This window comes from Mesoplodon bidens, assembly GCF_964165515.1.
Source record: "Mesoplodon bidens genome assembly, contig: HAP1_SCAFFOLD_159, whole genome shotgun sequence".
In the NCBI taxonomy this organism is placed as follows: domain Eukaryota; kingdom Metazoa; phylum Chordata; class Mammalia; order Artiodactyla; family Ziphiidae; genus Mesoplodon; species Mesoplodon bidens.
The window spans coordinates 1025266-1076685 of NW_027672558.1; the positions used below are offsets into that span (position 1 = coordinate 1025266).

General features: G+C 46.8%; 3 protein-coding genes across 4 annotated transcripts; 2 read left to right on the plus strand and 1 right to left on the minus strand.

Annotated features, from left to right (window-relative positions):
* Window positions 1–477: 477 nt before the first annotated feature.
* Window positions 478–4428, plus strand: SMIM9 (small integral membrane protein 9; the record flags this gene model as incomplete). Its single annotated transcript, XM_081259291.1, has 3 exons — window positions 478–661; window positions 1512–1641; window positions 4401–4428. 3 exons carry the CDS (start codon window positions 478–480, stop codon window positions 4426–4428), a joined length of 342 nt encoding a protein of 113 aa, XP_081115417.1.
* Window positions 4429–9868: 5440 nt separating this feature from the next.
* On the plus strand, window positions 9869–33701 carry MPP1 (MAGUK p55 scaffold protein 1). Of its 2 annotated transcripts, XM_081259304.1 has the most exons (12): window positions 9869–10132; window positions 20698–20841; window positions 21021–21099; window positions 22729–22814; window positions 25691–25759; window positions 27573–27769; window positions 28198–28304; window positions 29005–29085; window positions 29807–29887; window positions 31638–31840; window positions 32091–32165; window positions 33028–33701. In XM_081259304.1, the coding sequence occupies exons 1-12, from the start codon at window positions 10031–10033 to the stop codon at window positions 33202–33204; spliced, it is 1401 nt and encodes a 466-aa protein (XP_081115430.1). In that variant the 5' UTR covers window positions 9869–10030; the 3' UTR covers window positions 33205–33701. The 2 variants fall into 2 exon arrangements, with proteins under 2 accessions (XP_081115430.1, XP_081115431.1); XM_081259305.1 differs by lacking the exon at window positions 29005–29085.
* A 1116-nt stretch (window positions 33702–34817) lies between these two features.
* On the minus strand, window positions 34818–45581 carry DKC1 (dyskerin pseudouridine synthase 1). Its single transcript, XM_081259299.1, has 15 exons — window positions 45480–45581; window positions 44765–44832; window positions 44235–44321; window positions 42943–43034; window positions 42558–42742; window positions 41894–41958; window positions 41467–41593; window positions 41108–41238; window positions 40553–40696; window positions 38888–39008; window positions 37954–38072; window positions 37231–37334; window positions 36771–36834; window positions 35937–36065; window positions 34818–35588 (listed from the first exon to the last, which is right to left on the minus strand). The coding sequence occupies exons 1-15, from the start codon at window positions 45493–45495 to the stop codon at window positions 35523–35525; spliced, it is 1518 nt and encodes a 505-aa protein (XP_081115425.1). The 5' UTR covers window positions 45496–45581; the 3' UTR covers window positions 34818–35522.
* Window positions 45582–51420: the final 5839 nt, after the last annotated feature.

A 51420-nucleotide genomic window follows, 5' to 3' on the forward strand; every position in this document is an offset into this window, starting at 1 on the left:
CCCCCTTATCCACTGAAATTCATACCTGGTTAACCATTTATACTGCTTATTTGCTGATTCAGTAATAAACCCAACTCAAAACAAAACAAAACGAAAAGGATGTGGGACTGAAAAAGTGGAGTCAAAGATGACACCACAGGGCTTGGCCTGAACAACTTAAAGAGTTTCCACTAATTGAGCTGGAAAAGCCCAAAGGGGGATGTGGTTTAGGAGGGGATGTCAGGTAGCTGACCCGATGGAGCACAGTCAATTTGTCTTGTGTTGTTTTGTTTCTTGAAGGTGGGATGGTTTTTGCTTTGGAAACGGACTGTGTTCAGGATTCAACAGTGTCAGTAAGTGAATTTTTCTTGTGTTCATAATAGCTTTAGTTTTGCAATAAAATCTAAACCACGATTTTCTGACTTTTCAGACAGAGCTGCCTTGGGACGAGCCAAGGAAAAAGCCATCTCCCCTCGGTGCAGGCCCTTGGGAGAGCCCATGGAAGCCCTGAAGCTGCTGAGCATTGGATTTCTGCTGTGCTCTCTGACTTGCCTCTTGTTGGAAACTGTCACTTTGTCTCTGGAACCTTTATCTGCCTTCGGAATACAAGACCGGGATGGATTGGAACCGTGCTCAAGGCGTGTGTCTGCTGTTACGATGAACGTTCCTGTCTTCATAGGACGTTAAGATTCCTGTCTCAGGTCAGGAAAGAGCGATTCTGTATTTAAAAATAATGTTCGCAGGAAAGCAAAGTATTTCTGGTTTGGTTCAACAAACATGAACCCACTAAGCCAAAGCCATAGGTGTCAACCTTCCGTGAAATATGACAAATACTCCCTGAGGACAAAGGGATAATTAAAGTTGTTTGGGGGAGGGGTCAAGAAGGACTTCAGAAAGGAAGCGAAATTTAAGCTAAAGCTGATGAGCCACTGACCCATGGCTTAGGTGCTCCCCAAGCCCAGCGTGGTGCTGAGTTCCTTCGCATCTCTAGAAAGGGTATCGTTGTGAGTGGTGACCCCTCCTGACTTCACGCCACAGACACTTGTGTTTGCCCTACCTCTTCCCCTGACCAGCAGACCCTGAACCTCCTCTGCCAGCCGCCCCGGTCTCCTCGTCCTCTTGTGTCACTGGGGCAGGCGGCCACCTCCTTTCTCCTCACGGGACACTCAGGGCCCTCAGCCTCCCGAACACCCTCTAGGCAACAGCATGGTTAAGCCATGCTCCTCGCTCCCAGTGTACCCCATTGATTCACAGAGACCTCCTAACAACCTTTAAGCGATCTGGGGCAGAGATTGTTGCTCCTATTTCACATACAAGGAGGAAAAGATGATATCCATCTGAGGATACCTTTTTTTCCCCAAAAGCGTATTCCTTTAATCTCTTAGCACAGCAAAGTTGTTAGGAATATGGGCCCTGGGCAACTATAAGAACCTGAGATCTGGGACAACTATTTGAACTTGAACCAGGTTTCAGATCCCAGCTTCATCACTTACTCGGGCTCTCTTCAGGGACTGTCTATGCTCTTCCTGCAGAAACTTCCAGGTCCTGGCTGAGCAACTTCAGTGATTACCTGTGGGATCTCATCAGGAGCTCCATCCCTACAGCTGCCATTTTTGCTTTTCTGATCATTTCAGCAATCATGGGGACCCTCTGTTGCCTCACGTAAGCTACTGGGGGGAGGAGGGGGGAACCGAGGGAGAGGCCAAGTTCCACAGCAGCCTGCGCATCTGTAACTAAGGGAAAGTTTTGAGGAAGGTGACTGTGGGAATACCACTCTGAAAGTCCGTGTGTCCCCCTTTGAAAAAGTCTCCTGCACGTTCTCTCTTTTTCTCCAACTACTCCCTACGTTTCCAACCACTGACACGTAACGTTTAAAGACCAGTGTTTGCAACTGATCTTTTTTTTCTTATACTAACTTCATTAACTCCTAATTACCCTTCCCTTTAGTTTAGGAACTATACATGGAAAACATATGATTAACTTTTCAACTGCCTGAAAATTTGCCAAAATATTTATTATTAAATCATATGAAGCCAAAGAGATTCCTGAAATAGCTAACAAAATACTTAAGCTTAGCTAGAAAAGCCTGAATTTCATTAATTCAATCAGTATTTACTAAGACATGACCACTTGCCTGTCTCTGTCCTGATTACTAGAGACAGAGAAATAAGACAACTGAATAATTACAACCCGGTGGCTCAGGGCTGTTCAAACTGTGTAATCTAATAAAGTGGCTGAGGTCAAAGATCAGGTGAAGGGTGTGGCATCCCCACCTAAGGCTCCTGATAACCTCAAAACGACCACAGATCAAGAACCATGTCTAGGAAACAAACTTGGATATGGTTCCTGGCACCTAGAACTGACAGGAGCCAAACAGAACTAAATGAGCTATTCATTGTTTGAGCCATACAGCAGTATTCGGACCTCAGATTGGCCATGAGAAGGACACTTACTTCAGGCACAGCCACAGAGAATAGTGGACCGGGGGAGCATCCTGGAGGATGGGCCACAGGCCAGGGAGCTCCCCCTTATAGGAGGAAGAGCTGGGCCTGATCAATGTCTGACCAGCAGGATTCCAGAATGACTACAGAGCAGGGACTGCTGTAGGGCTCCCGGTCTTCCTCTTTTCAAAGGGGAGGGTTTAGGGCGGTTGCCCTCTTCCTGCACCATCACTGTATGGGGCAGGAGTGGGGGGGTGGAAGCTGTAGATCAGGGGCACATGGTCTACGTTGGTTCAAAGCTCTCTTAACCAAGAAGAGCCACACCCAGACTTGAGAGAATCAGATACTCTGGAAGCAGACTGTGTGGCGCGAGTGTGGTGTGCAGGGTATTATCAGGGGCAGGAAGGGAGAAGCTGAACCGCCTTGCAAGCCCAGCAAGGCCTCGGGTGACCCCCTTCAGAGTTGTCCCTCCCCCGCCGCAGGAAGTACAGGCTCTGTGTTCACCAACCCTGTTCCTTCTTCCCAATCACAGAGGAAGACTGCATTTCACAACTAAAGAAGCCAGGACTCAAGTCAACATACATTTGATGCGCTATCTTTTAAATCACTGTTGCTCAAACTCTGGCCAGCAGACCGGCTGCATCAGAAACATCTGAGGCTTTGCTGAAACACGCACACACAGAGGGACTTCTGTGAAGACAGGCAGGCAACATGCCGAGAGAAATATTTCCTTCTTTGAAGTAAATGGCTCAGCCTGGGGAGAAAAACCAGTAAACCCTTGCTGGGAACAAGCAAGGACAGTAAGAGCAAAACAAAAGAAGACATGGATGACAAAATATAAAAGGATCCAAAAAGCTGGCACTATTAAAGAGAGATAAACAAAGACCTTAGTAAAAGTAAGATTAGAGAAAAAAATGATAGATGCAGGAGACATAATTAATTTTTTGGTAGAAAACAACCGAAATAATTCAACAGAAGAAAACACTTCAAGGCATAATTTTTTAAAATATTGCAAAATTAAAGGAAAGTTTGAGTCTCTAGTCATACGGGGTGCATCAAGTCCCAGGAAAAATTGGCACTTGGGACTGGGCACATACTAGACGCCAAATAATACTTGATTTTTTATGAATACATTTCACAGTCAGGATTGCAAACAGTTTCCCTGTGCCTCTTTATTCACCCTCTATAACCATTAGCGGTGGCTGTAAAGAAGGCTTAGGCTAGCTGCTTGCTACCTGAGGAAATCAGCATGGAAGCCTGGCTAACCTCTCAGGGCCCCGGCAAGTATGCAAAAACACACGTATTCAATCTAATGAATTTTTAGTACGGTTGATACTAGTGAAAAAATAGAACCAACTTAAATGATTCTTGGCTGGTTAAAGAAAGCCGTGAACATTCATACAATGAGTACTATACAGTCACCAAAACGTTGCTGTAGAAGGGTAATTACATGGAATCAGATTCATGAAATATTGTTGAGTGGAAAAAAGCAGATTATAACAGAGGATATACAATTTCACCCAATTTGTTGTGAAAAACTATACGTACAGGGAAAAAAACTTTTAAGGACCTAACGAAAGATTTAGACATTGGTCATCTCCCTGTGATAGTGAATAGGTGACTTTAATTATCACGATTGTTGCTGTTATGTAGTTTCATGTTTATGTTTGTCTGTCTGCACTTTCCAATCTTTCCGCAACAAAATGTATTGTTTAATTAGTAAGTTTTTTAAGAGAAATTTTAAAAACAAAAGAAGAAAAACTATCTGATCACACTCCAATACCACACTCTTACTCTTACTTTCTCAAGTCATGAAAGCATTTTTGCAATATGAAATTACTTGGCTCATGATAAGAAAAGAAGCTGTCCAAAATCCTATCTTGGAAAAGGTGATGTAACTACAAAGTAGCTCTGTGAAGACCAAGACAGTGTACTGGAATTTAAACTCAGTTCAGCAGTCATTTCCTCTTCCTCTCCCAGTATCCTCATAGGTGAACCAGTCCAATGAAGTACTAGAGGATTCCAAGAGAGTGCAGAGTGTGCTATTTGTGTGCATTGAGGAAGTATGTATCAGGTAAAATTAAATTGTCTTCCATCTTAAACTACCTTTGCTTTTATTTTCTCCTTTAAAACATGCAATTGAAAAAGTGATAGTAGACTTAATACTGTTTTAATTATAAAATAATACATACTTATTGCAAAAAAATTCATAAAATATAGAAAGAAGAAAAAGTACCCATCATTCTAGCACCCAAAAATAAACATTGTTTACATCTTGGTGTATCTCCTTTCAAACTTTTTTCTATGCTTATACTACCAGTTTCCTAAAATTTGTTCTCCAAAACAATAGTTCTGTTTTAATAAACATTATGACAGGGCTTCCCTGGTGGCGCAGTGGTTGGGAGTCTGCCTGCCGAAGCAGGGGATGTGGGTTCGTGCCCCGGTCCGGGAGGATCCCACATGCCACGGAGCGGCTGGGCCCGTGAGCCATGGCCGCTGAGCCTGTGCGTCCGGAGCCTGTGCTCTGCAACGGGAGAGGCCACAACAGTGAGAGGCCCGCATACAGAAAAAAAAAACAAAAAAAAACACGTTATGACACAATAGGGCTTTGCGGCCAATTAAGTTGGAGAGATGCTGAATTAAACAAATTTAAACATATTTCCTTCACTGTATGACATATCGTGGCTATCTTTCCATATCAGGAAGTGTTGCATAGTATTCCTTGCAGTGGATTCAACAGAAGTCGTTTAACCACCCCCCATATAATAATAATTTAGGGTGTTTGTACTTGTTCACTATTATAAATGTAATGCAGGTGATAGTTTTACACATTATTAATTTGCTTTCCCCTTTGCTGTTCTGAGTTGGAAATCATTCACTCCGTGGGCACTATTGAACACCTCCTGTTCTGGGCAGGTAACAAAACAAACACCAAGCCTGGCTCTGGTGGAGGCTTGGGCCAGGGGCTGGGATGAGAGTAAGGCCTGGTGGGCCTCAGAAAGCATCTGGGCTCTACTGGGAGCCAACAGAAAGCAGGGAGCAGAGAAGGGACGTCATTTGATGGGTGTTTTTAAAGGATCATCTCAGGTCATTCGTGGTCATTCTGACCACGTTGAGAAGGTCAGAAGCAGGGAGACCAGCCGGGAAGTTTACCGAAATTCAGGTGAGAGAGTTTCGTTGGGACCAGGGTGGGAATCAGTGGAGTTGCAGGAAGAGTCGGAATCCAGACAGAGGGTGTGGGAAAGAGGGAGGCTTTGAGGATGCCTCCCAGACTTTGGGCCTAAGCACGTGCACGGATGGGGTTAAGAATCCACTGCTTGAAAAATGTGAAGAGAAAGAAAGAACAAGTGGATGTTCTCATTGATATGGAGGTGAGATCCAGCCACACACCCTTTGTCCCACACTCCACACAGCAGGAGGAGACCATACTCTGATCAAACTTGAAGTGACAGTTTAACTTATCAGCTTGCACTAACCTTTAAATCAGATTGGATGTTTACTTAAATCCCCCCCCACTCAGCACATGGGAGCTGGGGAAGGAAGTCTAAGTAATAAAGAAAAGAAGAGCTGCATCCTTACACACAGCTTTATAGTCTTTATATCTTGCCCAGCTTGTTCCTTAAGGCAAACTGCTGACGTGCAGTTGTTGGGTCACAGGCTGTGAGCATGTTAAAGCCTTACGCTGGTCCACGTAGCGCTTGTATGAGTTTCCAGGTTCCGCCTCTCTTGAACATTGTGTTGTTTCCTTGGTTTTCTTTATATTTTTGCCAGTTATGTTTGGCAATATATTATTTAATTTTGCTTGTATTTTAAAAATTCCTGAAGTACCCCTGGGCTTGGTGCCCCAGAATTTTTAAGCTTCTTTTTCTTTTTATAAATGTATTTATTTATTCATTTTTGGCTGCTTTGGGTCTGTAATCCCCATCCTGTCTCGTCACGTCAGAGCCCTGCCTCTTTTTAAACTATAAAAACTAAATCATAGGCATGCATTCTCCTGTGATTTTCTTCTTTTCCGTTTTGAGATTCATCCACGTCGATGCCTGTAGCCCATTTCCACCCAACTGTATGAAAAGACCTCTAGTCATTTACACCATCGACTGTAGATGGACATCTGTATTGTTTCTGTCTTTTTTTTTTTTTTTTTTTTTTTTTTTGCGGTACGCGGGCCTCTCACTGTTGTGGCCTCTCCCGTTGCGGAGCACAGGCTCCGGACGCGCAGGCTCAGCGGCCATGGCTCATGGGCCGAGCCGCTCCGCGGCATGTGGGATCTTCGCGGACCGGGGCACGAACCCGTGTCCCCTGCATTGGCAGGCAGACTCTTCAACCACTGAGCCACCAGGGAAGCCTGTTTCTGTCTTTTTTATTCTAAATATTACTGCATGTGCAAGAGTTCCTCTGAAGGCTATCACACTGTGACTGAGTTTCTGAGTCAAAAGCACCAATTATTAAATACATCTGCATCCTTGAGAAGATGCAACATCACCAGTCTTTTAATTTTTTGCCAATCTGGCGGATAAGTAATAGTATCTTATTGTTTTCTTACTTTGCATTTCCCCAATAACTGATGAGATGGAAGACCTTTTCATGTGTTTATAAGACATTTGTCTTTCTCTTCTATGAATTTTGCCCATTTTTCTAATTTTAATTTCATTTATTCCTTATTGATCAGTAGGAATTCTTTCTATAATCTGTATACTAATATTGTAGGCTATAGCCGTGGAAAATATCTTCCCTCAGTTTGAGGATTGTATTTTCATTCTCGATAGGACGTATTTTGATCAGCATAAGTGCTTATTTTAATGTAGTGCGATTTGGCAATCATTTCCTCTGCATAAGTGCTTTTCTACCCCAAAGTCATAAAGGATGTCTCCTATATTGTCTTCTAAAAGTTTTATAGTTTTGCCTTTCACCTTTAAGTCCTTCAGCTACTTGGAATAAAATTTTGTATGGTGTGAGGTAAAGTCTAATTTCATTTTTTTAAAATGTTGTGAGAAGCTATATTTTTCCAGTCATGAACTTTGAACTGAATTTGTGTGCCTCAAGGCAGTTCTAGGAATTGAGAAAAGCAGATAGCTGCAATAAATTCCAAGGAGCAAAGCCTGATTGTGAGCACTGAGCACCCTGAACTGGAACCAGCCGACCAGAAAAAGGCATGGGAATGTTGGAAAAAAGACCAGCTGTATGACCATGCATCCTCTGAGTCAGCCGACTTGCCCTCCCAGTACTTTTCCACCCTGAGCTTTGCCTCGACAAAAACTTTTAACTACATTTTGCTCGAGGACTCACTCCCTCTGAAGTCCTCCAACTGCAATGGTTTAGATAGCATGTTTGCCTTCATCTGTAACCAGTCTCGGTTTCTGTTTTGATCCTATGGATCCCCAGTCGCCCTTACTGCAAGCGTGTCCTTTCCCTACTGCTCTGCCTCTTGTCATGTCACCATTTCTCCTCTCTCTTCTGTTCCAACGGTCTATTTGTCTATTTCTGTGCCCATACCATGCTCTCCTAATTAACATAGCTTTGTTATAAGTCTTGCAATCTAGAAGGCAGTTCCCCCACATTGTTCTTCTAGAGTGCTTTGGCAACTCTTGTTCTTTACAAGTTCACACATACTTTAAAATTATATTATCAAGTTTCACAAAACCTATCCCAGAAGTGGGATTGCTGGCTCAGAAGGTAGTATTCAGTTTTAAGAGATAATGCAAAACTGTTCTCCTAAATAGTACTGCCAACAGCAGTACTCCCAGCAGCAATATTCAAGAACTCATATGGATTCATATCTTCTCCAACACTTGATATTGTTAGACATTTAAATTTTTGATAATTGAATGGAGGTGCAGTGGCATTTCATTGTGGTCTGATCACTAATGAGGTTGAACATCTGTTCATATGTTTATTGTTCACGTGGGTTTCTCCATCTGTGAAATGTTTATTCGTGTTTTTTACTCATTTATCTGAAGGATTGTTTGTGTTTTCCTTATTAATTTGTAGACCTTTATATATTCATAATAGGAATTCTTCGTCAGTTGTGTGTATTGAAAATATTTTCTGCAAAAGCACAACTGGTCTTTTTTGCTTTTTAGTTTGTCTTTTGATGTGTAAAAGTTCTTAATGCTAAAGTCAGACTGATCAATATTGTTTTATAGTCAATGATTTGTCTGCATTGTTTAAGAAATCTTTCTCTATCCCAAAGTCTAAAAGTTCTTCGCTGGTGTTTTCTGTCAAGAGCTTTAAAGTTGTGTTTTTGACACAGAAGTCCTTAATCCATCTGGAATAGATTTTTTTTCTGCATATAGCATGGAGGAGGGTTCCGGCTTCATCTCTTTCAATATAAATAACCATTTTCCAGCTTTGTTTAATGAAAAGTCCCTCTTTACTTACCTAACATGGCACCCGTATCGTGTACACAGTTATACACGTGACTGGGTGCGTTTCTGCATTTTCTAATCTATCTCATTGCTCCATTAATCTATCCCTGCACCGGTATTGCACTGTCTTAATTTCAGTATCTCTCTCTCCTGTCTCTCTCTCTGTGTCTCTGTCTCTGCCTGTGTGTGTGTGTGTGTGTGTGTGTGTGTGTGTGTGTGTGTGTGTACCTCAGCCTTCTATAGTTCATTCAGGGTAATCTTGGGGAAGGGAGCCAGCAATCACATGAGCTCAGCCTCTTAGCAGAGAAAACTGGATGATCTGGCTGCGAACTCTTGCCCCTGGATTTGCCCTTCTTGTCTATGAGGTACTGGAAGGTCCAAATAAGATTACATAGAGTAATGAACTGCTTATAATACTGCGAGGTTACTCCCTTGGGGTCAAGGGGCCAGGTGTTTATCAGGTAAAGGTGTGTACAGATCGTGGACAGCCCTGAGCTCCGTAAGCACAGGAAATGTTTGTTTTGTTCAGAAAGTCTGTCGTCCTTTAGGCTGCTGTTTTAACGCCACGAAGGTGTTAGGGTATAAGGAATTCTGCTCTAGGATTCGGAAGGAATGTTGGCTCTCTTCGCTTCCACTGATCCCTCAATGTTTTGTGTGGCATTAACAGTAGGAGATGTAGCCTAAGACAAATAACAGCAGCACAGAAGCCTTAAAAGGCCTTTTCTCAACGTCCTGTGCCCACATCGGTTTATGGGTGGAGCCTGGAGTCCGAGGGGCGGCCGTCGCAGCCCTCGGATGCTCCCCTGCCATCCCCACCAATTCGGCCCGGGTGTAGGTCGAGCGCTCAACCTGCCCCAGGCTGGGGGTCCTCTGTGGTTTGGGAGAGGTGTGCTTTTTCCTATGACCCCTCTGGGATTCAGCCGCAGGGGTCTCGGCGGGAGCAGCGCCTCCTTCCGGCCCTCAGGTGCGCAGCGCCGGGGGCCCGCGGGGCCCAGGGGGCGGGGGCAGGCGGGGGGCGGGGGCAGGGGCGCGGCGAGGGTGGGGCGGGGGCGGAGCTCCTCCCCCGCGCTCTCGGCGCACAGCCTGCGGGGTGGTGACTGACCAGCCGTGCCGCGCTTCCCAGTCGCGTTCGCCGCCTCTGCCGCCTCCGCGCTGCAGGCCCGGGGCCCTGCCGCTCCAGGCTCTGCCCGGCCCCGCGTCCCCGCGTCCCCGCGTCCCGGCGCCCGGCGTCCCAGGTCCCGCAAGATGACGCTGAAGGCGAGCGAGGGCGAGAGCGGGGGTGCCATGCGCACGGCGCTCTCCGACCTCTACCTGGAGCACTTGCTGCAGAAGCGCAGCCGGCCCGAGGTGAGCTGCCCCCGGGGCCCGGCGCGGGATGCGGGCCGGTCCTTGTCTCTAGGCCGCGCCTCCGGCCGCGGTCCCTCCCCGCCCGCCGCCCTGCCCTCAGGGGTCCTGCCCCCGGGGTGGAGGCCGCAGCGGGCGGCGGGGTTCGGGCGGGACTCCGGACGCGGTGGCTGGTGGCCCCCAGTAGCGCCTCTAGGCGAGAATCGGGAGAGGCCGCGGCCTCGACCGAGAGCTGATTAAGGTCAAGGGAAACTTCTTCGTGGACGGAAGTCAGGGTCACAGAAAGACTGTGAGGAACAGATCCGAGAGTAGGACTGCTTGGTGGTTGTGTCAGCAGAAAGGGTTGTAAAAGCCAGCGCTGGCCCCGAAGTGCTCACTCACCGTCCCTGTGCATTTAGGCAGGGCCCCTGGTGCTGGGGTGCAGATGGGTGGACCCCTGTGTCTGTTTGTGGGCAGTCATCTCACAGGTAACTCTGCCCCCCAGATTCCTATGATGGCCCATAAATAGCTCATCACCTCGATCCTCAAAGATGCCCAGAGGGCAGGGTTGATCATTTTCTTGTTATCTCTCATACTTCTGGGTGTGGTGAGGACCCAGCAAGGTAAGGTTGTCACTCAGGGTCTCTCCCACAAGGGCACGGCCACCAGGATGCTCGCTCACTCACTCATCTGAAGGCTGACGCTCTGTCCCATTGTCAGCCATCAGCCAGCACCAGCCAGCAGCCCTTCCATGTCCCCTGGCCTTCTCACAACGCAGTGACCAGGTTCCGAGAAAGGATGTCCACGGAGACACACAGACAGAGAGAGAGGGCCAGGCAGAAGCTATCTTGCCTTTGATAACTCAGCCTCAGAACTCACAGTGTGAATCTTTTTCCTAGACTACAAGATCTTCCAGGGCAGGGCTGTTTCACACTCACTTTTTACATTTTAAATGCCTGGTAAGTGGGTCCTCAGAAATGTTTGCTGAATTAATAAGTGACTTAAGAGGTGAACATGTGATTCAGCATAGCCATCCACTTTCACAAATGGGGAAACTGAAGATCCACAAAGTGAAGCAGACTGTAGAGCTGTGGACTCTGGGCTGGGTGGCATCAGCTCAGGTCTCCGCATTCACACCTGACTGTCATTGCAAATCAGGATGAACCCGTGGGGAAGACATTGGTTATTCAGCTGACAAGACAAAATTGGAAGTTATGCAGCAGCATGTACCCTAGGAGGGGATCAGGCTCTAAAACTACTTGGTTCCTCATAAGTCTGGACATGGGATTTTTTTTCTTCCCCACAATCAGCTCACTTGGCTGAGCCTTAACTCACCCCCCCCCCAAAACAACACCTCTCTTTATTAAATTTCCTTTTGGCAACTTTATTGAGGTTTACTTAGCGTACATCTAATTCACGAATTTGATTGTGCAGTTCAATGACATTTGACAGATGCATCCCATCATGTGGCCGTCACCGTAATCATAACGTAGAACATTTGTATCACTCCAGAAAGTTCCCCGATGGTCCTTTAGGTCCATTTCCCCGGAAACCTGGAAGCCACCCTGGCAACTTCTGGAAAACACTACCACTTTGCCTTTTTCAGACTGTCTTATAAATGGACTCCAACCATATGCAGGCTTTTCTTTCTGGATCTTTTCACTTAGCACAACCTGAGTGTCACCTGTATCTCAGTGCCCAGACCCTGTGTAGACCTGTCTGCTCCTGGTGGGGAGGCTGGAGAAGTCTTTTCCGGTTTTGAGAAGAGGCCCTTTCACTGCCCTCTGAATAAATAGCAGTTTTTGTGGAGCTGTGAGTTGATCCTGCAAAACCAGATACAGTCTATTGCTTAGTCAGTTTGCTTGAGTGTACGAAAGGATTTGAAGATGAAATAAGAAAACTTGGTAAAGCACTGAATGAAAAGCATCCAGATCTGCCAAGCTGTGGACACTGGAAGAAGAATCTCCACACGATGGAAGGTGGCCTGACCCCACGAACCTGCTGATTCTTATTTCCTGAGGTTCACCTTCCCTCTGGGGCTCCTAGCAGTCTCTGCTGCCAACACTGGGCTCTGCCTCCCCCTTGCTGCCCAGGTTCCCTGTGCCTTTGATTTCTCTTCTCTGTAAAATGGACCTGCTTAGAGGGTTGTGGTGATGTTGACCTGACGTAACGCCTGTCCAGCAGCAGTAGCATGTTTTGCTGCCCTAGCAAGAACCAAGAAAAGTTGTAAGGAAGTTGTTGGCTTTAAAGGAGTTCATAAACTCATGTTGCCAAAGGCTTCATTTAGGGAGATTGCTTTTTATAAAAGTTCTAAAGACTGGAAACCCAAAGTTTCACCTCTGATTATAGTCCACATTTGGTATTGAAAAAGTATCATCGGGCTTCCCTGGTGGCGCTGTGGTTGAGAGTCCGCCTGCCGATGCAGGGGACATGGGTTCGTGCCCCGGTCCGGGAAGATCCCACATGCCGCGGAGTGGCTGGGGCCGTGAGCCATGGCCGCTGAGCCTGCGCGTCCGGAGCCTGTGCTCCGCAGCGGGAGAGGCCACAACAGTGAGAGGCCCGCGTACCACAAAAAAAAAAAATAGTATTGTCAGAATATAATTTTGCAGTAGGTTTGAAGTGTAGCCTGTCTGCCATATTTAAGTACATGTTTCCTTCCTTGGAGAAACATTTTATGAGCTCTCTCTGACCTTGATCTTTTTTGCAATCCCTTAGTGTACATAAGATTGGTTGTAAAATTCCTACTTTTCTCTTCAGTTCTGTTTGAAGTAGCCCTTCTCCCATGACCTGAAGCAATACGTTGAAAGTCCCTGAAAGTTCACTTGGGCCTGTCCCACATGGGAAATGACCTAAGAAATGTCAGGCTGCAGGTGAGTTTCCACTCAGAAGAGCTGTCTGTGGGCTCCTGGGTGGGGAGATGCAGCATCACCTGTTGTGCATGGGCCAGGATGTCACTGGCGAATAGCGCTCCAGGCAGGGGATATTCAGGGTTGATGGGGGTCTTGAGACACTGACAAATGTCCCCTGGGGCAAGGGAGATGAAATCAGTTGACATTTCATTGACTGCAGAGATTTTTTTTCCCGTAAGCAGTGAGTTGCTCAAATCTTTCACTGTTGCTAAAAAAGGAGGGGAAGTGACCCCACGGATGGGAAACGGGAAGAAAAGCTCTGAATTAGGGAACCAGAATACAACTTTTGTAACGTGACATTTTCTTTTCTGAGTCTTCACTTTTCCGTTTTTCCTTCCCATGGAGAAATACACATGAGCAAAGTACATACGCAGTTGCCGCTGGAACGGCTGCTCTGTGACCACGATTCCCATCCGTGGAGGCCACCAAGCACGGATCGTGTAGCACTGCAGTGTTTACTATGGGGAAAATCCGTGTGTCAGTGGACCCATGCAGCTCAAACCTGTCATGCTCAAGGGTCGACTGTATAGGTTTTTGCTCAAAAGTCACTTGCCAGAAAATTCTGGCTCTGAGGTGCCCCTCTTTCCCCACCTCTTTTCCCCGGCTCTTGTCATTTGTGGTGAAACAGTGCTCAGCTGTTTCGGGTACCTCGAGCCCTCTTGGTTTTCTCATCATTTTTCTTGTTTTCTTTCCCAAAGTGGAGGCTGACCTTGCCTGCCGTCTGCGGCAATCACTTGCCTTCTTGGCCTGGGCCTTCTTCTAAGTCTCCACATGGAAACAGTTGGCAAAAAGCCTAACAGTAGGCTGAACAAATGTTTGTTCTTTCCTCCGTTCACTGTCACCGGCTCTTAATCCGACTGTTTGGGTGGGAAAGCCACCCGCTGCCAAGTTTGTTTTTCATCTCTTTTTTAATCCCAACTTCCTTTGAGCCACTGCCTCTGCCCTTTGAACCCACTGCAGATGTTTCCTCCAAAGGGGGTTTCAGCGCACAGGCGTTGCCACCCCAGCAGTGTGTGTGATTAAAGGCCGAGAGGCTGCAGAGCTGCCCCCGTCCTGCTGGGGTGGCGGGGATGAAGGCTGGTCTCAAGGTTGTGAAGTGAACTCTGCAAAATGCCATCTAGTACCTTTGGCCGCATCGTTCAGCATCACTTGGTGGTCCTGGGGCTGTAAGGACTGAAAAACGGCTTAGCTTTGGGGTGACAAAGTAAACAAACGAAATATTTGCAGCACATTGGAATGAATGTATTACCAGCTATGGAAGCAAGAAAAGTTAGACCAGTTCAGGGGCAGGACAGGTGCCCGGCACGTGGCCAGTGGACGGATGGACAGATGGGACAGGGGACAGACTGCAGTCTAAGTCGTCAACCTGGACACATTAGTTACCCTGAGTGGCAGGCAGGTAACCTTCCCATTTCTTCAAAGCTGAACTCTGTGGGCGTTTCCTGCCCTTGGTGTGGTCTCGGACCCACGGCTGGGGTCAAGGAAGCACCTTGGATCCGTGTGCATCTGTCTGTCTGTCTAGCCCTGCTCCTGGGATTGTCTGTGGCGAGGGGTGCAGGGGGCTGGTTGAGGGAGTTTCCTGCATGTCAGGTGCTGTTGAGGAGAGGCTGGCCCCCTCTTGCTGAGCAGTCAGGGAAGCCTCACGGTTGCTAGTTGGTTCTTTGGTCGCCACGTCGGAGGGTTCTGTTTATCTTACTCATCATTTGCAGCTTCTGGGTGAGCATGATAGTGGCTCTGAGTCATCCCGAAGGGGGACGTCTTGATGAATAAGCACATTTGGAAGACCAGCCTTTCAGATAGCAAGTCTTGAACTTTCCTGGGTGCTGAGTCCTTAATTTAAAGGCTGATGTGTTAAAAGCAATCTGTGTCATGGAGCCAAATGAGAAGGTGATGAGGGGAGGGCGCCGCTTTATCTGCCTGTTCCAGGTACACAATCACATAGGCATCGGCCCCTTGCAAAGGTCACTTTGTCTTCCGTGGACTGAGACTTTCGAATCTGTCCTTGTAGACGGGCCCAGCGCGTCTCGAAACACAGGTGAATCATCATAAATGGTTTATTGATGGCACTTTACAGCACATGATAAAATAATCTGATCTATGTTTTCAGATTTTATGGCCATCAGTACCTGCTTTGGTTACTGACACAGATAAATGGTAGATGCTCATAAATCCATAGGATTAATTTCTGAGTTTGGTTTTCAGCTTTCTCAGCCCCACAACTACTAGTGAAAAAAGATTTGTAAGTCAGGATCAAGGAAAGTCCTAAGTTTTATTTCATGCTTTGAGGCCAGAAATTTGAGATTTGAGCTCTTTGTCTATTCACAGCAGTCATTCAGTCAGCAATCCTTGAATTCCTCACTCTATACATTCAACCTCTTAATACATGCGCATGGTAAAAATATACAAATAGTACAGATGCTTAATTTGAGAGAAAGAATTCTTCCTTCCAACTTGACGCTGCTTTTCCTCCGGTTTTCTTGAGTCTACTTAGAGAGCTGTTTGATCTCATTCTCTTTAAATGGGTCTGTGCAATAGCTACCTAGCTTTGAAGAGTTTTAACCACATGGTTCCAGGTCGCCATGGGCAATGCTTTGAGGAACTATTTGGTCACTGTGTGTTGTGGCCTCTTACTTACCCATCCCAGAGTCTGGAAACTTATCCTGTACCCTGCAGATGTCTCAAGGATTAGTTGTTGCCTCTGTCCGTTCTTTGGTACTGTGCTCTCTTAGTTATAGCTCTTTGGTTGCAAACAAGTGCAACTTGCCAACCATTTTGCTAGTTCTTTTATGCAATAACTTCACCTCTGTCTACTACAAGCTCAAAAATAGTACCCCGTCAAAACCATGGACTTGACATTGGTATGACATGTGAGTGTAGTTCTGTGCCATTTTGTCACATGTCTGAATATATGTAACCACCACCACAATCAATATATGGAACTGTTCCATCAGCACAGAGACCTCCCTGGTGCCACCCCTTTATAGTCACATCTCCCCGTGTCCCCTTGGCAACCACTAATCTGTTCTCCTCCTCTATAATTTTGCCATCTCTAGAATGTTATATAACTGGAACCATATTGTATGCAATTTGTTATTGCTGGGAAGTGTCCCGAGGTATGGATCGACCACAGCCTGTTGAACTGCTCGCCTATTATAGGCTGTTCTCCTTGTCTCCAGGTTTGAGTTACTATGAATAAAGCTGTTATGAACCTTCATGTACACATTTTGCACAGACTGTTGTCTTGTGCCATTGCTGGGTTGTAAAGTAGTCATTTAGTTTTTTAAGAAAGTTCCCAACTCTCTTTGTAAAGTAGTCATTTAGTTTTTTTAAGAAAGTTCCCAACTCTCTTCCCAAATGGCTGTAACACTTTACATTCCCACCAGCCATGGATGAGAGATTCAGTTTCTTTGCATCCTCACCAGCATTTAGTCTTGTCACCGATTTTTATCTTAGCTATTCTGATAGGTGTGTAGTGGTATTTCATTATGGTTTTAATCTGCATTTCTCCCTGGTAGCTAATGACATTGAACACCATTTGCCATCCTTCCTTACATATCCTCTTTACTGAAATACCTGTTCATGTCTTTTGCCCGTTTTCTAATTAGATTATTTTTATTGTTGCATATGGAGCATTCTTTATGTACTCTAGATGTTAGAAGTTTTCATTGGATGTGGGGTTTGTGAATGTTTTCTCTCAGTCCACATCTTGTCTTTTCATCATCTTCACACAGGCTGTCACAGGGGTAAAGTTTTTCATTTTTAAGAGGTCCACTTTATCAGTTTTTCCTTTTATGGATACTGCTGTTGGTGCCAAGTATAAGAACTCTTGTCTAGTCCTAAACCCTGATGACTGTCTCCTATGTTTATTTCTAAAAAGTTTTGTAGTTTTGCATTTAAGTCCATGATCCATTTTAAAGGTCTAGTTCAGTGTTTCTTTTTTTGCCTATGGGTGTCCAATTGCTGCAGCATCATTTGTTGAAAAGACTACCCTTCCTCCATTGAATTGCCTTTGCACCTTGTCCAAATCAACTGGACGTATCTGTGTGGCTCTATTTCTGGGCTCTCTCTTCTGTTCCATTGACCTTTGTGTCTGTCCCTCTGCCAGACCACACCGCCTTGATTATTTGTAACCATATAAATCTTGAAACCATGTAGACTGATTCCTTCTACTGTCTTCCTTTTCAAAATTGTCTTAGCTGTTCAAGGGCCTGTGCCTTTACATCACATAGATTACACGTCGTCCAGAGGTACTTTTTTCATGTAACCTGCAGGGATCGGGTGAGTGAAGCCACTTGTGGGTAAAAAATAACATCCCAGATGCAGGAGGATCCACAGCTCATGCTTAGCTTTGCTCCCAGGGTGCAGTGGAGAGTGAGCTAGAGAGCGTGTGCCCATCTGCAGGGGGGCAGGTTCCACAGGGACGAGTCTTCTGATTGTTACTAAAGGAAAGAAAATAAAGCAGAACTTTAAATTCTACATTCATTCCTTCATCAACTTTCCCTCTCACTGTACTCATGGGATCGGTAGCCCTTCCCTTCATCTCTTTTCTGTCATGTGTGTGTGGACCTTAATGTTGTTTCGTGACTTGCTGTAGGTAGATTGTAAAGAGGGAAAGTTAGTAAAGGTTTTTGTATTATTATGACCGGTTGCTGACCCAACACCTTTGTTCCACTTCTTGCTGATCCTGCCTCTCCCTGATCTTGTTTGGGATGGCAGGATGCCCAACTCAGTTCTTATTTTCTCAGCCCCTTTTGCAGCCTGGGATGGCCACGCTGTGTTCTGCAGTTCTGGCTGATGAGACATGAGCAGATATCCATTGGGGAAGTTCTGGGACAGATGCCACTGGCCTGGCCCTTCTTCCTTCTTCCTGCCTTGAAAGTGGAGCTGTAGGTTGGGTGGGCAGCTTTTCCGGAGCTATTTTCTCAGAAGTCCGAGCCCCAGCCCGTTGTGCGCCGGCCAGTTCCTCGTATGTGCATGTTCCAGGCTCTGCTGTCTTCTGGAAAAATTTTTGAAATCTCTCATCCCTGATGACTTCCTGTTTTTTGTCTGTGGGTTTCTATTTACCCTCCCCCCTTTGGTCTCATTTAAACAGGGTCCAGGCTACACGCAAGTACTTAGGCTGCCAATTTGAACCTAAATCACAATCACTTAGGAAAATTCTATCTTGCCAGAATAGAAAGTGTTGTACTTTGTAGGGCTTTAGGAATAATAGGCTTTCATTTGCCTGTTTAGAAATTAATTTGAAATGAAACGAATACAATTTACTTCTCACCTCCTTCTCTAGTCTCCCAGTTCCCCTCTGTTGTTCATGTCTCTTTCCAGAGATGATGCATTTACAAGCAAATATGAAGATATCCTTACCTTTCACTGTTTACGCTGATGATAACATACCTTTCCACACTCTTTTTTTTTTCCACTTAATATGTCTTCCAGATTAAGCTCTGAACCTCCTTTTCAGGGCTACATGGTGTCTGTGTGCCAGGATGCCCACGCACAGATGCAGTGGTAACTGTGTTAATGGCTTACCTACTGTAGATGACCTTGAAGTTCTGTGTGGTTCTGGGCTCCCAGGTCTCATAAGTCACTTTTCTAAATATAACCCTTTGTTAGACAATTCTGCTTTAATAGCAGTGCCGTGTAACTCAATGTCATGTGAGGTTTTCGAAGTTCTAGTTGCTACACAAGGCAGTTTCTCTCTGTCAGTACTTCCCTCATTCTGTAGACAGACAGATAGGTCTAGCTGTTCCCACCTGGGGATATTCCCATTTCGCCTTTGCCACCAAGGGGCTGATGAGATGTCCTGATCACGGCTCCAGCCATTGGGAAGATCTTCCCTCCCCACGGTCTCTGAGGGGCACCCCCAGGTGTGGCTGCATTGCAGCCACAATCCATTTTCAGCTCAAACCTTACATAAACCAGGGTCGGGCTTCTTCCTTCTGCATATTGTTTTTGATGGACTGTTGTATCAGGAGAAGGAGCATTTCAAGGAGATTTATTCATATTGTGCAGCAGCCACTTATTCTCGTTGGTGTGTGGTCTCAGAGCGACACTGTTCTTCAAAGCCCAAACTTGGAAGCACCCCAAAGTCCATCCACAGCAGGACACCACACGAGGGTTCCAGTTCCTGCTCCATGGCCTTTTCACTGTCTTAGTGCCATTCCCTTCCAATGTTTTATCTGAAAATTTTCAATCTCACTGAAAAGATGAAACAATTTTATAGTAACTTCCATTAGCCATACCTCCTAGATTCTACCATTAACATTTTGCCATGTTTGCTTTATCACATATCTATCCCGAAACCATCCATTCACCTTTTTTTGTTTGTTTTGCACTTCAAAATAAGTTCCAAAGATCAGAACACTTCACCCCTAAAAGCTTCAGCATGCATATCATCGGCTAGGGTTCAGTATTTCTTTATGGTTCTTTTTTTAATTTTGTGGTTAAATTTACATACAGTGAAATGCACTGGATGAGTTTTAACAAACGCATACACCTGTGCAATGCAACCCTGGTCACAGTTTGGAACATCACCAGTCCAGAAGGTCTGTCATGCCCTTACCCAGCCTACCCCTTCCCATCCTATGAGAGGCAACCAGTGTCTTAAATTTTTTTTATTGTAGTTTTGCTTGTTCTAAAACCTCATGAATGGCCTCCTCCTGCAGGGGGACTTTTCAGCTATAGTGAATAAAGCTGCTGTGAACTTCTGTGTGCAAGCCTTTCTGTGGGTGAACACCTAGGAGTAGGGTTGCCAGGGCATAGGGTCAATGTATGCTTAACTTGATATAAGAAATCGCCACACCCTTTTCCACGGGGCTGCGCCGTTTAGCATTCCCACGGCGATGTCTGTCCTTTTCACTGTAGGCTCCCTAGTGGCCACGGAGTGGTATCCCAGTGATGTTGGCTCTTCATAGGCCTTTTTAGTGAAGAGTCTGTTCAGACGTTTTGTCCATCTTTTCATTGCTCATCATCCTGTTATTGAGTGAGAAGAATTCTTTCCATGTTCTAGGTATAAGTCTTTGTACTCTCAGGCTGAGAGTTTTGGTGAGAAGTGTTTAGGTTTGATGACGTCAATTGTATGGTTTTTGATTATTGCTGTCTGTGTCTACTAAACCTTTGCCTGACTCAGTGGAGTTTCTCCACGAACAGATATTCTTAACTTTAAAGTATTTGTAGTTTTAGTTTTCGTTTTTTTACAGTTTTCTGCCTCCTCCCAGGTTTTGAAGATGTATTCTGCTTTCTTCTCAAAGCTTGGTTGTTTTACCTTTCACGTTTGGAACTGGTTCTGTATATAAAGTGATGTGGGGACCAACATGCCCTTGGCCTGTGCGGGGTTGACCCAACACCATGGATTACAAGATCCATCCCTCTGTCTTCCCTCCTGCCAAGGCCACGGGCCTTAAATTACTTCAGATTTATACTAAAAACATCTTCCTAGAGTGTAATCCGTCCAGCTTTGTTGTCTTCATGGTCGGGGTCAAGGGGTCACAGTTGATGTGTCATCTCGGGCTGATGGCAGGGGTAGCCACTTGGATAAATAACGCTTCACATCAAGTCTAATGCAACTGGCCACCAGCCTTAGGAGATGAGCGTCGGTTTGCTGAGCCTTTGGGGTTTTAGATGCGCAACAACGACCTGACGGCTGCTTGCTTCATACATTTCTCTGCTGTTTTGACCCAACAGACTGTGTCACCCCAGCTGAGCGCTGTGACGGAGGACATGTACACCAATGGGCCTGCTGCCCCGGGGAGCCCCGCCCGGGCCCAGGGCCAGGAGGCTCGGAAGGTGCGGCTCATCCAGTTCGAGAAGGTCACCGCGGAGCCCATGGTAAGCCCTCTTCCTCACCACCCAAGGCCCCTCATGGCAGGCTTCTTGCCCCTGCCAACTGACGACACCTCGTGTGCAGACAGAAAATATTTCTCCCAAGAAGTTGCCTTAAGTTGTCTTAAAGATCAACTCAGAAAGAGCTTGCAGTTAAGCTTGCTGTGCCCTTGTCTGTCTTCCAGGGAATCACGCTGAAGCTGAATGAGAAGCAGTCCTGCACGGTGGCCAGAATCCTCCACGGCGGCATGATTCACAGACAAGGTACAGGCCTGTTTTGTTCAGTGATTCATCCTTTGCTCCCTGTTCAGGGCTGAGGGGCACGAAGCTTATAGTGTTCAAATTAGGGAGCATGGGGCTTCCCTGGTGGCTCAGTGGTTGAGGGTCCGCCTGCCGATGCAGGGGACACGGGTTCGTGCCCCGGTCCGGGAAGATCCCACATGCCGCGGAGCGGCTGGGCCCGTGAGCCATGGCCGCTGAGCCTGCGCGTCCAGAGCCTGTGCTCCACAACGGGAGAGGCCACAACAGTGAGAGGCCCGCGTACCGCAAAAATAAAAGATTGGCACTGATTGCTGCCATCTTCCTAGGAGGTGATCTTGTTTATTTTTACGGTTCACCATCTCTACAAAGCTCTAGTGATGTGCTCCTGGCCAGTAGCTCAGCCATCTAAGCTACCACAATACTTCGTCCCCTCTGCAATAACACAACTATTTTGAATGGTCTGCCTTTATATCTACCCTCTCATGAGAGTCCTTAAAAGGAAGAACCCGGGCTTCCCTGGTGGCGCAGTGGTTGAGAGTCCGCCTGCTGATGCAGGGGACACGGGTTCGTGCCCCAGTCCAGGAAGATCCCACATGCCGCGGAGCAGCTGGGCCCGTGAGCCATGGCCGCTGAGCCTGTGTGTCTGGAGCCTGTGCTCCGCAGCAGGAGAGGCCACAACAGTGAAAGGCCCACGTACCGCAAAACAAAAAAAAGGAGCATTTGTGTGTGTGTGCCGAGAGGTTTTTTGTACCGTAATGACTGTCGCTCCCTCTGAGCATTCTTATACACTTATTTACGCCAATACTTTTGCAGTTAGTTAACATTTGAGCAACTACTATATGCAACCCCTTGCATTAGACTGTGAACACATAGCAGTGAAGAAAACAGACCATCTCTACCTCCTGAGGCTATCAGTTAAACTGAGAAAATAGGGAATTCCCTGGCTGTCCAGTGGTTAGGACTCGGCACTTTCACTGCCGAGGGTGCGGGTTCCATCCCTAGTCGGGGAGCTAAGATCCCACAAGCCACATGGCATGGCCAAAAATAAAAGAAAAAGAAGAAAAGAAAAACAATAAACTGAGAAAATAGACATTAACAAATAATTACAAGTAACTGTTGTATCTCCATGTGAAGCTGCCGTCAATTTGCAGATGTGTCATTTAGTAAAATGCTTTTCTGTGTATCAAGGGTAACACAAGTATAGATACCCATTCTTCACATAGAATCTAAACAGTGATTAACTTTACCACTTGGTAGCATTTGGATGTCTTAGCTAAACAACAGAGAAACATCGAGCTTTCTTGTTCCTTGGATTGTGTTCAGCTGTGTCATAGCCCCCTGACTTCAGGGGGACTCTAGTTCCAGGACACTTTCAGGACCAAGTGCTTTTATTTTGCAGTTGGAGTCCTGAGGTCAAGGAGGATGACATAATCTTAAACCGTCGAGTGCTTGTCTTGCTAGGTCCCTGAAGGCCACGAACAGAACATTCCCGTCTGTCATGGTCGAATGGTTTCAACCCTGTGTGTTCTACAGTCTATTGTACAACATGCTCTAGATCATGGTTTATTTTCTGTGGCGTTTTGACATCTGTTGACACCTCTTTCGTCTGAACGTTTGTTCTTTTGTTGGTAGGCTCCCTTCACGTCGGAGATGAGATCCTAGAAATCAACGGCACGAACGTGACTAATCACTCAGTAGATCAGCTGCAGAAGGCAATGGTGGGTATTCACTATGCCCTTGTCTGCATGAAGCATCGATCCACATTGGTGTCTGTGTACCTCATTTTTCTGTGAAAGTGTTTATACCTCATTGAAGGGCCTCCTACCACTGCTAATCTTTATTCTGTGCAAGAAATGACAGCTCTGTCTTCATTTAGTAAACTTCTAAAACAAGGCAAAAGACCCAGAGTGTCTGTCTAGAAAGAGCATTAGACTGCAATGGCAGCTCTGAATCCCGCTCTCCTTTATTCCAGCCCTGTGATTTGGAGCAGGTGAATTCACTTCTCTAGGTCATCTGTAAAATGAAGGTGGTAGTAATTGCTGTTCTTATGTCATAGATTTGTTACAGAGAACAACTGGGCTATAACAGGTGAAACGTTGAATGTGCTCTTTACATGCAGTTGTGCCGGGCATTGTGCTGGGTGTTTGCCTCTCCACATTCTTCACCATCCCTGTCCACCCCTGAACACAGCAGAGACCCTTCCTGTAACCAAAGCAGGAAAAAACACATGGGGTAGTTGGGTGTAGTTGGTCACGGCCGGTAGGAAGCACCCCTCAGGCCCTCAGCAAGGAGATGCCAGGGTACCAGCCAGGGAATGAAGCAGAAAATAGCAACTTAGGGAAAAGTTTAATTTGAACCAGAACTGAGGAAACTGAACCCTTAGAGAGTTCTGAAGCATGGCTGTTTAAGGATAGACCTCACTTCTGACCCAGATGAAATAACAGGGACCAGATTTACCCTGCTTCTTGAAATGACTCACATCCTAAATATTCATGTACCTGATGACAGAGGATTCAAAATACTTGAAGCAAACACTGCCAGGACTGCCACATTCTGCAGGATAGACTGTGTACCCTGCCGCATGACAAGCCTCAACAGGTTTAAAGGACTCAAACCATACAAAAATGCACTGTCCACCCACAGTGAAATGAAATTAGAAATAAAAAACAGAAAGGTACCTGGAAATCCCTAAATAGTTGGAAGTTAACACACTTCTAAAGAAGTCACAGGCCATAGGAGAAATCACAAGGCAAATTAGAAACTGTCTTTAAATGAATAGAAATGAAAGCACAGTGTATCAGATTTTGTGGAATGCCACTGAACTCGGGCCAAGGTGGAAATGCCTGGATTATAAAACGAGAAAGGTTTCAGTCAACAGCCTCAGCTTCTACCCACAGAAACTAGAAGAAGGAGAACAAATGAAACCCAAAACAAGCAGAAGAAAAGAAACAGTCAAACAACCAGAAATAGAACAGACAGGACCTTGGTAAATGAATGTGGAGGGTGAAGGGGTTTGTAAAATATAACTCTGAAGTAGGCGTAACCCACCTAAGAGAAACTCTATAGGACCAACGACCCAGTTCCTTCCACAAAGAAAAGACTAGAAAAGAAAACACTGCAGGGAGAACAGGTAGATGAAAATTCGACTCTTACAAGACATATCCACCAATTGCAAACAGCGTCGGACCACATGCCCCAGACCCTTCATTCAGCATCTTCCCACCCTCTGGAGCGGGCCACCTGTTTCCCACCAGGACACTGCCTGGATCGTTTCATGGTCACCAACACGAGGAGCAGTTTGGCCTAATGGTTGCTTCTCAATAGAACGTGATGCATGTGTTTTCTCTGAGCCGATGGCACAGCTGTATCCCTTTGTCTTGCATAAAAACCGTTTCAAGTATGTGAACATTCAACATTTGTGCTTCTTTTTGATTTATGTAAATAAAATCAACTATGTAGAAGGTAATTTGTGTCGTGGCAAAAGTTACCATGAACAATACACTTGGAGAAATACTTGTTGTGCATATAATAGGTAGACAGTTAACAACTCTAATATTTAAAGTGCTTCTAAACTTTGTATAAAAAGACAAATAACTAGGGAGTTCCCTGGCTGTCCAGTGGTTAGGACTCTGGGCTTTCACAAGACAAACAACCAAATAGACAACTGGGCAAAGATATAAGAAGGAAAAGCATATAGCCAATGAGCTCTTGAAAAGTGCTCAATTTTGGTTATGGTAATAAAATTACAAAATAAAGCAACCATGAAATAATTTCCACCCATCAGGTTGGCAGAAATTTAAAACGAACGTTAACATGTAATTCTGGCAAGAATTTCAGGGGAAAGGGAATCTCATATACTCCTGGTGAGAGTGGAATTTTTATAGTTTTTTAGAAAAGTAATTTGAGGATAGCTATAAAATTGTTTTTATCCTTTGCCTCTGCATTTCCATCATGGGGTTCTATTCTGTATAAATCAAATGCAAATATAGAAGGACACGCGTTAAAGGGTGTCTACTGCAGCAGATTGTAATAAAAAAAACCTGGCAACAGTGGACACACCCAGTGATGGGGATGGTGGCTGAGCAAGGGATGCGGCAGAGCCATGAGACAGAGTGAGTGAGGTCTTCATGTATCAACCTGGAAGCAGGTCATAGAGTAATGCATATAGTATAATCCCATTTTTGTTAAAAAGAAACAGCAAAAGTACACATGTATGAATATGTGTGTAAATATTTAGACACATGACTGGCCCTTTATTGGTGTGGAGAAATGTGTGGATATTTGTGTGCCAGGGTTCATTTTAAGTACTTCTGGGGACCTCTTGGGGGTCGACCGCGCGGAGGAGGGAAAACCATTAGCCTTTGTTCGTTATTCTTTGTGTGTCCCCATGTTGTTATGCTGCTTTATGGGGCACATGACACTTCTGTCTTGGAGGAAGCATTGTGCTACAAGATTTCAAAGTGTACAGTAAAGATGGCTATTGGAAAAAAAAAATGCCCAGGACTTTGGGAGGGGAAAAATGACTTAATGAAAACCCCCAGTCACCCCGGTTCGTTTTACATGACAATTTTATTTCACCTTTCTTTTTTAATAGAAAGAAACCAAAGGAATGATCTCATTAAAAGTAATTCCCAACCAGCAAAATCGGCTTCCTGCACTGCAGGTAGGTGGCACCATTTTCTCTGTTGTGATGATGGCAGGATTCGGGCCCAGTGTGTATTCTTTGAACTTGATTGAAATGATGTGATTGTAAATATCTCAACAAGCATAGCTGCCTGGCACTCTCTGAACCAAACTAACATGTGCTACAAACCGGCAGGCGTTTCTCTGACCGCGGGCATGACTGGCCCTTTGCAGCTCACTGGGGCTGCGGGGCCCTGACAGATAAATGTGGAAGAAGGAAGTTTTAAAAAAATAACTCCAGGGCTTCCCTGGTGGCGCAGTGGTTGAGAGTCCGCCTGCCGATGCAGGGGACACGGGTTCGTGCCCCGGTCCGGGAAGATCCCACATGCCGTGGAGCGGCTGGGCCCGTGAGCCATGGCCGCTGAGCCTGTGCGTCCGAAGCCTGTGCTCCGCAACGGGAGAGGCCACAGCAGTGAGAGGCCCACGTACCGCAAAATAAATAAATAAATAAATAAAGATTTGGCTGGCATTGTAAAAATGAAAATGTATCTCTTTGTGGCAGAAATTTAAATAAAAGTTCGGAAGAACAGAAGAGTAGATATTTAAAAAATAAATAAATAAATAACTCCAAAGTTTCTGTCACAGGTCACTGATCATATGATGGTATAATTTTCTTTTTAAAAAAACTTGTTTTAAATTGAAGGTTTGGTATATGTGGGCACATATACAATAAAGAACACAAATCGTAAGTGTAAAACTAGATGAATTTTCACAAACTGAACACTCCCATGTGACCAGCACTGTAAGAGTCCCCATGCCCATTTCCAGTCCCGCCAACCCTGACTTCTAACTCCAGAGACGAGTTTTGCCCCTTTTTGAAATTTGTGTAAATTGACTCACACAGTATGAATCCTTTAGTGTCTCATTTTGTTCACTCGGTGTGAAGTCTGTGCTGTAGCAACAGCTGATTCCTTCTTATTCATTTGCTGTATGACTATGCTCTGGAGGGCCTTCTGTGATTCCAGCTTTTTAGTTCTTACAAAACTTAGTGCTGCCATGCACCTTTTTGTACCTGAGTCTCGGGGCATTTCTGACGAGCTGTAGGCTGTGTGCATCTTTCATGATGTTGCCGAACTACTTTCCAAGGTTTTCCATTCGCAGCTGCAAGTCCCAGCTCTTCCACGTGCTCACTAGCACTTAGAATTATCTGGGTTTTTTTTCCTTCATCTTGGCCGTTGTGATAGTGGTGTTACATTGTGCTCTCTACTGGGAAATGGTGTCTTCTCTAGTTTGTTAATCAGCCTTAATTTCATGAATCTTCAAAGAACCAATGTTGCCTTTCTTGATCCTTTCAACTCTATTTTGTGTTTCACTGGTTTCTGCTCTTTATTATTTCTTTCTTTCTTTGGGTTGGATTTTTACCCCTAATCTTCCTAGCAGAGGTTACTGGTATTAAATTCTGATATAGCTTCTTCCGGTCTTTTTTGTTTCTATGTATAAAGAAATACTCTTAAAATTTCAAGCATACTAGGTATTGTTTTTATTTAATGATATTCTCATTTAATGTTATATCAGCAGCATTTTCCCAGGACATTAAATATTCTTCTACAAATTGATTTTTATAGTTGCATGGTAATATATTCTGTAGATGGCTGTATTTAATTAATTAATTCCCCATTCTTGGAAAATCAGATTGTTTCTAATATTTCACTCTAATAGCTAATGCTATGGTGAGCACGTGTATCCACGTATTGTAACTGACAAGCTTCGGTGTAGAAGTAGATCGTGGGGTCAGGACTTTGGGCATATTCACAAGGAAACAGTGCATTTCAGATAGTAGCCTTCTTTTTCAGATGTTCATGAGAGCACAGTTTGACTATGATCCCAAAAAGGACAACCTGATCCCTTGCAAGGAGGCGGGGCTGAAGTTCGTCACCGGGGACATCATCCAGATCATCAACAAGGATGACAGCAACTGGTGGCAGGGACGGGTGGAAGGCTCCTCCCAGGAGTCGGCGGGCCTGATCCCCTCCCCCGAGCTGCAGGAGTGGTGAGCTGCCAGTGGCGGGGACCCATGGCCACCAGGGCTGCTCAGCTACCGAAATCTGTCATCCTGTATATAGTTTCTGTTTCTCAACCGGGCCAACCTTCCGGTTTTCCTGGAAGAATGGGCGGTGGGGGCAACGATGCCTTGATGAGCCTGACTGGCCCTTATGGGTGAAGGAGGCTGACTGGCTCTTCCTTCATCCATGGATCTGTGTTGCCACAAATGCTTTCCCTAAGCTTTAGGTCCCTAAGCCCGCGTTGGGACTGCAGCCCCCTCTTTCTCTGCCGGAGGAGGACGGGGTCTGGGATGACACAAAGGGCAGGAGGCAGATGGGTCTGGGGGTTTTGTGTAGAAGGGACGGCACAGGCGAATGACCCCGGGGCTTTTACACCGAGAAGCCACCAATGTCCTCGGTCATCTCTTCCCTCCAGGCGAGTGGCGAGCGGGGCTCAGTCTGCTCCGAGTGAGGCTCCGAGCTGCAGTCCCTTCGGGAAGAAGAAAAAGTACAAAGACAAGTACCTGGCCAAGCACAGCGCAAGTACGCTCCCGGGCCTCCCCGCTGCCCGGCACATCGTTCTCACCCCCAGGGAGCCAACCCAACAGCCTTCCAGACCTTTCTCAGTACATCAGTGCCATCAGTATGGCCAACTGCAGGGTCTGAGCAGCCCCAGACAGTGGCCTGTTTTCCTTAGAACTAATTCAGACTTTGTCCCTTAGCTGCCACGGTTGGAAATATATGATCATTATAAATACGTTTGAGCGGATTGTAGATAGCAAGTGAAGAATAATCTACAACTGAGCTACTATTTATTGAATGCCTCCTTCCTGCCGGGAGCATTCTAGAGAAAGACAGGAGCAAAGCACAGGGCCTGAAAGCTATGTCAGGGGCCTCCAGTGAGGCAGGTGTGGCCGGAGCATCGCTGGTGGCAGAGAGGAAGGGACAGCAGCGCGAGCCGGAGATAAGGGGAGATGACGGGCGCGTCAGGTAACGAACTGTGGAGGAGAAGTGGAGAGGGTGGGGGCCAAAAGATTAGAGAAAACTCGAGTCCAGAGAACTGACCAACAGCCGTGCTGAGTTTACATGGTGCGGGGGTTGGGAAAACCAAAAAATAGACCCCAAAGAAGGGCATCCACGATCCAGGTTGTCCCTGATGGTGTCCGAGCCGGTATAGCCGGTCGCAGCCTTCGCTGTGTGCCCGGCTCTGGCATGAACACGGCTTGCTTTTCTTTGTCTCTAGTTTTTGATCAGTTGGATGTTGTTTCTTACGAGGAAGTTGTTCGGCTCCCTGCGTTCAAGAGGAAGACCCTGGTGCTCATCGGTATCTTCTCATTGCTTTGCCACTTAGAGTACATTTCTGCATTTCTGTTCTTATTTCCCTGCCTGCAGTACGTAACCTCCCTCACTCCCTCTCTCAAAAAAACAAAACAAACAACAACAACAGAAAAAAACAAGGGCAGTGAGGAAGAAAAGGAAACGAGAAGGCAGGTGTCTTGGGTCCTCCACGCGGAGCAGATGTAAGGAGCTTTCTGAGTCCTTACCGGGACTCCCCTGGGTTCACGTTACAGCAGAGGGTGAACCTCACATGGTTTTCAGCAACGAACTCTTTTAGGTTGTCTGTCCGTCTGGCGGCAGTAGGGGTGCTCCAGGCCTATGCTTCTGGGTCCTCCCCATCTTTAGAGTGAAAACATGAGTTGCTTAGAGGACCTGTATGAGGGTTCTGTTTAAATTTCCAGTAAAAGTCAGTTCCATTCATTTTGGAGAGTCCAGTAAGGCAAATATACTTCAAAATTAAACAGAAAATGCCACGTGGTAGCTGCCTCCTCTGTGGAAACGCCAGTTCTCTTTGGAATCCTAACTGGGACCCCAGGGCCTGGAGCCCCCGGTCCTCCTGACACCAGCCCAGAAGCCACGCAACTCACTTTGACCTGTGGCTCATCTCGGGGTCTGAGAGATGAAAACCCCTATCCCATTCCTCTTCCGAGCCCCACCTTTGTGTCTGGGGCAAGAAATGGAAGCCTTTATCTCCTCTGTCTGTGCAGGAGCCAGTGGCGTGGGCCGCAGCCACATCAAGAGCGCCCTGCTCAGCCAGAGCCCGGACAAGTTCGCGTACCCCGCCCCGTGTGAGTAGCTCGGGGGCCTCGAGGACACGATACCGTGGTCATCTGTCTTTTCCTTTGTGATTTTTTTTTCTTTAGCTGCACCGCGCAGCTTGCAAGGTCTTAGTTCCCTGACCAGGGATGGCACCCAGGCCCCAGCAGTGAGAGCGCTGAGTCCTAACCACCGGACCGCCAGGGAAGTCCCTCCTTTGTGATTTTTTTAAAAATTATTAATTAATTTATTTATTTTTGCTGTGTTGGGTCTTCGTTTCTGTGCGAGGGCTTTCCCTAGTTGTGGCAAGCGGGGGCCACTCTTCATCGCGGTGTGTGGGCCTCTCACTGTCGCAGCCTCTCTTGTTGAGGAGCACAGGCTCCAGACGCGCAGGCTCAGTAGTTGTGGCTCACGGGCCTAGTTGCTCTGCGGCATGTGGGATCTTCCCAGACCAGGGCTAGAACCCGTGTCCCCTGCATTAGCAGGCATATTCTCAACCACTGCGCCACCAGGGAAGCCGTCCATTTTTTTAAAAAAAAATGTTTGATTATAAAAAGAAAAGCCAATTTGGAAAGATACAAATTTGTGCCCATAGTTGCTCCCATTAAAAATGTAGCTGTGCTGTTTGTCTACATAAGAGAAGCAGCGGTCAACATTTTTATACTGCTTCAAAAGATTAAGCAAATAATATGTTATTAAAAACTTATGTTACTTTTTTTCATTTTAATTTATATTATAAACACTTTCTCATATGCCTAAATCACTCTGAGAGCTCTCTCCTGGTCCATTGAGTGGCTAAGGAGATTACAGGACAGCCACCAATTGTCATGAAATGTTTTCTCAAAGTAGCGCTCAGTTAAGGCCCACGTAACCCCAGCAGCTGTTGTAGGAGAAGGGTCGGGCCAGCAGTCAGGCGGACGCTTAGATCAGTTCCATTCCCAGGAGCGAATCTGTGTAGAAAACTGGATTTTAAACCTGTTATTAGTATTTTTTTTATTCCTTGCTTCTCCGTTTTGCCTTTGAGGACAGAGTGACACACTGGGGTCAGAAAGCAGGCTTTGGAGGTAGAAATAACCACGACAGTTCCATCATTCAATAAGTTAGAATGAGAAGTGAGTTAGAAAGGGTAAGAGGTGAGGATAACTCAGGTCAAAGAAGAGTCATCGTTTTATAAGATGGAAAGAAAGACGTGCGGCAGTTGTGGATTGAGGAGAAGGTGCCCATTGAGACAGACCAGAGGATGACGCAGGAGACCAGGGGGTCGCGTCTCAAGCTACAGCATCTGTAGCACGTTTTACTCAGAGGATCACTTACACGAGTAATCGTGAACGTTGACTTAAGGACATTCCAGCATTTAACAGTGTGAGTTTAAAGCAAACAAAAGTACTCTTCTTTCCAAACAACGAAAAGGAGCCTTTCAGTGTACTTCCCAGAAATCCTGACTGTAGCCTGGAGATCTGTTTCTAAAATATTTTCAGCTGTCATTTCTTCATTTCGGAGCTTCTGTGTCCCTGGGGTTGGTGTTTGAGATGCTCCTTCATGAAGGGAGGAGGATGGTACGAACTTGCTCCACTGGGCTCTGGCTCTTGACAGTTGAATGTGTTCTGGGCAGACGGGGGCCTTCCTGGTCCAAGTCAGCCCCTCGGGGTCCTGTGTGAGCCACCCCTCTGGTAAACTCCCTGCGCTAAACGCAGCTGGGGTGGCGGTGGCGACGCCAGCGTCCGAGCCCTCGGGAGCCAAGGAGGCCCTGAGTTGCTCAGGGATTTGGGTTCTCGTGCACAGATACGACACGGCCGGCCAAGAAGAGTGAAGAAGACGGGAAGGAGTACCACTTCATCTCCACAGAGGAGATGACGCGGAGCATCTCTGCCAACGAGTTCTTGGAGTTTGGCAGCTACCAGGGCAACATGTTTGGCACCAAATTTGAAACAGTGCACCAGATTCACAAGCAGGACAAGATCGCCATCCTTGACATTGAGCCCCAGGTGGGTAGGCACGGAAGGCAGGAGTGGATGGGAAAAGGGTGCTGAAGAGCACAGCCCATGGGACCCTCCAGCAAGCGCAGATCTGCGCCACGAGCTTTCACTGGGATCACCTGGAGGAAGAAGAGCAGGACCAGGAATGCTGGAGACAGTGCGGGGATTGGCGAGGCCTGAAGGTGCTGATCGCAAAGGTCCGTCATGACAGCTAACGCCTTTTCTCCCCCTCTCTTCTTCCTCCACTCCCTTTTTCCAGACCCTGAAGATTGTTCGGACGGCAGAACTTTCACCCTTCATTGTGTTCATCGCACCCACTGACCAGGGCACTCAGGTGGGGCTGAAGGGTCTGTGCTGGGGGAAGCGGGGCCGCTCTCCAGGCCCACGGGGACCGGGCATCGGTCCGGATCATTGGCCAGAGCGCCGGCAGAGCTCAGCTTCCCGACCCTAAACCTAACCCTGCCTGCTGCTGTCCCCTTCCCGCCCGGCCAGGGGCCAGAGCACGTGTGCCTGTCCTGTCTGTTCAGCAGACACTTGTTAATGCACCAGCCAGGCCATTTTTCCAGAAGAGCAGATCCTGACACTGGTGCAACACGGGCTTAAGAGGGGCATCTGGGGGCAGGGCAGGGACTGTGAAGAACAGAGGCGGCCCTGGGCCCACGTGGTGCATGCTGTGCGGGGAGGGGCGGGAAGGAGGCCAGGCCCATGTTGAAAGGCCTCCCCGCTCCCCAGAGCCGAGCTGCCCCAAACCCACCCTGCAGGTGCTTTGCTTTGCACTGAACGTGTGGGGACCTCCCTGCGTCTTTCTCAGTAGCTGTGTGGTCTCCCATCGTGTGGATGTAGCAGAGACTCATTTAGTTTCCTCATTGCCTTCTTGATGGCTATTTAGGTTTAAAACTTATTATAAGTAATACGACAGTCGATGGCCCTGTGCGTACAGCGTTTGACACGTGCAAATATATGTGTAGGAGAGATTCCAAGCCGGATTGTGTTGGAAATGTGGAGAGAGGGTGTCCCTGTGCCAGGAGCACGTTATGCACTTTCAGCTTCGGTGAATCCGCTGGAGGGGAAACAATCTCACTGTTCTTGTATGTTTTACTGGAATCGGTGGTGCTGGGGTGCAGACGGGTGGATCCCTGCTCCACCCATGGCGCCCTCTCTCCCCCTCCCTCCCTCTTTCTCTGTCTCCTCCACAGACGGAAGCCCTGCAGCAGCTGCAGAAGGACTCCGAGGCCATCCGCAGCCAGTATGCTCACTACTTTGACCTCTCACTGGTCAATAACAGCGTCGATGAAACCCTTAAGAAACTGCAAGAAGCCTTTGACAGGGCATGCAGTTCTCCGCAGTGGGTGCCTGTCTCCTGGGTTTACTAAGCTTGCAGAACAGGGGGAACGACTGTGGGCCCCTGTCGAGCCTTAGGAACTCCATTCCCCTTACTTTAAGACAAACAGGATCACCCCAGCTAGCTCTGTGTCAGCTTCCAGCTCTCTGCAACTATCCTCATGACCAGTGGGTATCCATCTTGTTCAGGTTTCTGAAGGGCTGGGCTCTGACCTCCCTGATAGATGGGGCCCCATGGATCAGGATTTCAAAAGGATCTCTGGAAATTGGGGTCCGAAGTACTATCCAAACGCAGCTGCTGATCAAAGATGGTACATGTGGGGAGGAAAAGCAATGGACCCTGTCCCTCTGAAGCCTGCACTCCTTTACCTACAATCACACTGGGCATTTCATTTGTCTTTGCTTTGAAGAAAGCATTTTTAACTGCAACTTTCTAAACTGCCAAAATGAAACAGCTGTGCAATAGGATGAGGCCTGCTCTAGTGAAACCCTCAAAAGCAATAAAAGTGTTGCTGTGTTAAAATGCCAATGACCTTGTACCTTTTAACTCTCTGGGTTTCCACCTGTGCCCCAAGCCTCTGGGAGCAGCTGCTGGAGGATGGTACCAACACCAGATGCCTCTGCTGGGTTCACAAGTCTCCCTCAGGCTTGTGACGACCTTAAGACTAGAGGTCAGTCAGGCTAAAAGCCTACGTGCATGTGGCTGGTGCCTGTGTGCTGGGCCGGGCATCTGCATGTGAACACATATGTGTGTGTAACATGTAAAAACACTTTGGGAGCAAAGGTGTAAGGGGACCGTCCGGTTTCTGCTCCAGTGGGGAGAGTGCTCTGAAGCCCTTTGCCTCCACTTGCATTGGCCTAATAACCACTCATTTTAGCTTTCTCTTCTATTCTCAACATGGTTTTCAGAGCACCCAGACTTGCTGCCCAGGTTTAAACTAATGTGTCCAGAACGAAATACTCTGCTCCCTTGTTCACACAGCTGAGAGTCACATTAACCCCCAAAGAACTAAGATGCAGCTGTGCCCTCAAAAGTCACACCGCAGGTCTCCTGAAGCTAGCGCCCATGTAGACAAGCACCCCAGAGCATCTTACCCCAGATGGGAACCCACCGCAGACACTGAACTTCCCAGAGGCGTACGCCCCCACAAACCGCTCTAGACCTCTCACCAAGGCCTTCAGATTCCTAAACATCCTCCACCACTGCACCCTCTCCTGTCACTCACCCGGCCTCCAGCACAAGCAAAAGCTTCAGTGGCTCCCGTCGTCGAATTTGCGCCCAGATGTGTCTGCAGATACTTAAGGGCTGTCAACAGACACAGGCACTGGCACCTCCTACCCTGCACACCCACCACGTGATACTGAGAAACTTTCTCCTCTCAAGTAGTTTGGAAATCACTTAATTTGTGATGAATCCCCTCTTATCAGTGTCTTGATGAAGATTTCAGAGTATCTGATCTCATGCCAGATGACAGGCCCAAAGGGAAACGTTACAAGACACACAACCAGAGAAAGGAAAGTAACCAAACATAAAGGAAAAGCATCAAATTTCAACTAGGACATAAAGGTCCCTACATTTTTAATCAAAATATATTTTCTGTCCTCCTAGTTTGAGATCAACAATTAGAAAATCCAACAGGAATACTTTAAAAATTTCATAAGTAAACTTTAATAAGTAAAAATTACAGCCTTCTCCCAGCAATGAAACTAATTCATTAAAACAAAGAATGGAGACATGGTTTTCTGGGGATTCTCTCACAGCCAGATGGATTTAGGTGCCTGCAGTGGTGCCTATATACACAAGCAGTGAAGAAGTGACTGGAAATAACTCACAAGATGGAACGACAGAGCCCTTGGCCAGGCCTCCATCTAGAAGGGAAATACGGGGTAACAGAGGAGACTGACACTAGAGTCCTCACAGGACACTGGAAAAATGATTACCCCTCAATAACACGATTCAGTTATATTTTTTTTTACTTGCCCTATACCATTTTGCTGAGTAGACTTTTAATTTTTATAAACGTTTTTGATGAGGGAAGGGGGAAGCAAACTAGGAGAGGCCCATGATGTGAAAACGGCCCCCAGGAAAGAGCTGCGGATGCTCACCGGGCAGTGCCGGGTCTGAAGGGGAGACACCCCAACCCACCTCCTTCACCAGTGTCCTTAAAACAGGACAAGATGGGATGACCGCGCCAGGGGCCATCAGCAAGGTCGCAGCAGCTGCTCCAACGTGCCGGACTCTCGGCCCTTTCCAGGATCTCAGGTTCATTCCCTCAAGAACAAAAGTAGTTTTCTCAATAAGGCTTTAATTCCTCCTCCCACCTGGACACAGTGCTTCAAGTGGCGTCCACTACTCAGAAAAGATTTCCACTTTTACTTTCTTCTTCTTCTTCTTCTTTTTGGTGGTGTCACTGTCCTGGGGGAAAGAGAAAGCAAGCGTCTGTTAAGCACCGCCACTCTCCCCAAAGGAAATCAGGGAAGTTCCACACAGTCAACTAAGCCTTTTCAGGATCCGTAAGGATATCCTGCAATACGCAAATTTTGCACATAACAAATCCTGCGTTTTCCACGGACGCCCCAGCATTTAGATCCCCCAGCTATGCACCCTCCCCACCCACCATCAACACAACCCTAACTCTGAGCCGGGCCCGTCCCCGTCCTTCCCAGAGGGCAGCTCCCCGAGTAACCAAGCCGGCACCAGCGGGCAATTCCTTCCCCTTCAAGGACAAAGAGAGCCCTGGGCCCTGGACATGTTTGTACACACCCCATCTCCCGGCTCGTCCACACTCTCCAGAGCAGCTTTGGCCTTCTTGTCTTTCTTCTTCTTCTTTTCCTTCTTGACCAACTGGGGAGCCACTGGAGAGGTTTCATCACTTTCACTCTCTCGCTTCCGCTAAGGTGGAGACAATTGATCAAATGTTAAGATCCTGGGCAAATGCCGATGAGAAAGTTTCAGTAAGTCAAAAAGGGAGGAGCCAGCAGAGAAGATGCTGATTGGATCCAACAGGAAGTTTTCAAAGACACCAACAGGGCCTTGTTTACCAAGGATTCAAAGACCGGGAAGCCAGGGGCACAGCAGGAACGCCGCGCCAGAAAGGCCACATCCTCACTGAAGCCAAAGGCAGGACCGCATGCCCTCCAGGGGCGCTTCCACGAGTCCTCAGAGAAGACAGGCAAAGTGCGGAATCCCCGCCCGCGGGCCCCAATCAGGGCACAAGCAGCTCTTCTCAGGACACTCCGTGCCACCCAAGGTACAGACAAGCCATCCTGCAGTCTAACACCAACAGCCCCCGGCCCCCGAGCCGAGCAGCCACAGCGTGCTTCCCGCGGACGGTCGCAACCCTGAGCTGGTGCCGTCCGGAGGGGTTTGTCTGGCCCCAAGTGTCACAGCCTCTACTTCAACACACCTGTGCCACCCCTTGACCCAACTCTGTTCCAGGGTCGTGGCCTCAGCTGAGCCCACACCCCTGCCAGCAGACACGACAGGGAACGTGAACTGGAGCCTGCAGAGCCCGACGGGGGCAGGAAGGCCCACCCTGCTGAGCCAGCACGTGTGGCTGGACAGAACATGGTGAAGCCCTCAGAGCATGCCACTCACCTTTGGGGCTTTGACTGCTTCGGGAACTACCTGGAGGGCTTTGACGTCTTTCCTGGCAGAATCGCTGAAAGAGGAGCAACAGGTGAGAGTTGTTCCCAGCAGATCTGGCAAGTCTAAGGCCACCATCAACATCCTGACATTGGACAGAACAACTCACCACTTGCTGTCGCAGACTGACTCCTGCTGGAGTGCCACGAGCCAGACTAGAAAGGGTTAACTGTCCGTCGTGCTGCCCAATGCCCTAACCGGCTGGGCAGGCAGGGCGCAGGGCACAGCGCCTGCTGCTGCTCCACACACCCCAAGGCCAGTCCCCTCAGGTCCTACACATTTCCCCCAAACTAAATCCACCCCTTTCCCACGTCTGGGCTCCCCGCCTTCCCCTCCTCCCCTGCGGTCACTATAGCACTGCAGCCAGCGTGCCCTCTGCCCACCACACGGCTGGGAAACATCCCGCCCTTACCTGTAGTCCACGTACTCCTGTGTCCAGGTGGCAGGCGTGTTGTCCGTGGGCTTGCCGTGCTTGTCCAAAAGGCCCTGCTTGATCATCAGCCTCTTCTGACTTGCCTGGTGGACCGTCAGGGTTTCAACGTTAGAACAGTGTCAACACATAAAGCAGGTACCACGACCACACACACACAGCAAATAAGGTGCCCCCTTGGGGGTTCTCAGCAGAGTGCTCCAAACTCACCCTCCCTCTAATAGGAGCAAACATGGGACTTATCAAAGGTTGCAAACCTTTATGTACCAGTGGGAGCCTTTGCAGTGTCATTTTGACCACAGGGCCTTTGCACATGCTATTCCAGCAGCCCTGGACTCTTCCCTCCCCCCTTCACCTCAACATCTAACACTACGTACCTCACACTGGCGTGGCTCAAGATCCCTCACCCCGACTCCATGACCAGATCAAAGCCTTCATCGTGGACTCCTAACGTGTTAGGCACCTCTCCACACCCCTTCATAAGGCCCTCACCACGCCACTGTGCAATTTCAGCATTGCCTATCTACTGTCCCCCTTAGACTGAAATCTCTAAGGTCTGAGACAGGCCCGTTTCTACTTACCATTGACTCCCTAGAGGCCAGCGCAAGGCAAGGACGTGGCAGTGGACACACACTGGGAGCTGCCCGAGTATTCAACAAGGCAAAACAGAATAAGGCAGCAGGGCACACGCCCAGTCCCACTTACTTTTGGACCTAAACCCCACTTCCGAGGGTAAGTGTCTCTCTCCATGATCACTCTCTTGATCTTGGCTACGATACCATGGTCACAGGTGGATATCACTGCCGTGGTCATTAATGCAATAGCTACAGGCGTTGGAAAGAGATAAAAGAATGATTTGAAGGGGAAAGACTTCATAATCAATGAGCCCGAATGCCACTGTTTTATACAACTTTTAAAAACCTATTTAAAACTCTTAAGCTCTGCTGCCTTGAGGTTTCCTTTGCTGAGGGTTGCATATGGAGAAAATCCACCATTAGGGGAAGAAAGTCTGTGAAATCAAGTTACTTATCGAGTTCAAAAAATACTGACACTAATCACACTCATAAAAATCAATGCTTCCTAGGTCCTCAGAAGGGACCTCTTAATAAGTAAATCAGAGCTATTTGTTTAACCTGTGTAATTTGCACAAGAAATAAAGCATGTCATCAGGATTCCTTTTCAGCTGTGAGCAAGTAGCCAGAGGGGAAGGGACACCTCAATAAGGAACCCCAAAGACACGTGTGTCATGCCTGGAGCTCAGGCCACACACAGGGACAATCCAACAGTAGCTAAACTTTCACAAGGTAGTGCTGCAAGCAGACAAGGAGTGGACTGAAGGCTGTTTAATTACCACAGCCATTCGCCCCCCCTTCATGGATGATTTCCTCTTCACTGGAGAGCTGAAGAGAGCCAAACCGCTGAGACACAGCTCCTAACAGCAGCAGGCGGGGCAAGAGGAAACCCCACTTACCTCCTTGCTGCCTACGCGTGTCTGACATGACCCTTTGCTGTGACCACCCCGACAGACCCCAAGTAACACAGTGATCAGATCAACCCCAGGGGCCAGGCCTTGGGAAACCCCTCTTAGTGAGCCTGGCTGTGATGGCGCAGGAGGGACGAGGGCACCTCCAGCTCTTACCCATGCAGATGGCCTCCCCTTTGGTGGTGATGACCACAATCTCCTGATTGACTTCAATCCCGTCCTCGTATCGGAGGACACCCGGGAGCATAATCTTCGCCCCATAGCAGATTGCATTCACCTGCAGGGATGGTGGCCCTGGTGAGTGCCCTGGCCCCAGGCAGAGCCACCGCCCTCCGCCCCACCCCCACCTGTGACAGAGGATGAATGACATCCACAGCCACTGGCCGCAATCAAGTTTATGAAGGGACTCAGGGTCACGGCAACCACTCACCACGGGCCAGGCGCTTCACGCATGTCGACTCAGAAATGTTAGCGGGGACTGTAAATAGCTACTCCTTCCCACAGCACTTAGAGCTGCTTTCAGATTAAACCAAAACCCAGCCTCAGTTTTCTTTAATTGCTCTTCTCTATTTCTCTAATCATTAAGGGAAAAACCCCTGACAGAGCTGGGAGGTGTATCAGATTTATTGGGAAAACTGGGTAATAACAGGTTCCTAAAGTTAACTCACAAGCAAGACTGCCAAGGCCAACTCTCCCAGAGTTCAAGAGCGCTCCATGCGTCCAACCCGCCTTGTGCCACCTTGTCTTCACTCACCATATTCCACCTTCCCTTGAAATTCACCCAGAAACGACCAGTTTGACCCCAGCACAACGGGGGATCACATTTTGTTCTGTTTTATGTGATTAAGTTTTTTCAGTCACTATAGGGGCATGTTTTGGTATGCCTCATTGGTTTTTCTGTCTTTTATTACAAACTATAACATCTATACAGTCATCAAACATCTATATAATTTAAGATCTAAATATGAACGAGCAAGCTCAAATTATTAAATATATACAAAAATCTATATCTTTAAAAGTTAGAAAAAATTTTTATTGCTACCTGTTTAACAATAATTGATTATGCACTAGGCCACAAAGCATCTTAACTTATAGAAGGCTGTATTCTCTGACCATAATACCATTAAAAATAAGGCTATTTACAATTCTGGACTACTCAACCTTAAATAACTACTAAAGAGGAAACCCAAAGCAACACAAATAATTGCAGATTTCCTTTCATCATTAAGATTACTCTCTCTAAGGTTATCTAGTAAGTATACTAAGAAAAAAAGCTTGATAATCTCTGTGATGTTTAGGTTTTATGGCCTCAAACTAGGATTTATTTAAACAAAACAAAGCCTTTAATGGAGAACTAACTTATCGTATCTCTGAAACTCTCTAGTCTCAACCTTTTATCCCCATCAAAACAACCTTTTCTAGCAATAATTTAAATAAACCAAGGTGTCTCAGGCACATGCAGAACTACCAGTTTACGAGAGGGCAAAGTTTATGTACCACTGATAGTCTATTTCCTGAACCAAGTTACTTACTTTTAAAGTATTTGCCTTATTTCGAAATGAAATTAGTCCTAGCATTAAACTTCTACTTTAATTTATATTTGTTTTTGATTTAATAAAAGGCTAATCATAAATGTTTCCATTAACAAAAAACAAATAAATGAATCTAGTGTCCAATCTACGAAACCAGAAAATAAACCAAAGGAAAATAATAGTTACAAGTTCACAAAGCCCAATTTCATCTCTTTAAATAGAATGAAGTGTTCAGGACACAGACCACATCTCATCTCTCGAGGTCACATTTTGTCCAAACAGAACTTACTGCACTGTCTTTCATGACCAGCCGTTTATGAGACGTCAACAGCTTTTCCAAAGGGTAAACAACTCGCCGCAGGTAACTCTCATCCTTGTGGTTGTCATACAGCCACTGGGCATCCAGCACATCGTGCATCGTCACCATGTGGTCCTGGAAAATAGCCACATATGAAAATTACTCGAGTGCCATTGTATCCCCAACAGGCAAATGGACCTCACACTTCCAAACACAGAATGAATTTCGTCCCGTCTGCTAGTCCAAGCTCATTAGTCTTCGGTCTCTTCGGAGTCAACTCTTTACCTGTTGGTCTATTAAATCTAAGCAGGCGTACCTGTAGGCTAGGAGGTAAATGAATAGAGTAATGCTTTCCATCCAGTCACCCCCCTGCCAGCCTGTGTTTCAATGTCCCAAAGTTTAATTAACAGAACAGGGAAGCTGCCCTGAACTGAACTCAACACTTTGGAAACTGCCTTTTCTTGGATGTGAAGCAGGTGGAGTTCCAAGGGCTGGAGGACCTAAGTACCAGCCGGCTCTAAAACTCTCAGCCCCGCAATGACGTACCTTTTCACTCATGACTCCAGAACGAACCCGCCGGAGTTCCTGCATCTGACCACCAACTCCCAATAACAAACCAAGGTGTACACACAGCGTCCGAATGTAAGTGCCGGCCTCACAACTCACCCAGAAGATTCCTAAGACACATGCAAAAGTAGTACATATTTTCCCAAGTAAACACATCACTGGTTGAGAAACCCAGAGTTATTCTCTATCTGCACCAGCAAAACTAGAGACAACAGACACAGGCCACGACTACACCACATACTAAAGGCATCTACTTTTAAGAGACTAATTCTCAAGAATTCACTCCTTTGCACGTGTGCTCTACATGGGCTCAGCGCCTCACAGGCCTAAGGACCCACCTAACCTCCTTTCCGGGTCGTACTCGATCATCCTGCTCTCGTAGATGGTCCGCACTCGGAGCTGCCTCTTTACTGCAGCGATGAGCGGGGGTCGCTGGAATAAGGCACCTGTCAACGTCTCTAGGGCCTGAGAATAAGCACAAACCAAAACAAAGATTCACTGCACGGACTCTCAAATAAGATCAAAGGGCAGATTTGGGGAGTTTAAGGGCACACTTGAAACACAAAAGGTCTCTTTCAATCATTTAGGATCTAAAAGGGCCTTTCAATTTTTGATTCTTTCAACTACACAGGGATGGCTCAGTGCTGAGCAGAAGCCTCTCCTCAGAAGGGAGGAGCAGGTTGGCCACGGCAACCCCCTGAAACGGGCGAGGGCCTCAGAGACCCCAGTTGCTAACAGGTGCCTTCCCTACAGTTACAGACTTACCCTAGAAAGCTGAGTCCCCCCTTCGATAGCACTGTGCAGCCGGACAATTCCCACATACTCTTTGCCTGTAAAATGACAAAAGAGTAGTCAGGTGTGGCCACTGAGTTTTCTGTATTTTCTATATGCTTCTATCACTCCCATTTTGTACAGCCAGAAAAAGCAGGCAGTTTGACCTCCTGTTTCTATAAAATTTGCATTAAGACAGATTTCATGGTGCAGATGTGGGAAAGGAATGAAGACGCTATCTCATCGAGAGCTCAACTTTCAACGTGCTGACAGGGACAGTCGGAGCGCCCGTGGAGAGCCTGCCTGGAGATCACCTTAGAAGGTCAAGTAGAATTCTCCCTGATGCCAATGAAGGAGAGGCACTTTAGGCAGAAGCAGCAGGGCAGTTAGAGGAGCGTGGAGTGACAGGCCTGGAGCTGGGCTCAACGTGTGCATAAAAAGTACCTAGAACTCCAAACAAGGCAGCCCCACCAGGGTCTGGCTGAGGACAGAAGGCACATACACACCAAGAATATCTCTTGCTTCTGTTTTCTGTTTTTGTTTTATGATTTTACTAATGAAGAAATCATTTCTGAGAGCCAAAGTGTAGAAAGGAAAGGAAACACAGAAAGCCTTCCAATCTCAAAGTAGCCCTGTCTTCCCTCCCTCTCCCACGTACCTGCGCTCTGCTGGGATTTCACCAAGCGAGTGGCTCGTTCAATGCACACTATTAAACAACCAGTCACCTTGGGATCCAGGGTACCACTGTGTCCTGTCTTCTCTACCCGGAGTATTCGCCGGATCCAGGCTACCACCTCATGGGAAGAGGGGTTGGAAGGCTTGTCAAGATTAATGAAACCTGTCCTAGAATGGGAAAGAAGTTACTGTGTCATCGGCTCTGGTCCTCTAATGAAAACTAAATCTGAAGAGTAAAAAAGAGTTTACCATGGGTACAGGATATCATATTTAGGGCAATGCCACCACTACCTCTGTGAATAACTGATGTGAAAGGGTCATTGTGAAAAGAACAGAAGTTTGAACAGTGCTGTTCCCAACACACTTACCTGATATAGTCCCCAATCTCCCTCTTCAGAGGATTTGAACCACAAGGAAGAGGCGTATAATGTGTTGTCCTTACATTTAGCTTATCAAAGTTCTAGAAAGCAATGATACAACACAGAACAAACAATAAATCATTAACATGTGGAAAACAAGAGTCAGGACCACCATGAACCATGATATGGTGACGCTTCAGGTTCTTGTTTTAGATCTTGCTCCTGTATTTCCATTATGTGCTGTGACAAACTGCTAAGCCTCCCCACATGCTGGAAAAATTACCTATATGAGTAAGAATAAGACAAATTTGATCCCTCCTCCAGAAAGACCTCTTGGGGTACTACAGAACAAATTGGGCTTCACTGTGCAGGCTTATGAGTAAAATATGGACTAGCTTTGATTTTCTCAGGGACCAAATGGAGGGGAACTGGCAACACGGCTCCGGAAACCTGACCAGCCTGCACCTGCCCCAGGCGCTCCTATCACACTTTCCTCACGTCTGCCCCTTCTCACTCTCCTTTCCAGGGCTCCACCACCAGCCTGAAAGAGCTCCCGTCAATGGAAGCCCATTAGATTCATCTTGGTACTTTCCACAAGCAGCAATGATTTTTTAAACTGTATCTCCCACCCCTAGATTTTAAGTTCCATGACAGTAGGGACATTGCCAACCTGGTTTACCAGCAGGTAAAAATAAAGAACCAGATGCTGTCTAAATGGCAGACACATCTGGCCAAGCAGAAACTCAACTGTATTGAATTCTATATGCAAATCTTTTACCTCATATTTAGTGATTTATTCAAACAGTTTGTCAAGGAGTCTTTCAATAAATTTACCTCCTAATCTCGTAGCTGACGGCCATTATGTCATTTGTGAAACTTGTAATTTAACTTATTACCGAAGTACCCTAGATAAAACCCAACACGATAGCCAGTAACTTCTAGAGAGCAAGTTAACACGCCAGGCACTGGCCGTATGCTCTCAAGCATGTTCTACTCCACAAACCAGTACAGGTCTGTAAGGTGAGGCTAAGTACAGAAGTTGAGAACGAATTGTTTATAAAATGTGATAGCAGTGTGACATTGTTGTGAAAATTACCTGTATTCTACAAGTGTTGGGTACATTGGAAATAAGGGGGAAAAAACCCGAACAAACCCTGGTCCTTCATCTCAGACACCTCAAGGAACAGTGTTTTAGGCGGCCTCATCTAGCATTTCCTAAGCCCAGGATGCACTCTCAATCAACTGTTTAATACTCAAAAACAATGTAAAAGCCAAGCGTTGACCTGATGCGAAACACATACCTTTAGCAACAGGGGCCACTGAGATGTGTCCAACTGAGCCACTTTGGATTCAGGTTTGATGAGAAATTCTTCAGCGTGTTGTATTTCCTTCCACAGGACAGAAGCATAGCCTGTTAGACTTCCCACCTGACTTTGAACAGTTCCACTACTACCACAGAAGTCTATGCCTTTGAAATAAAAAATAAGGTAGTCTATGCCTTTTCCCTGGGACCTCCAAAGGAAAAAGAAATGAACAAAGAACTGAGAAGTGTAAGGGAAGTGCCACCAAGACGGGCACAGCAATTTTAAGAGAAAGAGGGATAGTGGGTCTGATAAGAGAATTTCAGGGAGAGCAGTTGGTGTGGCAACATTTAGCAGGGTGTGCCTGACAGCAAAGACCCAGGCTGGCGGGCGTTGTGTACTTTCTACACAACGACCACTCAATTACAGCCCATTCCTCCAAAGCCTTTAAAAACAGTTCTTTCCTGTAATCTGTCATCTAAGAAACCTCTCTTTTCAGTCAAAGCAAAGGACAACATATTCGTACTCACTGCTACATCTTCTTCTGGTAAGGATTTCCGCTCCTTTTTCTTCTTATGTTTCTTCGGTAAAATAAGTACTTAAAAAAAACACACACACACAAGAATTAGGAGTTTTCCCCGAAAATAAAGACAATGAAGTTTAAACCAAGGGTAGGTAGAAAATGGATGCTTGTCTAGGATCACAGGGGAAGCCGCCGCGTGTCAGGCCGAGTGTGCGGGGTGCACAGCAGCCGCACGTGTCGCCCTCCATCCCGGCTCACCACGTGGCCGAGCGGGGTTGAAACGCCCACGGCGCTCTGCCCGCGGGCCCATAAGTTCCGTAAGCGACCGCCCAATGGTCCCCGAGGGCTGGTGGCCCCTAGAACTTTTTTTCGACTTAGCGCTCCGCGCACGCCCGAGCCCCTTGGCCCCTTTGCTTCCCCTCATCGCGCGGCGCTGACCGCGGCGTCCGAGCTGGTGGCGGCGGCCCGGGCCCTGAGGGGACTGTACCGTCGGCGGGAGGCCCGGGCTGGTGGCGTCACGTCACCGCGGGGGCCTCTTGCTCTCTCGCCCTCACCCGTGGAGCCAAGGCCAAGCGGTCAAGGTCGGCAGGAGGCCCGGCAGCTGGAGCTAGCGGAAAGCTCGGGCCTTGAAGTTGTCCCCCCACCCCCGGCTCCCCCAGCCGGAGGACCTGGCCCCGGCCCGCAGCAACCCGCCCGGCCACCCGCGAGAGAACCACCCTCACCTTCCACGTCCGCCATGTTGCCCCACTGAGCCTCCGAGCCGCGTGGGCCAGCGCCGAGGAAGCTACACCGGACTCCCGCCGCCGTCAGGCCGCGCCGCTAGGGCCCGCCCACCTGTGCGCCGCCCCGTGCGTGTCGTGAAGCGGGGCGGGGCGAGGCCGGGCGGGGCTCGCGGGGCAGAGTCCCAAGTGCGCGCGGGACGGCTGCACACTTTCATTGGCGGACGCGGCCGGGGCGCTGGCGCGTCCGCGCGTGCGCCTTGGGCCTCTCCCCGCCTTCGGCGGCCAGGTCTAGGAGAGCCTGCGCAGCTCGCCTGGGCGGCTCGTAGCCTGTGGGCGTGGCCCGGCCGCGGCGCACTCTCCTTCGCTGAGATTTTACCCGGACGGGAGCACACGGGCAGCCGCCTGAGCGCTCCTTGCTTCCTCGCAGACCCTTGAAGGTGACTGTCAGATCAGTCCCGATGGCAAAATGAAGACGTTGAGGCACATAGAGCTTGCACGTCCTTTGCCGCTTGTAATTCCCATCCAGCTAGAGCGGCACTGGCGATAGAAACAAGAGTGCGAGCCACTTGTGGACTTTTAAATTCTCCAGCAGCCATTTGGGGAAAAAAGTACAACGTTAAAAGTTAAATCGGGGGGCTTCCCTGGTGGCGCAGTGGTTGAGAGTCCGCCTGCCGATGCAGGGGACACGGGTTCGTGCCCCGGTCCGGGAAGATCCCACATGCCGCGGAGCGGCTGGGCCCGTGAGCCATGGCTGCTGAGCCTGCGCGTCCGGAGCCTGTGCTCCGCAACGGGAGAGGCCACAACAGTGAGAGGCCCGCGTACCGCAAAGAAAAAAAAAAAAGTTAAATCGATTTTAATAACAAACTTTATTTAACGCAGCAATCCACAATATTATCATTTCAACATATAAACAATAGACAGCATTGTGAATGGCATATTTTACGCTCTTTTTGTGTTTTTTTTCCTGTACCAAGTCTTTCCGGTGTGCGCTTTATGGTTACAGCCCAGCTCGATTTCAGCTCCACGACGGGGCTCAATGTGAACTGCTCGACAGTCAAAGCGGTCTCGTGGCTGCGGTACTGAATGGCCAAGCAAGTAGCGGCTCCAGGTTCAAGCCCTCTTACCTCATGTAGTAATAATAATAATGCTCTAACTTGATTTTTTATACATAGCCAAAGTCCTCAATATCAACCAATCCACGAGCAGTTAATTACACTCCCCATAATTTTATAATGCTCCGTTGGTATATATTTGGCTAAATTTCAGGTACTCACTAATGGTTCTCCAATACTCCTCATCTGATCTGTTAGCAAATCCTCTCGGCTTTGCTTTCAAAAGATCCAGAATCTGGTAGTTTTTCACCACCCTCAATACTGTCACTGGAGTCCATGTCATCACCATGGCTCTCCTACATTTTTCCACTCGCCTCCTGCACTTCCCCCCTCCTTATGTTTTTTCCAACTATATTGACTTCTCAGCACAGCCCCTGGAAACAGCCATTAAATTGTGAGTCAGGCCATGTCCCTCCTCTGCTCAAAGCCCTTCAATGGCTTCCCATCTATAGTGGGATGAAGACTGGCCCCCCACTTCGGACCTAACCCCTGGACCCTATGAAAACGAACTTACTTGAAAAAAAGGTCTTTGTAGAGGTACTGAAGTTAAGGATCTACAGATGAGGTCATCCTGGATGACTCAGGTGGGCCCCAAATCCAACGACAAGTATCCTTAGAAGAGAAGAAGGACACAGAAGAGGATAAGACCATGTAAAGATGGTGGCAGAGCCTGCAGTGATTTTAGACTTTCAGCCTCTAGATCTGTGAGAGAATAAATGCCTGTTGTATAAAGCTGCCCAGTACAAATGAACCTATTTACAAAAGAGAAATAGAGTCACAGATGTAGAAAACAAACTTATAGTTAAGGGGGGGAAGGGGGAGGGATAAATTGGGAGACAGGGATTTACATATACACACTACCATATATAAAATAGATAACTAATAAGAAGCTACTGTATAGCACAGGGAACTCTACTCAATACTCTGTAATGACCTATATGAGAATAGAACCTAAAAAAGTGGATATATGTATTTGTATAACAGACTCACTTTGCTGTACAGCAGAAACTAACACAACATTGTAAATCAACTACACTCCAAGAAAAATTAATTATAAAAAATAAATTAATTAAAATAAAAGTAAAGCCACCCAGTTTGGAGTAATTTGTTATGGCAACCTGAGCAAACTAATAAACCATCTCACTAAGAGTAAAAGCCAAGGTGCTGATGACGGCTGTCAGTGTCTGCCGCCACTTCTCCTTCTGAGTCCCTCTGCTTCCACTCACGACCGGACTCACGCCCATCTGGCCACGCTGCCTCTGGCTGTGAAGACCCCTCCACAGGCAGACACCCTCCTCTTCAGGCTTTTTCACCTGCTCTTCCTTCTGCCTTCAATGGGCCTTGTTTCTTGTATGTCTCTTCACTAGAATGTTAGCCTTATGAAGCCAGGAAAGTCTGGTCTATTTTGTCCACTGCTATATACAGTAAGTACCCTACATACGAACCTTCAAGTTGCATTGCAAAAGGAGGTAGGAGGAAACAGGCTTGCACTCTCAGTGGGAAGGATGGGATCCTAGAGCAGCAGAGTCTAAGTGGTGGCACTAAAGCTCATAGAAACAGGCTGGGTATCAAAATAGGCAGCAGAGCTGGCAGCTGGAACGAGAATGTTTTAACCCCAAGGATCTTCAGGGTGATGAATCATGGAATCCTGTTAATAGGCCACCTGTAGTAGACCACCACCAACAAAAACTCTAGGTCTGGTGAATGGCAGCCTGCCTTGAATCACCACAATGGAAAATCATGGCCCCTCATCTAATTCCCGGACCCAATCAATTCACAGACTCAGCCTTCAAGCAAAGGTGAGGCCAGGTACACATAACACAACTGTGTACTTTAAACCTTCCTCCGACTTTCTACTGTGGTCCACTGGTTGGAAATGGAGTCTTTAGGCTGCGTCTCTCTCCCTGTGGGCCCCCCTGTGGCTCTTTCACCAGTTCCTGACTGCATAATTGGCAGCTGGATGGATTCCCACAGAGGCTTCCTGACTAAAGGACTGAGCACAATTATGGAAAAAGGGTCAAAAGAAAGCCCCGGTCACTGTCCCTTCAATTATCGGGCACATTACCATAATGAAGTCCCTGGGCATTGATTTGATCATCTCATTGTCCTCCAAACCATCATACTGGTCTGCCACATTAATGACGTCATGCTGACTGAACCTAGTGCACAGGCAGTAGCAAATATTTCACCACAGAGTGAAAGATAAGCCCCATAAAAATTCAGAGGCCCAAAACTTTCATGAAGTTTCTGGGCACCAGTGGACTAAAGCATATTGGCATTGTCCCTCCAAAGAGAAAAACAAGTTGCTGTACCTCGAACCCACTGTCACGAAGAAAGAAGTACGATGTTTGGTGGCCCCCTTTCTGGGGGTGGCATACCCCATGTGGATGCTTTTATACCTTTGTCAAAAACCAGTTGGGTAAATTTATGTGGGTCTATTTCTGGGTTCTCCGTTCCATTTATCTATGTGTTTATTCCTCTACCAATATCACACAATCTTGATCACTGTAGTTATATAATGAGCCTTGAAATTGTGTACAGAGATTTATGTGTTGACCTTGTATTCTGCAACCCTGTAAAGCTCACTTATTAGTTATGGGAATTTTTCATGTAGATTCCTTTGGATTTTCTATGAAGACAATTATATCATCTGCAAATGAAGACACTTAATCCTTCTTCCCAATCTGTGTGTCTTTTGTTTCTTTCTTTCTTTTTCTTTTTTTTTCCCTATTGCACTGGCTAGAACTTCCAACACTACGTTAAGTAAGAGTAGTGACAGCACATAGCCTTGCCTTGTTCCCAACCATTAGGGGAAAGTGCCCAGTTTTTCACCATTTAAGTATGAAGTTAGTCAAATGATGTTAGTCATATGTCTTCCATAGATGTTCTTTAACAAGTTGAGGAAATTCCCCCCATTCCTAGTTTTATGAGAGTTTTTGTCGTGAATTGATATTGTGTTTGGCAAATGTTTGTTCTGCATCAATTGATAGAATCATGTGACTTTTCCTCTTTTGCTTGTCAGTATGGTGGATATCACTGATTGATTTTCATATACTGAATGAGCCTTGCATCTCTGGGATAAACCCCACCTGGTCATGGTGTATAATTCTTTTTGTTTGCAGATTTTACTTGTGAATTTTACATTATTGGCCTTTCACACACATGTATAGCTATCTCCTCATATTTGTCCCTCATCCAGAAATTGGAGAAGAATTTTCTTTTCAAATTTTCTCTCTTTTCACAGAGAATAAGTTAGATGCATGGCCACTTTGCCCCACATAACATAATTAAAATAGAAACTCTTCCTTAATAGTGGACATTTATTTTCATAAATCCTCCTAGTTACAAGATTTACAGTACTTAAAGAACTGCCAAACTAAACCTTTTTTTTTTTTGGTTTGGGAGCCTTGTTCTTTTTTGTTTTTTTAAAAAAATGTTATTTATTCGTTTATTTTATTGAAGTATAGTTGATTTACAATATCGTGTTAGTTTCAGATGTACAGCACAATGATTCAGTTATATATATATATATATATATATATATATATATTATTTTTCAGATTATTTTCCATTATAGGTTAATACAAGATATTGAATATAGTTCCCTGTGCTATACAGTAGGTCCTTGTTGGTTATCTATTTCAAACTAAACCTATTTTATTTTATTTTTTTAACACCTTTATTGGAGTATAATTGCTTTACAATGGTGTGTTAGTTTCTGCTTTATAACAAAGTGAATCAGCTATACATATACATACATCCCCATATCTCTTCCCTCTTGCGTCTCCCTCCCTCCCACCCTCCCTATCCCACCCCTCTGGGTGGTCACAAAGCACTGAGCTGATCTCCCTATGCTATGCAGCTGCTTCCCACTAGCTATCTATTTTACATTTGGTAATATATATAAGTCCATGCCACTCTCTCACTTTGTCCCAGCTTACCCTTCCCCCTCTGCTTGTCCTCAAGTCCATTCTCTACATCTGCATCTTTATTCCTGTCCTGCCCCTAGGTTCTTCATAACCAATTTTTTTTAGATTCCATATATATGTGTTAGCATATGGTATTTGTTTTTCCTAAACCTATTTTAAATAAATGAGAAATGGGTAAGCCACAAAGGGAATCCAGGTTCTAAAAAACCACTTGCTGTTCAAATTATCTAGTCTCCCCAAGCTGGAGTGGAAACAAGCCATCCTCTGACTCTCTGTCATCATCTCGGATGAATGGAACTTGATTGTTTCGACAATCATGGTGAACATCGTGCTGGGCCATTACACCGAAGACATCATGCTTACTGCACCTGGTGGACAAAAGTTAGCAGAGATGCTTCATTAGGACACATGTATGCCAGAGTGTGGGAGATAAAGCCCATGAAAACTCAAGAGACTGACCCTTAGTGATGTTTTGAGATGGTCTGGACCATACCGGATATTCAGTAAGTTGCTGCACTTCATACCACCTACCACTCAGAAAGGGGCACCGCATTTGGTGGGGCTCTTCAGATTCTGTAGGCAATGTATATGACATGAAATTGTGCCACCAGTGCTTCAGCAAGTAATCTGTAAGGTGACGTGTTTTTACTGGAACCGCAGGCAAGGAAAGTCTCTGTGGCAGGTACCGGCCACTCGACGCACTGCAACATTACATGGAGCTTTGGCAAGTCCTAAAAGGAGAAACAGACCATGGATTCCTGGAGTTTTGAAGGAAATCATGTCCTCTATGCCATCGTATTTTCCTTTTGATCAACCTCTGTGGCCCCTGCTGTGAGTGACACTCTTTCCCTTGACTCCCACGTGTAACCTCATAGGTCTGTTGGTCAGGGTCTCCGAAGG

Excerpts from the sequence above, each read along its gene's own strand:
- DKC1 (XM_081259299.1), bottom strand. Across the intron at positions 39,009-40,552 it reads TGGTCATGAAAGACAGTGCA|GTGAATGCAATCTGCTATGG; the intron begins GTAAGTTCTGTT and ends CCATCCCTGCAG. Across the intron at positions 38,073-38,887 it reads AGGGGAGGCCATCTGCATGG|CTATTGCATTAATGACCACG; the intron begins GTAAGAGCTGGA and ends CAACGCCTGTAG.
- MPP1 (XM_081259304.1), top strand. The coding sequence starts at position 10,031 with ATGACGCTGAAGGCGAGCGAGGGCGAGAGCGGGGGTGCCATGCGCACG. Across the intron at positions 22,815-25,690 it reads ATCAGCTGCAGAAGGCAATG|AAAGAAACCAAAGGAATGAT; the intron begins GTGGGTATTCAC and ends CTTTTTTAATAG. Across the intron at positions 31,841-32,090 it reads TCCTTGACATTGAGCCCCAG|ACCCTGAAGATTGTTCGGAC; the intron begins GTGGGTAGGCAC and ends CCCTTTTTCCAG.